The sequence below is a fragment of the Cryptomeria japonica genome, chromosome 3, assembly GCF_030272615.1.
Source record: "Cryptomeria japonica chromosome 3, Sugi_1.0, whole genome shotgun sequence".
NCBI classification, from domain to species: Eukaryota; Viridiplantae; Streptophyta; class Pinopsida; order Cupressales; family Cupressaceae; genus Cryptomeria; species Cryptomeria japonica.
The window spans coordinates 792,375,851-792,447,939 of NC_081407.1; positions in this window are offsets into that span (position 1 = coordinate 792,375,851).

Sequence of the window (72,089 nt, forward strand, 5' to 3'; positions counted from 1 at the left end):
GTTGATTTCTGCCTTTTGATGAATGAGCATGCCACAATTCTCGAAGGAAAATCTTATTTCGATGAAACATACCCCTTCGATGACTTTATTTTCATGTTCTTTGACACCCTAGTTTCATCAATGCCCATCTTCAGTATTGACCCAACACTATTTATTTTGTTTTGATGAAACTCTCTGTTAGCTCAAGTATTTTCACCTTTTATTGATATGCATTTTCTATCGACAACCATATTTCAATGAGTTATCCATTGAATTCATCGATATTGGATTTTGTATGAAAGGTCTCATTTCGACATGCACTCTAATGTTTTACTCGATAACTTGTTTTCATCAAAACCCCTTTTACTTCGATGAGATCTCATTCCATTTCATCGATCTATGACTTCGACCAAAGGGCCCCACTTCATATCCACTTTGATGAGTATCGTGCTTCGGCAGATACTTTTGGAATTTCATCGACATGTCCTTTTCATCGATGAGACCATCTCTATGAGATCGTGCCCATTTTCATCAAACTGGATACTTCGATGGAACTTGATCTTTCGATAGATACTTTGAGGGTCAAGCTGATGTGCTTGTCTCACTTTCTTTTCATTTCGATGGAACATGTTGCTTTGATAAGTTGTTTATCCCATTCATCGAAACCCTTGTTTTATCGATGAGTTCCTTTCGCTAACATTTGGCATGATTCCATCGCAATACATATTTTGATAAAACTTTGCCTTCACCAAGAGTTCATTTGATTCTTCTAACATTATCCTTTCATCAAAAAAGTTTGCTTCGGAAAGACCGTTGTTATTTTCATTGATGTTGGGTTTTCGATGAAACTTTAGTGTTGCTAGGAGCCTTTTTTATTTCCTTGACATCTCTCTTTCACCGAAAGGCTTTTCTGGTTACATTTTAATACCTCTCGGGTTACCCTAATGATGGTTTTGACAACCTTCCACTAAAATATGAATATCTTAGCCAATACCCAATGGAATTAGCTGATTTGAAAGCCAAAATGATCTGGATTCATGCCTCCATCCAACCCAATAGGTTTTAGAACCTAGCACTAAGTCTATGACACAAAATAACATCTATAATTAGACTGTTATGCAGAATAATATAAGAAAATGTGTGCACAAAACTACTTTTATTGGCATTGCAGTATTTCTTATAATTGTATGACTATTACAGTGAATTCATAACTTTGGTCTGCTAGATGTCTTTTTTTTCAGTTGTAGAATCATTGCATTTTTTTTGAAATTTTCTTTTGTAGTTATTTTAACACATGTACTATTAAATTAATGGTTGTTTTATTATGCAAATAAGGGTAATTATTACATATGTATTAATATAACGTGTTATTTTTTCTTTTTGTTAAAACGCACTGATAAATTCAATGAAGGTGATAAAGTTAGGTTGTTAGATCCATTTGATAGTGTTGTTGGAAATGGGAGGATTCACTCCCTATCTATTCTACATGGAGTAAACTTAAAAGGAACAAGAGATGCAAATGTGAACATTTTAATAGTCACAAGTAACATACCTCTTCCTTATGAAGACAAAATAGATGGAGTCGTCTGTCTGAAAGAGAAAGAGGGAACCTTCGCAAGGTGGCCATTACAATATTTGCAGAAAATGATATAGTTGAATATGTTTATCATGTTTCTTATTGTTTTATGCAGTACTTTGAATATTTTGAAAGAGTTGGAAACTCTTAAACAACTTTGACATTTTTTATTATATTTACATATATACCCTTAGATAGATTTGACATCTTATAACTTGATTTATATATACATATTTACATTATATTTTTTTATTGCAGATTACCTTGTTTGCCATGATGTTCAATCAATCTTTTAATTCTAACATGTAGCTTGTTCGTATATGTAATATTTTTATTTTCTTTTACGATCTAGTTCGAGTTTAATGTTACATAATTTTTGAATTATAAAATGATTAAATATACTACCAATAAATAAAAATGATTAAATATACTACCAATGGATGTAAATATATGACTAAAATAGGGACTAAATATATTACTAAAATAATGGCTATGATGACTAAATAAATGGCCATTTAACAACAATCAATGATTAAATTAATGACTCAATCTATAACTAAATAAATGACTAAATAAATGACCAGAGAACAACAATCAATGACTAAATTAATGATTAAATATATGACTAAATATATGACTAAATTATTGACTATCATGACTAAATAAATGACTAGATAACAACAATCAATGACTAAATTAATGATTAAATATATGACTAAATTAGTGATTAAATATATGACTAAATCAATGACCATATTGATGACCAAATCAATGACCAAATCGATGAACAACTTGATCAATCAAAACAACCAGTGGTCACGTGATCAAATTTAGTCATTTATCTATAATTTTTGGTAGTTTTTTTAGTCATATATTGTTGTTTTTGTACTAGTGATTCCTCATGCCTCTTCATAGGAAAAACATGTTGTTGGCCAAGTAATCCGTCATTACTTACATATCAAAATTACATCCTAATGTAGATTTTTCAGAGCCTTGAAATTAGAAAAGACGACAATCACCTTGAAAAGATAAACTCATGATCAGTCATGTACAATAAACATCAAAATCACCTTAAAAAAATATAATCAACTATCACGATTAGTTTTTTACAATGAAAAACACATCAATAATAATAGTTACCCTTACCAACAAAATAAGAACAAAATAACTCCTTTGTCCTTATTGATTGTGCAAATGAATAACCCTAAGAAGACCTCAGAAGATTCTAAATAAAGCTTCAACTTCATATACTGCATAAAAAGGCCACATAGTGGACCTCCTCGGTTGACACCTTTACCTTTAGTTTCACTTGCTTCAAATACCAGTACCATGGAGGTTTTGGTACAAGAAAAAATTCAAGTGTTCACCGAGGTTACAAGTGATTGCCAAGGTTAGAAGTAATCTACTTCTAAATCACCACCAAAAACAATAGAATAAGGCCGCAGAGACCTTGACTAATGATATGAAATAGGGCTCAACAACATTCACATAAGACCTCACAAGATGCTTAATATAGAGCTCCCTAAGTTACATAAAAGCCCCAAAGCTTCTGTTTCAGTAAGAGTGGGTTCTACTGTGGATTTCATTGTCAGGTGTACAAGTAGCTCTAGCGATACCACATGTGGTGCCATTAGCTTCTACTAGTACCAATACTTCTAAAGAGAGAAATGTGGAATTACTATTCCATCGCCCTTTTTTTAGAGCATCTCTCATGCCTTATTCTAACCATTGAATTCTTTCCAATTCCACCATCCTAACTCTAAATGGAATTAGTATATCTTTTCCTCTAAGACTACATAACTGGAGGTAGGAAAATTTACATAATAAGATGGTGTCATCCTTATTAGCCTCAAAAATCTCATATCAGAACTAAAATTACTCAATACTACATTGAAAACCATTATGTGGTTGATTCCAATCCAACTCCACATCCCTATTTATAGCAAGTTTCAATGGTAATAGTTAACTAAATGAAGGTGGTGATTTTGTATCAAAAATATTGATGAATACTAAGAGGGGGAGGGGTGAATTAGTATGCCAAAAATTACTATACTTAAACACTTTACTAGTCTAGTAGTAAACTGGTAAAACAATTTAGCAAACAAACCGGTTAGCACACATGCAAACCAAATAGCAAATAATGCATTCACCCACAGAAGCACAATCACCATAACACAAGAGATTTTGACGTGGAAACCCAAATGGGAAAAACCACGGTGAGATGAAACTCACAAGTAACTATCTGCAGAATAGGAACCAAACCAGTTAAGGTCATACAATGTTCTTTACCAGAATAGATCCTGTTAGGAATCTCAATCTCTGTTAGGAGATAAGTCCGATTAAAGACTACCTTGCTAGAGGATTTTAGATCCACAGATGTGAACCACCTTGTTAGAGGATTTACAAAAGGTTTTTCGGGCCTACTCGGTTAAGGGCTTCAGACTTGTCGAAGATGTGAGTAATCAACAAGTGAGTGATCTAGCAAATAGTACAGATTGCTTCGTTAGATCCTTGATAGCTCATTCCTAATGCATTCCAGTATTAATTCAGTCTTCAACACATTCATACTCTACCTTTTCTCACAAAAATGAACTTCTCTTCTATAATCTCACTTACAAAAACTCATCAACCACCTTAAACCCTAGCAATAACCTAAAACCCTACACATGATGTCCTTATAAAGGAATCTGATTTCATCTTGGTCTAATAGGATTACAATACAATTTCCTAGGTTTAATGCATCTAGACATAATTGGTAACATGACACAAAAAGCACTGCAAGACTGTCGGCACCACAAAACAATCGGTGGATGGTAACTCATTGTAAAAATGCCAGTTGGTAACTCATCATAGAGTATTATTGGTTCAAACAAAATACCGGTTTAAGCAAAATACCGGTTGCCGGTTTGACAAAATGAAGACTGGGAAATATGAGTTGTGTCGCTTTGTTCCTTCGTCCCGCTTGAGATCTTGAAACTGCTTGGGGTCTTCAAACCACTTCAAACTTGTAAACACTTTCTGCAAAACATCGATATTCTAAAGACTATAATACATCATACCAGTTGGAACAAATACTAGTTGAGCTTTAACTCATACATACAAAAAGTGATCTCAAATCAAGTGTGTGTCCATCAATGACAATCACAGCATCAATCATCAAAAATGCCAACAATCTCCCCCTTTGGCATTGATGGCAACACTTAGGAAAATTTCGACATCTAAGTGTTTTACAATAAAAAATATGCCATAATCAAAATTACTCCCCCTAAGCATATACACTATCCCTTTTGCAGAAAATACAATGTATACTACTCCTTAATAGAAATAACATGAAAGTATACATAAAAACATCAAAATTTATATACTTCTCCCCCTTTGCCAATAGTGACAAAAATATTGCAGACTAACCCCTGTTTCATTAGTATTAAAATAATAAGTGTTTATGACAGTAAAGAGTAAAACTTGTCAAAAATTGATTTAAAGTCCTGCCAAAATCACTTCATGGGTAGGGACCATGACTCAAGTAGGGATGTAGCCACCTCTTTCTCTATCTACATCTAGGAGACCTATTCTTCCATGGCATCTATCATGCTCATTTCTTGAGTGCATGTTAGGGCATCAAGATTTAGATAGCATTTCTAGAAAATTTGCAGTCGTGCAGTAGGATCAGTTGAAGTTCCTACAAATTACGTGTCCGGTTTCTTATCTCTGCCTCTATTCTTACAGACTGGATTTGAAGTTGGTGAACAGTTTGACCGTATGTGGAGAAGGAGTCATAGGGCATCTTGAAGGTGCTAATAAATGACTGCATATCAGTTTGCAGTTTTTCCTTCTGAGTGAGCACATCATCACAAATTAAACTAGGTTGACAGATCTTGCTGAGTAGTAGATTTCCCTCATTCATTGCATCTCTAATGTCCTTTTGTGCCTTCTGGAGATCAGACCGGAGCTCTGTTAACTTTCTCACCAAGGCAATGTCCAGAGTCTTTTGATGTTCCTTCTTCGCATTTGCTTCTGCAACCTCTTCCAGGCTTTGCACCTGGCCTTCTACAACTGTGCATAGGAGCTTCAATTGTGCAAGTGAGGAATCGGTACTAGGAAGGTTTGTACCGAGTATCAAACTAGTAAGTGTTTCCACTGTAGTTTGGATAACATCTTCCTCCTTTTTCCTCCTTAGAGCATCCAATCGCTCTTGAGCATGCTTAATGCTCTGTAGCATGTCTGATTCATTTGCAGACTGGAGGTCAATAGTGTTAGGCCCAATATGGAAAGCTAATGTACTGAGAGGGGAGGGGTGAATCAGTACTCCAAAAATTTTCTTCAATAATAACCTTACTGTTATGCATAAACAAAATAGAGCAGTAACATAAAATAAAGTTAAAACAAACAAATAACAATCATACATGATTCACTCCATAACACATATATTTTGGTCACGTAGAAACTCTTGGTTAGAGAGAAAAACTACGATGGGGATGGCACCCACAACTTCACTACTGCAATAATAAAGATTGCTTGGTTAGAGATACATTTATCTATTTCTGATAGCTTACCCTATTAGGAGTAACAAGATATGTTAGATCTACCTTACTAAAGGATTTTACAACACTATATAAATGTTGCACTTGGTTAGAGGATTTAGAATTTATAGACTTGGTTGGAGTCTTTTATCTTGTTAAAGGTATCTCTTTCAACTTCTCAATATTACAATAAAATCATTACAAATATCTGCAACTTTACATCTGAAATGTTATAGCAGATTCTATGTGCTCAGAATAAGATTACCTAGCTTGTAGCATACCTCGGTAACCCATATTGTAACTCGGTAAACCCTTCTGTTTACTTTGTTCTTTGACTATTCACTGATAACCTTCTCGGTGACCTCTCTGTGTCTCTATAACAGTCTTCCTTCATACATACACACACATACCTCTCACATCTCTATATTCTAACCCTAAAATCATGTTGTATAAATAGATCTCTTACAACGATGATCTAATTCATTGCTTCGATCTTACAAAAATATTCCTCGAATGAATAACTAAACAAAATATTTCATTGGTTAGATTGACCTTGCAATCACACACAATCTTCTAGTGCAATTTTCAATGTAATAATGGTTAGATGTGCCTCGATCTTGTAACACATTTTTATGTGCATGTCCAGGTTCAATGTATCTGGTAAAACGTTTCACTCAGTGAATATCAACTCGGTGAGTTAACTTTACTGCTCGGTAGCCATGAAACAATACTCGGTAAACAACTCGGTGAATACTACATTCTATGACTGCTTTCTTCTGTAACCGACTAGACTGTTCATACCGACTTCTCTGTGTGTACTGACTGCATGATTTGGTAATACTAACCAACTAGAATATAATATGACTTTGAATATAAAACTAATGGCAATTTGATAAGTAGTAACAATCTCCCCTTTTGACATTAGTTGAGATTTTTGACAAAAACTATATACTTGCAAAATGACTACACTTGATAATATATACAATAGTCAATGAAATAGTATATGCAGATATACTCCCCTTATCATTATTTTGTACATAACTCTGAATTTTTCATGTTCGGTTCTGCTCTGTGCTTGTGTGCTCTGAATGCTCTGTATATTCTTCTCGGTATACTCCCCTTGTATACAATACTCAAAACTGTGTTATCAAAACTGTATTACTCTCCAAATATAGTATTACTCCCCCTTTGCCTAGTATTACTTTACTCTATGTAGTATTATAATATTACTCCCCCTTTTTGACAAACATCAAAAACTTAATTTCCATCCAGAGGTGGTAACTGATCAAAAATAGACTTATACTTGGTCCGGGCGTCGGTGAGGGCGACTGAGAGTGAATCCTTTACACTTTACATTAATGAATTTTGTGCTTGAATATCAGCTAAGAGTGATATTAAGCCATCAAGAGTGCTTCCCTCTTGTGTCATTGATAGGCGTGTAGCTCTGTTGATATGTTCCTATACTGATGAGAGATGAGGAAGGAATAATGTCTGAAGGGTCATTATGTCCATCCTGATTTTATGCTCTTCATTCCTGAGTTCTAACTGTTGAGCCATGAGTTGTTGAAGATTTGTATACAAATTTTGAATTGAATTAGGCTCGGTGGTCAACTTAGTTGAGAGATCGGTGATCTCTTTCTCAATTACATCAGTTTTATTTTTGATATCTTTAATGAATAAGGAAAATGTACATAGTTTCTAGAATAAATAAAGAATATGCTTGAGTTGAGGGGACAACTCAGCAATGAATTTGACAAGCTTTACTTTTCCTATAGCGAGAGCTTTTTGTACCTCTTCAATCATTTTTGCTGTAAGCTCTTTATCCTTTAGCTTTCTTAAGTACTCAGATGCATCAACTCCAGATGTTTCTATTTGGGTAAGGAGTTCATCCAATTGAATGTGGATGGTCGCATCGGTTGACACTGTTGCTGAAGGTAGTATTTCTATTAGTAGTGTCTTAACCTTTTGAAGTACTTTATTCTTATTTTGTATGGCCAATTGCTTCTCCTATTCGGCCTTTGCTTTGCATAGTTCACTGAATTCACTGATTTCTTGCCCTTTCAATTTGGAGATGTCTACATTGGGCAACACTATCGGTTTAGACAAGTCAAATTTGAAACTATGCTTTCTCACCTTCCTTTCTTTTCCTTTGGTCGGTGGCACTAAGACAAGTTCTTGTGAGGCTTGTTGACCCTCGGTAGATGCAACACTTTGGTCGGTTCCTGTAACCGTTGTAGTGTCCTTGGGTGTCTCGGTGCTAGGGGTCTTAGTTGTAACATTTGCAGTGCTCGACGGGGCTTGAGACATCTAATCTTTGGTTGTATCTTCTGCTGCTTCAGATTTGGTACCTTCGGTGCCTTGCTTTGTGTCCTTGGGAGCTTCGGTTGAGATAGGTGGTTTCACCAGCGGATAAGGCTGAACTTGTTCTAAAACAGATTCACTAGATACAAGTTTTGCATAGGTAGTGCCTTCAATCATTTCCTGCTCCGGTGCTGCTTCATCCATTACATCTTCATCAATTTGAATAGTGTCAACCGGGTCTGGACCTTGCTTGGTGACATCTAGATCTTGCTCGATGACATCAACAATTTCAATTTGAGATTGTTCACCGACATCCTTTTGTTTGAAGATCTCCTACCACTTGGCTTTTGTCTCATTTTCCACATCTATGTATAGCCCATTCATCAATTTTAAGGCTCTCTGTTTGACAAGAAATTTAGAATTGTATGTGGTCAAATGCTCCTTGATTTCTGCTATAGACATATCAGGAAATAGATGGACCAGACTTCTTTCTCTTATTTTTCTCTCTGAGTCCATTGCATATTTCCATCTGTTATCAGTATGTAAGTATAGTTCACTTGGAAGTGACTTTACTAGTTCTAATGGAGCTAGCCGAAACTTTAGAAGTGTACAGATGATAGCTTCTTCAAATTGTCACTTCTCATCATTATTCCTAGTCTCATACTTAACATATCTAAATCCTGCAAATCCACCGTATTCTTTAAGATTGGCACAAAAATTTTCAACACTATGAATATTTACCTTTTTGCTTTTCACAATCTGAAATTTATTTGCATCATCAGATTCTGTATCACTCGACTCTTTTGCCAAAATGAGTCTCTGAGTAGATTTCTTATAGGTCTTGGTTACCTTGGGTGCAGTAACACTCTTTTGTTTCTTACTCGGTGATGCAGCTGATGCTCTAGTGTTGGGTCTCTTTGTTGGTGGAGTCGGTAGGACCTTTGTAATGTCCCGTTTCTTTCTTTCCAAAACTTTACCCTTAGGCAACTCTGTACTTAATGTTATTGCTGCCTCTTGAGCTTCTAATTTCTCTTTGATAATGGCAAGGTTGCCTTTGACAGGTGTAGAGGAGGATTCTTCTCCGAATTTCTTAGATAAAACCTTTATCATTTTTGTAGCTTTTCTTGTAGCCTTAGGTACTACAATGCTCATTTTTACTTTTTCCTTCACCTCTTCATAGGTTCCATATCTTAGTTTGGTTGTATTCCTTGGTAATGATAAATAGGCATCAATTTGTTGTTGTGTTATATCATAATCAATCTCATAACCCATTAGTTGCAACGATTGAGTCCTCGGTTCAACAACATTCACATAACAATAATCAGTGTCTACCTCAAAACATATATTATCCTTATATTTTTCTACTAGCTATGGTGGAATCCTGTACCTGTTGTGCATTTTCTCTTGGAACTTGCTGAAGTAATCATCCATGATATCATTAAAGTTATCACCTAACCTCTTGATGAAGTCATTGATCTGATGGGTGATAGGTCGGTGTAGCTCCCATACTACTTTACTGACTGAGGGAAAGAACTTCTCAAAGTAGAAAAACATGCATACAAGAAGTGAACCAAACTTTAGTGTATTTGTTGAGTTGTTCTTCTTCGGCTTCCTTATTGTGTTCAGAACAAGTTTTTCAATAGCACTTCACATAAATCTAATTTCATTCCCTTCTTCACTATTTTGTAGGCCAAGTCAACTACAGCACATGGTACACTATTTTCCCTTGCAGATTGGAAGAAACAGTAACCAATAACTCTAATTGCAAACTTGAGTTCTGCATCAGTGACATTATTCAATTTTAGTCCTCGGTAATCAGATTCTACTCCAGTTAGACTGATTAGCACTTTTTGTGATATCATTTTTTGTGCTCGTGCATGATCATAGATAGGATACCCGATGATCAGGTGAATGATTTCCTTAGTGATCTTAAATGGTTTCTCTTGTAGCCACATGAAATCATCATGTACTTTTCTCAAGACAAACTTAACCCACTGGGGTTTGAACACACGGGGATAGACTAGGGCTTCAGTTAATCCCTTGATTTTGATATGCTCAAATTTGCTATCTAGTTTGCCATCAGTGCAAAGTTCATCATATGTGTCACTAATCTCTACATGACCGAGTTCCTCAACACGACATTTGGTGAAGAATCTAACATCTTCAACTAATAAGACTCGATCCGAGATGACTGAAAATGCAGTTTTGTCATCCAGTTCAGAGGCAACTTTGGGAGTTAAAGAATATTTCAGCGAGGGCTTCTCCACATTTTTGACAACTACGCGATCTTGGATCTTGGGCGCCATTGTAAGTTTTGGGTAAGATTTGACAAATTATCCTTAGGGTTTACAAATGACTGATGCTTCACACTCGGTAGACAATAGCAATTTGACTAGATCGGAAACCAGCTTAATAGTGTGAATAGATTTGATGTAAATACCTTAAAATTTGCTCTGAATGAAGTTTGATTGCCTTGATTCGCTCTGCTCTGCTTCTCGAAAACTTGGTGAATGAAAATGACCGTGAAAACACTTTTAAGTACTCAAAAATACCTCATCGGGCTTCGTGCATGTTAGGTCAAGACATTAAATGCACTCGATGCACCTTTTACCAATTGACTCCTTTTTTTGTTTTATCTGAGTAAACAACTTTCCTTTATTAACCGACTTGACAAGTTTCCTATATACATCGACTTGACATGTTTCCTGTAAAGTATTATAAACTGACTAATTGCATCTTAACTATGTAGATTTTGAATTTTGTACATAATAGAATAGGAATTGTTATGATTTAACCTTTAGAGAATGCAGTCCCTTCATACCTTTTTCTTGACTAATTTGAAATAGGTGCACCTAACTCGGTAGGTAAGGTGCTTTCTTCATCTGACATAATTTCCTTCTTTTTCCAAATCATCTTGAATTTTTCTTTTATCTCTTCAATGTCTCTTCTAGGTTGATCTCTGCAATCTCCAGCTAAATGTCCAACTTTGTGACAATGAAAACATGCCATACCAGGATTTCTCCATGATCTTCGGTTGTTCATTCCAAACCTTATAAAATAGTTGGCACTAATATGTCCATATCTTCCACAATATTTGCACCATATCCTTGTATTGTAATCCCATGGTACTGCTCCATATTGTCGATAAGGATCTGTGTGAGTTTGGTAACCTCCAGTGTTTTCTCAGTGTGGATACTTCATGTAGTTCTTTTGCTTAAACCAGGACTTCTCGATACTATGTCCATATCTATTGCAGTTTCTACAAAACCCTTTGAATTTTGCCTTCTGATAATTGTTAACAGACTTTGTCCTACATTGATTCGATGTGTGACCATATATATTGCAATTGTAACAATAACCATTGGACTTAGTGATATTCGGTTGCTTACCTTTTCTGATCTGGCATATGTTGGCAGTATGCCCTTGATTTCCACAGTAGTAGCAAATAGGCTTCTTCCTTTTGATGTTATTCCTGTTTCCAGCTTGCTTTGATGATTCTCCTCTCTCGGTAGTGTGAATTCCTTTCTCGGTAGATTCATTTCCTTTGTAACTGAGTCCTGCATCTTTGTAGGGTCTTCTTGTATTCAGTTGCTCATCCAACATCTTTGATACTTCATAACTTTTCTCCAATGTTTCTTTGGATTTCTTCTCTGTTTCAAGTTCACCAGTCAACCTTGATACTTCAAGTTTCAATGATTGATTTTCATCATTCTTCAGAATTGCTTCATGATGTGCATAACCTAGTTGATCTATCATATTTTGTTGAATCCCAGTTAGCCTTATGATTTCATCATCCTTATCAGATACTAGAGCTTCAAGTTGTTGTTTCTCTCTTTGTAGATCTCTTGCTTTATCCTTAGATATCCTTAATGCATCTAGATTTTCAGTCATCTGTGTAGTGAAATGTTCATGTTCCCTTTTCATTGTTTTTAGTTGATCAGCCAATGCTTTGTTCTTTTCTTTCAACATTCCAATCATTTCTTCAGTCTCTTCAGATATACTGTTCTCAGATGATGTCTCGATTTGTTACACTAACTCTTGAGAATCCTACAAGTCATTAGATAATCTTCTCCTTACTTTTAGAGATTTTTGCATTTGTCTTTGCATGTCTGCAATGACTTGATTTGCATTATCCAACTCTTCTTGTAGATACACAATCCTCCGAGATTGTTTGTAGCCTTCCATTGATAAGATCTTTCTCTTTAGGTAGTTAAACCCTTTTCCAAGATTCAAGCTCTGATACCAATTGTTAGGCCCAATATGGAAAGCTAATGTACTGAGAGGGGAGGGGTGAATTAGTACTCCAAAAATTTTCTTCAATAATAACCTTATTGGTATGCATAAACAGAATAGTGCAGTAACATAAAATAAAGTTAAAACAAACAAATAACAATCATACATGATTCACTCCATAACACATAGATTTTGGTCACAAATAAACTCTTGGTTAGAGAGAAAAACTACGGTGGGGATGGCACCCACAAATTCACTACTGCAATAATAAAGATTGCTTGGTTAGAGCTACATTTAGCTATTTCTGATAGCTTACCCTATTAGGAGTAACAAGATCTGTTAGATCTACCTTACTAAAGAATTTTACAACACTATATAAATGTTGCACCTTGTTAGAGGATTTACAATTTATCGACTTGGTTAGAGTCTTTTACCCTGTTAAAGGTATCTCTTTCAACTTCTCAATATTACAATAAAATCATTACAAATATCTGCAACTTTACATCTGAAATGTTATAGCAGATTCTATGTGCTCAGAATAAGATTACCTATCTTGTAGCATACCTCGATAAGCCATATTGTAACTCGGTAAACCCTTCTGTTTACTCTGTTCTTTGACTGTTCACTGATAACCTTCTTGGTGACCTCTTTGTGTCTCTATAACAGTCTTCCTTCATACATACACACACATACCTCTCACATCTCTATATTCTAACCCTAAAATCATGTTGTATAAATAGATCTCTTATAGTAGTGATCTAATTCATTGCTTTGATCTTATAAAAAGATTTCTCAAATGAATAACTAAACAAAATATTTCATTGGTTAGATTGGCCTTGCAATCATACACAATCTTTTAGTGCAATTTCCAATGTAATAATAGTTAGATGCGCCTCAACCTTGTAACACATTTTTATGTGCATGTCCAGGTTCAATGTATCTGGTAAAACATTTCACTCGGTGAATATCAACTTGGTGAGTTAACTTTACTGCTCGGTAGCCATGAAACAATACTCGGTAAACAGCTCGGTGAATACTGCATTTTGTGACTGCTTTCTTCTTTAATCGACTAGACTGTTCATACCGACTTCTCTGTGTGTACCGACTACATGATTCGGTAATACTAACCGACTAGAATATAATATGACTTTGAATATAAAACTAATGGCAATTTGATATGTAGTAACAAATAGGACTGGTAATGCCAGCCAGTTTAGCCTGACTACCAGTTGCCATTGGGGTCTCCACCTATGTGCTCTTTGCCACTGCTTCCTTGTCCTTGGCTTTTTGCTTATCTTCTTAAGCCCTCCTCTGCTCCTCTTCTTCTTTCTTTATTTTCTCTTCTTCTTGTCTCTTCTCTTCATCTTTTCGCTTCTTCTCTTCTTCATCCTTCTTCTTCTCCTCTTCCTTCTTTCTCTTCTCCTCATCCTGTTTCTTCTCTTCCTCTTGTCTCTTATTTTCCTCTTCTCTTCTCTTCTTCTCCTCTTCGTTCTTTTCCTCTTCGTTCTTCTTCTTCTCTTCCTCTTGTTTCTTATTTTCCTATTCTCTTCTCTTCTTCTCCTCTTCTTTCTTTTCCTCTTCCTTCTTCTTCTTCTTCTTCTCTTCTTCTTTTCTCTTATCCTCTTCCTCTTTCCTCTTTTCCTCCTTTTGTCTCTTATCCTCTTCCTCTTTCCTCTTTTCCTCTTCTTTTCTCTTATCCTCTTCATCTGCCTGTTTCTTCTTTTCTGCTTCCAGTTGCTTCTTTTCTTCTTCTACCTGCTTCTCCTATCCTGTTCCTTCTAATGGTGTACCCTGAGTAACATTTTCACCATCTAAGGCGTCAGCATCAATGGGGTCCATTTGTTCTATGACTGGTTCTCCTTCACTATCATATACTTCATCCGGTTTAGTAGTTTCTAGTTCTTGCTCAGCTTTCCTGTTGGCTTCGAGCACTTGATGCATCTTTAGAGCTTCTTGAGCATGAGTATGTGTATCTTTTATCACTTCATGAACCTTTCCTTCCGGTAATAGGAGTCTTCTTCTTCTCATGAAGAAGAGGCATTTGTATTTATTCATAACTTCAAAAAGTTTTGAATTTGATACATCAAGAAAATATTGAGAAAATATTTCCTCCCTCATTTCTTGTTCCTTTTCTATGGCAATGCGCCATTTGTTGTCTAAAGAATTATACAAAGAATCCGGTGTCTCAGATCTAATTTCTGAAGGCGACCGATCATTAACACACAAATACTTAATGATTTCCTATTCAACTTCTTCCTTTTCATTATCATTGAAGTCATCAAAACAATCAATTAAATCATTCAACAATTTTCTCCTAATATTCTTTATAGTTCTTTGACAATGTGTCAAAAGTTTGTAAGAAGAAATATCAATATTTACCGGTGTAGATGTTGCCGGTTCATTCTCTATCTTTTTCTTCGTTTGCCTAGTCTTCTTAGGTGGCTCTTCTGACACTATTTCTTCTGAGTCCCATGTATTTCTTTTCGTCTTCCGCTTCCTCTCAAAGACTTTGGCAGGTGCAGCTTCCAATTTCTTCTTAGCTGGTGATTGCTTGGTCAGTTTGGGACTGGCTGCAGTAACCGGTGTCGATGCTGAAGGCACTGCCTCTCCTTTCTTTTCTGAGGGTTCTTCAACCAATGTAACCCATTCCAAATAGGTGCCAGTTCTCTTTGCCTTAGGATCAAGGGGTGAGGTGATTAGGGTAGAAGCATACCCGTCCAGCATATCATACATTACCTCATAGCCCATAGGCTCCACTTCTTCTTGTCTGGGCTCAACGGCCTCCATTATGCATTCATCCACTTTGATGGTGAAGCAGATGCCTTCCTCATACTTTTTGACTATATCACCGAATATTCTTACCCTTTGGTTCATTTTGCATCTGAACTCATCAAAATATTTGTTCAGCACTTTTAGATAGCCGGTTCCAACCACTTGTAGACTTTACTTGATTTGCTTTGTCACCGGTTGGTTAGCAAACCACTGAATGTCACCTACTTTTGGAAAGTAGCCTTGGAAGTAAAAGAACAACCCAGCCAGTAGTTGTGTGAACTTAAATCTTAGTGCACTATCCTGTTTGATCGAATTAAGATTCAACAGAAGTTGTCTTTGCATACAAGTGCACAGATCAAACGATGCATCTTCCTTGCTCATCCTGTAAGCAGCATTTACCATTGCAATAGAGACAAAATTAATTATGCTAGCAAAGAACGTCTGGTAACCTATCACCATGCAGGCATACTTGACCAGATCATCCTTGATTGAGTTGACGGTCATTCCACATGAGTCGCTCATTGAACTGATGAGCTTAGACATTATAGTCTTGTTGACCTTCCTTGGGGCTAGCACTTCCCTTGTGTTACAAAAATTGGTGACGACATGAATCGCTTTTGGTGTGATATCATGCGTCCGCTCTAGGTACATCTTATCACCATGTACCCTGCTTAGAATAATGTGAATGTGATCATCCAAAAATTCTTCAAGAAAGTAAACTGCATTATGAAGTTTCTTCTTTTTCAGAATGTTGAATTCCAATTTAATCTTCTTATCCTTTCTGCAGAACAAGCTCAGTTGGGAATTGATCACAAGAGACCCTAGGTCTTTGATTTTGCAGTCTATGTTATCAAAAATGCCTTCTTCCACTATAACATCAACAAGTACTTGAGACAAGGCATTGTATTTTGACTTTCGTTGAATGAAGTCCATAGAATCAACGGGTGCACTAGAGTAATCAAAATTTAGGGCTTTGAAATTTAAACTTCACCACACTCCTTCGGTTACTAAAATACTGCTTTGCATTCTACACTCCTTCAACAGATGATAGCTTCAGATTCTTCTCCAAGTTTTTGATAAATTCCTTGATTCGCAATGAAACTCGCTTTTCTTCACTCTACACTTGAAAACTTCTTTGCTCGAGAAAATGATAGTGAGAAATGATTTGAAAATTCCTTTTAAACAGGTTCTCCACCTACCATAATAAATGCTCCACTATTAGGGCATAAACCCTAATTTGCCTTTTACCATTTCCGGTCTTCTACCGACTAACAGGTATCTCATACCGGTAGAGGTCTTTTATCAGTGTCAATCGGGGGTTTGAGATATTTCACCCTTTGCTCCCCCTAAGCTTTTTGTAGCTTAGTTTGCCGGTTCCAAAATTTCCATACTAGGTGCAGAAACTGGTTCTTCTTGCAACACTCCTAGTTTCCTTTTCCAAGTTTTGTTCATATCCGCTTGAACAATTTCAATATCAATCTTTCCTTTCGGAGTGACCGGTATGTCATCCAATATGTTCTTTCTTGTTCTGTAGAATCTGACAATGTGACCCAGTTTGTTGCAATGATAGAAGACCATTCTAGGTGCTCTCCATGGTCCATTATTCATGTTACCGTTCTTCCTCCTGCATCTTGCAGTAGTGTGACCATGACAATGATAGATCAAATAGTTTTCTCTCCATCTTGTTGTCGCTTGATAGCCACTGCTTCCTGACTGATGATTAAAGGTATTAAACCGGTTGGGATTTCGGTTCACAAAAGGTTTCAAACCAACTCCTTGAGTCCTCTGAGGATATCTTCCAGTGTTGTTCATAACAGACCTGCATTCAGATGCTCTATGCCCAAACTTGTTGTGTGCATAACAATTACCATTGAACTTATTGGATCTAGGTACATTGTTTATAAAGTAAGGAAAATTACTGTAGGCTTTGCTCCTACACACATTAGCAGTATGTCCTTCTTTAAGACTGTTAAAGCAAATAGGTTTGAACTTTTGCTTACCTTTACCTTTGAATGTCGGTTGCTTCTTCGATGCTTCAGCATCCAGAGGTCTCACCTTTCTCATGACCAGAGTAACCAAGTCCATCAGTATTCTTGACAGGTTTGGTCGATTCAAGCTTTTGCTCTAGCTTAACAGTACTCTTGTTGAACTTAGCAAGTATTTCCTTTGACTCAGAGAGTTCTTTGGAAATAGCAGCATTTGTTTCCATCAAGTTTGCATTCTCAGAGATGGCTATGTTCAGTTCTCATTGCATGTCTTCCTTTTCCACTTTGCTCGCATGGAGTTGAGCAGTTAGGGTACTGATTTCTTGTTTTAACTTGGAGATCTCATGATCTTTGTCTTTTACAAGATCTTCATCTTTCCTCCGGTTCTCAAGCTCTTGACACATTCAAATAGTCAGTCCTTCCAACTCATTTCTTAGGTTGGAATTGGATTCATTCATCTTTTCTACTTCTTGAATTAGGTCTTGCATGTCCACTTCAACAGAGGAACTATTTTCAGTTATCTCCATCAGTTTTTCAGCATGTTCTCTCCTTTTTACTTGAGAGGCCTTATATTTGACCATAAGTTCATCATAGACTTGCTCAGACTGAGTGAGCAGATGAGTAAGTTCCCTCATAGTGAATAAGTATGCCAAAAATTACTATTCTTAAACACTTTACTAGTCTAGCAATAAACCGGTAAAACGATTTAGCAAACAAACTAGTTAGCACACATGCAAACCAAATAGCAAATAATGCATTCACCCATAGAAGCACAATCACCATAACACAAGAGATTTTGACATGGAAACCCAAATGGGAAAAACCACGGTGAGATGAAACTCACAAGTAACTATCTGTAGAATAGGAACCAGAGCGGTTAAGGTCATACAATGTTCTTTACTAGAATAGATCCTATTAGGAATCTCAATCTCTGTTAGGAGATAAGTCTGATTAAAGACTACCTTGCTAGAGGATTTTAGATCCCCAGATGTGAACCACCTTGTTAGAGGATTTACAAAAGGTTTTTTGGGCCTACCCGGTTAAGGGCTTCAGACTTGTCGAAGATGTGAGTAATCAACAAGTGAGTGATCTAGCAAATAGCACAGATTGCTTGGTTAGATCCTTGATAGCTCATTCCTAATGCGTTCCAGCATTACTTCAGTCTTCAACACATTCATACTCTACCTTTTCTCACAGACATGAACTTCTCTTCTATGATCTCACTTACAAAAACTCATCAACCACCTTAAACCCTAGCAACAACCTAAAACCCTAGACATGATGTCCTTATAAAGGAATCTGATTTCATGTCAGTCCAATAGGATTACAATACAATTTCCTAGGTTCAATGCATCTAGACATAATTGGTAACACGACACAAAAAGCACCACGAGAGTGTCGGCACAGCAAAAAAATCGGTGGATGGTAATTCATCGCAAAATGTCGGTTGGTAACTCATCATAGAGTATTACCGGTTCAAACAAAATACCGGTTGTCAGTTTGACAAAATGAAGACTGGTAAATATGAGTTGTGCCACTCCGTTCCTTCGTACCGCTTGAGATCCTCGAACCGCTTGGGGTTTTTAGACTGGTAAACACTTTCTGCAAAACACCGATAGTCTAAAGACTATAATACACCATACCAGTTGGAACAAATACTGGTTGAGCTTTAACTCATACATACAAAAAGTGATCTCAAATCAAGTGTGTGTCCATCAATGACAATCACAGCATCAATCATAAAAAATGCCAACAAATATATCAGATATGATGTCTTCAAATCCTTGAAGATTTGAAATGTTTGAAATCACACTTGAAAAACATTGATCATCAAATAAAGGTGGCGGTTTTGTATCAAAAATATATCAAATGTTATGTCTTCAAATCCTTGAAGATTTGAAATGTTAGAAATCACACTCGAAAAAACATTGGCAAGATCAATCAAGTATAATCAACATATCATCAATATTAATGATAAATACATTGAGATTCAAGAACATGACATTGTATTGCAGATAAGTTGTGTACAAATATTAGAAACAGCTAACTCTTTATGACTTTTTCAATTTTTGTACGCTTTTTCTATAAACTACTAATTCTTAATGACTTTTTTCATTTATGTGAATTTTATGACTAGAAAATTGGAAGATCACAACCAATCGTTCACACAAAATCACCTCCAGATAGGACAATCAAAAAACTCTATGTATGGCAGATGCAAGGAAATCAAAATGGTGGCATGAAAAGTTGCATGGGTACAGATAATGGATTGTCATTGAAGAAAAATGAACTGGCCGTTAAGTTATTATAGAGGCAAAAAAAATCTTTTACATGTAAAATACAGTTGGCTTGGCTATTTTTAGAGCTTTTGAATTTTGTGATTTTCCCAAATTTCATAATAAATAGATTGGTTGAGCAGTATTTCGAGTATCTATCTTTGTTCTTGTTCGAGAATCATTTCAAAAATGGAGCACTCATATGCGGGCATGGACTATGTATGCACAAGATGTAAATTCTATGACACCGGGTGGAGGATGCTAAAGTCAATGGCCTTGTATTTACAGATATATTAAAAATCTAGAAGATAGTTAAAGGGATATTGAAAGGCAACTAGAGTTGTAAAAGTCCTTTCAAAAGATACCAATCATCATCCCTTGTTTATCTAATGATTGAGAGGCAAGGGGAGATGAGAGGAGAACAATGAGGGTAGGGGATAGTCGGCTCTAGCAAATTGCCTGTCAAATTCAAATTGATTACCTAAGTTGGAATCCTTGTTTTCATTACAACATTGCTTGATGAGCTCCTCCTCTAGCTTTACTAGCCTTGTGACTTGTGGAGCTCCTTTTCTATTTTTTTGAGCTCCTCTAGCTTTGTGGAGCTCCTCTTCTAGTTTGTTGAGATCCTCTACTAGTTTGTTTAGTTAATTTTGCATCTTCAAGGTCATTCAGTAATGCGATGGTGGCATGGATCAAGTGGTTGGAATTCCAACAATTTTTATTCTTCATTCTGGTGATTCATCAAGGGTTTTGGTGCACAGTCTATTTGTTGTCTTTTGTATTTCAAGTTCTATTCTCAGAGCATTTTTTCCCATGCATATAAAAGAAAAATGTATCAAAATAAAAGAAGATAGTTGTGATTATATGATGAATCAATAATGATCCAGACAACTATTGAGAGGGGGGTGAATCAGTAGATAGAAAACAAACTAAACTTTCCTCAAACTGAAACCCAACTCATAAATCAACCACTAAACTAACTGGTTCAAACACTAAACTACAAACTGCAACTTGCACTGTCAAGTTTACCAGTTGACTGGCATAACAAAATAATAGTGAAACAAATCTGAAACTCTCAAACCATTTAACCAAAACATCAAAACACTTTACTAACATTAGTAAAATCACTTTTCAGATCACTTCCATTCATCTTAACATATCTAAGTGACTTTACCAGTTAAACAAATTAACCATATCAAAACATAACCACAAAAAACATTCACCACTTGACACAATGATTTTTGATATGGAAACACAAATGGGAAAAACCATGGTGGGGATGAATACCCACAAGTATTATGAACTCTTCCGAAAATCACCCTATTAGGAGCCAAGCCTTGTTATAAGCTTTACAAAAATGTCCTATTAGGAACAGAACTGGTTAAGGACCACCCAGTTAAGGGATTGACTTCTATACCCTGTTAAAGGCAATACCCTATTATGAGTAACCTCGATAGAGGATTTGAAATCCAAGATAATGGATCACCTGGTTAGAGGATTTACAAAACACCAAGCCTGTTAAAGCTTACCTGGTTAAGGGATTTAATCATTGTAATTGTTAGAGAATGTTGTCATATGTGAAGAGTATGATGACATGATGATATTGTATGTTGTCATTGATGTCAATATGATGAAGAGTGAACCGGTATATTGAAGTAAGCACTTGCAAGAGAACCGGTATATGTGAAAAAGTGAAGCGGTATGGTTGTCCAAGTGAACCGGTATGTTGAAATATGAACTAATACATGTGAAAAAGTGAAGCGGTATGTTTTTCCAAGTGAACCGGTATGTTGGAATGTGAACCAGTATATGGAATGTTTTGTATCAAGGTTTCATATGGTATGACTACTGGTTGGTAGTCTTAGCTTCAGGGTTTCCGGTTGAAGTGTTCTATGCCTATGTGATTCAACCGATGACATTGTGTGATGTGTTAGCAATGTAATGATGAACAGATTGTGTTGCCACATTAGCCTTGTGCGCGTGAAGGATCTTGCATGAAGGAGATTGATCCTATCTACCTCAGGAATGTGAGAAGCCTCTGTAAACAATAGAGAACACGTGATGGGTTATCAGCCTCCAAGAAGCGGTGAAGAATGAACGATGGAGAACATCTTGAGAATCCATTCAAGACTATTGTAATCAATGCAATATGATCAACGGTTAGGATTGAACTGACTGAATTGCCTAACCTAAATGTTTAGGGTTTAGGGTTTATGCTACCGACCTATCTGTTTCCTATAAGGTCGATGTTGTTTTTCATGTTGAGTTTGTTGGCAAATGTTGTGTGTGTATCTAAGTGCAAAGATACGTGATTCTTGCCAAACTAGATATGAGAATAGATACCTGTAGAGTGTGAGTGCAGAAGGAAGAAACTGAAGAGGATCTCCATTGGCATTAAGTGTTGTTACCAAATCATTGTAATACCTGTTGACCTCTACCCACTTCAACAGTTGGAAAATCCCTTAACAGGGTAGCTTTAACCGACTTGTTGTAAATCCTTTAATAGGGTGACTCAAAATCATTGAGTTCTAAAAATCCTCTAACAAGGTAACCTTTAACAGGGTTTAACCCTTAACCAGGTATTTTAGCCATCCCTTAACCGGGTGATCTCTAGCAGGATCGGTTCCTATCAGAACCTATTATAAAGTCTTTAACCAGACTAGGCTCCTAACAGAGCGAACTTCAAAAGGGTTCAAAGAACAACTTGTGGGTATTCATCCCCACCATGGTTTTTCCCAATTGGGTTTCCATGTGAAAAATATGTGTGTTATGTGTGATGCTTTTCATATGATGCTTTGTTATTCTCTATTAAGCAATAAAGCATGTTGAACCTATAAGTCTTTACATTTCTGTTAAAGTATTACTAGTGTATGCATATGGGTGAAGTGGAAATAAGGTGTTAGATTGTGTGGAAAGCTGAGTTACCAGTTTATGACTTTCACTATGTTTAACTGGTAGTAATTTGGTTCAGACTAGTGTTATTGCTTGCCAATCAAAGTGCAGGGTACTCAGTCAAACCGGTTCAAGGAAAAGTGTTTTTACTAGTGCTGATTCACCCCCCCTCTCATTACTAGTTTGGTACTAACCATTCATTATTGCTTCATCAATTGGTATTAGAGCATCCTCCAAGTCCTCTATGTTATAAGCCTAACCACTTGAGGTAAAGATCCTACTCTAATGAAATAGAGGGAAGGTCAAAAGTTCAACAGAGACAACTTTAAAATATGGAAGGACAAAATGAAGATATACATCAGAAGCATGGGTGCTCAACATTGGAGCTATGTTGAGAAAGCTTATGTTATCCCTACCGGTACTCTCACCAATGATCAAAATAGAGAGATTTGGGAGAATGGGAAAGTCATGGAAGCCCTAATTAGAAGTTTATCTAACATTGAGTTTATTGATGTTCAGGACAGAGAATCCCAAAGAAGTATGGGATGCCCTTGAGAATATCTACGGTGGTGATGAGCATGTGAAACAAGCTAAGGAAGAAAGCCTTAGGGGAAAGTTTGAAGACATGCAAATGATTGAAGGAGAGACCATTCAACAATATGGAATAAGAATCAAAATTGTTGTTGGAGATATCAAGAGTGCAGGTGTTAAAATGGAAGATTCCACTATTGTTAGCAAAGTTTTGAGATCCTTATTACCAGTCTATGCAATAAGGGTTGCTGCTATTCAGGAGTTGATATTTGTAGACAAGACAAAGGTATCCCTGGACTCCATCATTGTAAAGTTAACAACTTATGAGCTAAATAATTATGATGGCAGTATTCAGAAGACTAAATTAGCCTTCAGAGCATCTGCTACACCATCTAGAAAAGGCAAAGAAGCTAGTACCAGTGGTGAACCAAGACAAAGTAGATAAATGGATGATGAGGAGATCTTGATGGAATTTGAAGCTCTTATTGCCAAGAGAATTCCCAAGGGAACTAGTAAATATAGAGGTAAGCTTCCTTTGAAATGCTTTTCTTGTAACCGAATAGGACACATTGCTGTAAACTGCCCTAATGGTGACAACTAGGATAAATCGGAGAGGTTCAAGAAGTTCAAAGGAGAGAACAGGAGAAACTGTTTTGTAGTAGTTGATGAAGGTGTCACTGATGAGGAATCAGAAGATGAAGAAAATGAAGATATTGTGTTTGTAGTGGTTAAGGAAGATGTGTTAGACAAGAAGGCTCCTATCTCCCACTTTGATAATTCCAATGAGTGGATTATTGACAGTGGTTTTTCTCACCATATGACTGGTGACTAGAGTAAGTTTCTATCTCTGAAAGAGTATGATGGTGGTGTGGTTCATTTGGTAATGATGCACCATGTATGGTAAAAGGCAGAGGTCTATCTCTCTGAATAGAAGAAGAAGTGTTGACAATGTGTATTGGGTAGAAGGTGTTAGGCACAACCTTTTGCGTGTTGCTCAACTGAATGATAATGGAATCACTCTGAAATTCAAAAATAGAGTGTGCAAAATCAAAGGAAAGAATGGTGAACTGATGGCTATCGATATGCAGACCAAAGGTAACCTATTTCAGCTAAATGCTAATGTCAGTACATGTCTAATGGCTAAGTTTGAGGATAGTTGGATATGGCATAGGAGACTCTGTCATGTAAAATTTGATAATATTGTGAAGGCCAGTAAGATCAAGGCAGTTAGAGGATTGCCTATGCTAAGCAAACCAGAGAATCCTTTGTGCAGAGAGTGTCAACTGGGGAAAATGTCTTCCTCAACCTTCAAAGGTAAACCTTTCACTACAGACAATTTACTTGATCTTGTGCATACTAATTTGTGTGGTCCTATGAAAACTAGGAGTGTGCAGGAAGATAGGTATTTTATGATTCTTACTGATGATTTCTCAAGAATGATGTGGGTCACATTCTTGAAGGACAAATTTGAAGCTTTTGGAAAGTTCAAAGCCTTCAAAGCACTTGTAGAAAAAGAAAGTGATAAGAGGATTAAGTGCTTAACAACTGATCAAGGAGGAGAATTCACTTTTGGTGAATTCAAAAAATATTGTGAAGAGACTAACATCAAGAGGCAACTGTCTGCCCCCCGGAATCCATAGCAGAATGGCTTAGCAGAGAGAAACAATCGAACTATGGTTGAAGCAGCTAGAACTATGTTGATCCAAGGAAAGGTTGCTCACACCTTTTTTAGAGAAGCGGTGAGCACTGTAGCCTACACAATGAATCGGTTACTCATCAAAAAGGGTAAGGACAAAACACCTTATGAGTATTGGACCAGTAAGACACCAGTGGTAAGCTACTTCAGAGTGTTTGGTAGTAAATGTTATATCAAGAGGAGTGAACATCAAAGCAAGTTTGATGCTAAATGTGATGAGGGAATATTCCTAGGGTATTCCACAAAGAGAAAAGCTCTCAAATGTTTCAACAATAGGACTCAAAGAATTGTTGAAAGCATCAATGTTAGAGTTGATGAAACCTCTGAGAAATCTGAGGAAACCAGCAGTGAGCAAGCAGGAGATGAACCGGTAGTAACCTTCTGGGAACCGGTTGCAAAACAGCCAAGCACCAGAAACAGTGCTCTTACACCCATGGATGTTGATGCTGATGAAGATGAGGATGAAGAAGAAAAGCAAGAGGAAACAACTAAGGTCATTCCTAGGTATGTAAAGCTGAATCATGATCCAAAGCAGATCATAGGAGACAAGGATGTAGGAATTCTTACAAGAAGAAAGATCAGAGAAAATTCTTGCATGATCTCTAAATTTGAGCCTAAAACATTCAGAGAGACACATAAAGTTGAAGACTAGATCAAGGCAATGGAAGAGGAACTTGACCAAATAACAAAGAATGGCACATGGTCTTTGGTACCCAGACCGGAACATAAAAATGTCATTGGCACCAAATGGGTTTTTAGAAAGAAGCTGAATGAAGATGGCTCCGTGGTTAGAAACAAAGCCAGATTGGTGTGTAAAGGATATTCCCAAGAAGAAGGAGAAGACTATGGAGAAACCTTTGCTCCGGTAGCCAGATTGGAAGGAGTTCGTATGCTTCTTGCATATGTAGCATTCAAGGGATTCAAAGTATATCAAATGGATGTAAAGTCTGCATTCTTGAATAGAATACTAGAAGAGGAGGTGTATATAGAGAAACCAAATGGGTTTGCCCTATCATAAGACAGTGACATGGTGTGTAGGCTACATAAGGCCTTGTATGGACTAAAGCAGACACCTAGAGCATGGTATGAATGCTTGCACTCCCATCTTGTGAAGATTGGATTTGAGAGAACAAGTGAGTATAGTAATATCTACCTAAAGTCAAAAGGAGATCAGATTCTAATCTGTGAGGTATTTGTTGATGACATAATCTTTGGAGGAGATGACAAGATGAGTCATGATTTTGTAGATGAGATGAAAAAGGAGTTTGAGATGTCACTTATAGCAGAGATTAAGTTCTTCATTGGACTACAGATTCAACAAATGAAAGATGGAATCTTTATCACTCAGTCCAAATATGTCAAAGAGGTGTTGAAGTTCTTTGGCATGGAAGATAGCAAACCGGTTGGTACACCGATGGCGACCGGTTGTAAATTATCTAAAGAGGATGACTCAGGGTTCGTAAATGAGAAGGAATAGCGATCAATGATTGGTAAATTGCACTATGTAGTACATAGCAGACCGGACATTGCACATGCAGTGGGCATTGTTGTACGGTTCTAGTAAAGCCCAAGAGAATCCCACTTGGTAGCAGTCAAGCGGATTCTGAGATATCTGAAGGGAACTATTGACTATGGACTATGGTATCCATATAGTAATGATTTCAACCTGAAAGTGTTTATAGATGCTGACTGGGCTGGTAATGTGGATGATCGGAAGAGCACAACCAGTGGTGCATTCTTTCTTGGTGGAAGACTAGTCTCATGGATGAGTAAGAAACAGAGTTGTATCTCTTAGTCTACAGCAGTCACGAAGTATGTTGCAGCATTTATGAACTGCACCCAGATAATTTGGATGAAGCATGTATTAAATGGCTTCAAAGTTCTTGTATCTGAACCGGTAAGTATATTTTGTGACAACACAAGTGCAATTAACATCTCCAAGAATCCAGTTTTACATTCTATAACCAAGCACTTTGAGCTTAAGTAGCATTTCTAAAGGGAAAAGGTTCAAAACAAAGAAGCTGTATTGGAACATGTTTCCAGTAAGGAGCAATTAGCAAACATATTCACCAAGCCTCTATCAAAGGCTACCTTTACCTATTTGAGAGGTGAATTAGGGTGTTGCCCCTTCAAGAGGTAAACTAAAGGTGTGTGCTCCACATCAGTTAGGACTTACATTGATATATCTTTTTCAAGATTGGTGTGTTGAAGGATGCTACTCCTTGGGGGGGGTAGCATAGTAGAACATAGATGTTTATGCCTTCACTTTGGCATTGTTGTCAAAGGGGGAGAAGATGTGAAGCAGAGAAGATCTCTACAACATTGGGGGAGAAGATGTGATACTCAGAGATATCTCTATATATTGCCATCAATGCCAAAGGGGGAGATTGTTGGCATATGTGCAGAGTATGATGACATGATGATATTGTATGTTGTCATTGACATCAATATGATGAAGAGTGAACCAGTATATTGAAGTAAGCACTTGCAAGAGAACCGATATATGTGAAAAAGTGAAGCGGTATGGCTATCCAAGTGAACCGGTATGTTGAAATGTGAACCGGTATATGTGAAAAAGCGAAGTGGTATGTTTGTCCAAGTGAACCGGTATGTTGGAATGTGAATCGGTATATGGAATGTTTTGTATCAAGGTTTCATATGGTATGACTACCAGTTGGTAGTCTTAGCTTCAGGGTTTCTGGTTGAAGTGTTCTATACCTATGTGATTCAACCGATGACATTGTGTGATGTGTTAGCATTGTAATGAAGAATAGATTGTGTTGCCACGTTAGCCTTATGCGCGTGAAGGATCTTGCATGAATGAGATTGATCCTATCTACCTCGGGAATGTGTGAAGTCTCTGTAAATGGTGGAGAACGCATGATGGGTTATCAGCCTCTAAGAAGCAGTGAAGAATGAATGATGGAGAATGTCTTGAGAATCTATTCAAGACTGTTGTAATCAATGCAATATGATCAACGGTTAGGATTGAACCGACTAAATTGCCTAACCTAAATGTTTAGGGTTTAGGGTTTATGCTACCAACTTATCTATTTGCTATAAGGTCGATGTTGTTTTTCATGTTGAGGTTGTTGGCAAATGTTGTGTGTGTATCTAAGTGCAAAGATACATGATTCTTGCCAGACCAGATATGAGAATAGATACCTACAGAGTGTGAGTGAGGAAGGAAGAAACTGAAGCAGATCTACATTAGCATTGAGTGTTGTTACCAGATCATTGTAATACTTGTTGACCTCTAACCACTTCAACAGTTGGAAAATCCCTTAACAAGGTAGCTTTAACCGGCTTGCTGTAAATCCTTTAACAGGGTGACTCAAAATCATTGAGTTCTAAAAATCCTCTAACAAGGTAACCTTTAACAGGGTTTAACCCTTAACCAAGTATTTTAGCCATCCCTTAATCAGGTGATCCCTAGCAGGATCGGTTCCTAATAGAACCTATTATAAAGTCTTTAACCAGACTAGGCTCCTAATAGAGCAGACTTCAAAAGGGTTCAAAGAATAGCTTGTGGGTATTCATCCCCACCGTTATGTGTGATGCTTTTCATATGATTCTTTGTTATTCTCTATTAAGTGGTAAAGCATGTTGAACCTGTAAGTCTTTACATTTCTGTTAAAGTATTACTAGTGTATGCATATGGGTGAAGTGGAAATAAGATGTTAGATTGTGTGGAAAGCTGAGTTACCAGTTTATGTCTTTCACTATGTTTAACTGGTAGTAATCTGGTTCAGACCGGTGTTATTGCTTGCCAGTCAAAGTGCAGGGTACTCAGTCAAACTAGTTCAAGGAAAAGTCTTTTTACCAGTACTGATTCACCCCCCCTCTCAGTACCAGTTTGGTACTAACTATTCATCATTGATTCATCAGAGAACAACAACGTTTTTGCTAATATGGTAATAGCACTACTCTGCTTGATCAGATCTTATTCATGCTCCTATCTACCTTCAAACATTTTGCAGATACTCCTTATGGTTCAACAATCAATCACATTGACTCTTAGCTAAAATTGCCAACATTATTACAAAAAAAATCATCGACCTTATATGCAAAACAATAGGTTGGTAACACATCACAAAACCTAAGATCTCATAGAGATTATATAAAAATCAGTTCAAACATGACCATTAGATCACATAGCAATCATCAGCATATTGTACAAGACAACCTCAATCGCTCCTTGATCACCATTCATCAAATCATGTAAATCATCACGCAGTTTCCACTTCATGCAATGTAATCGCTCATTCTCAAGATAAAACGGTTATCTCAATGCACCAAAAACCACTTGAAACTCATCACGTGCATCATTTATATGCAGCATAATCATCTCCAATCACCATTTGATTATAGATCAACATAACCGATTCACCAAGCTCCATTGGTAAGGGTTTAGCATATGAACAAGTAGGGTTACCAGTTGATCTCACTGCTACAATAGTAATATCGGTTTCCTTCACTTGCTCAACTACCAGTTGCAAAACAACTCCATTACTGGTTATAATTGACATCAATGATAACACTTAAACTTCATCAAAGAAATCTTCATACAAATGCCAAGAAGTTGTATTCACAATTAGTTTATGATCTATAATCAATAATTATGTAAAAATTGTGTCCACAATGTATTCCTTGTCTTACATGAATAACAATATTAAGGGTTTTGTTATTTGTCTTTACAAACATCTTGTGAATGTGTAATATTGTTTGTGGGTTCTCTTTGACGAAGAAATTAATTTCCTGACATGTGTAAATATAACTATTATTTTAATTTAATGTCGTAAATAAATATTCTACTATGCTATTCAATATTTAAATTACAGTACTAAAAAGGAAAAAGGCAAGTATTCATCACTACATGTAATGCACGGGGGCTTCACTTAGTGAACCTGGGTTATAGCACATGCATTCATGGTATACTAAATAATCCCCCTATTTTCAAAAAATATTGCCCTAAAATCCTTTTTTGTCAGTCCCTCCCAATACATAACCAAAATTAAAAACCCTCCTGCTTGGACCATATATTGCATTTTTCATAGCCCGAATTAAAATCCCCTATTTTCACCAAATAGGCAATATATTGTGCTTATTTTTTGAGATATCAAACCCCCCAATATGAATGCACGTGATATAATATTGCCTAGCAAGTAAAGCCCCTGTGGTGTAACAAGGGTATCATTGCATTAAAATAATTGCTTGACATGTGTACAACTAAATATAAAGTATAATGTCCTAATGGCAATGATCATTGTTTGATCATGAACACGTTCATTTCTTGATTCAAGAGAGTGGGGACTTGACACTCAAGAGAAGGGTTTTCTATTTCTTCTTAGCATACGTTGTTTTCAAATTTCCTCAACTATTCAAATTATGGGTAAGGTGCAGGCTTTCCAGATAGTTTATAATTATAATTTCTTAAGGTTCAGAGTTGTCTATTTACAAGAATGTCTACCACTAGCAATAGCAATAACCCTAAGAAGAATATGAAAGACAAAAAAATAGACTGTCAAACTAATTAAAACCTCAAGTTTAACTGATGAGTACCATGATATTTATGATCCTGTAATCTATGATTATCTTACATCAAGACATAGATATTCATCTTAGAATAAGGGAATCATCAAGGTACATCCTTCAAAAAACCCTAATTGGGGGGATCGTGGATTAGTGGATTGGGTTGCATGATGTTTCGTGAGGTCTTCTCTTGCCCATAATTTATAATTTCTTGCGCCCATAATTATGATGACAATGAAAAAGAAATCATTAGGAAAGATATCCAGGAAGTAGTGTTACACATTACTGTAGAAGGACTTGGTCAACTGTTAGGGTTTACCAACACCATAGAAAATTTTGGAGTAATCCCCATTGACCTTAAAATTCTAGCTAGTCAGTATGAAGGAATCACTCAACATCAAAAAAATGATTTTCTCAAAAAAATAAAACATGAAGGAATCGAACTCCAATAGCATCATAGGCCTCCTTATGATATTAAAATATTTAAAACATGGGATCAAGAGACTTTCTCAATGTTAGCATTTTGCATTGGATTGGATAGCAAAAAGGAAGTGGGTGCAAGCCTCCTTGAAATGGTATATAATATCCATTTTGCTAGTCCACTTGCTAAATATAGATTTATTGAGCATGTTGCAAAAACTGTGCAAAAACAATTTGCAATGACTAAAGGGGGTTCCACTAAGACATTTGGGTTCACAACCTACTTGTGTTGTTTATTTCTATAGAAATATAGTAAAAAATTTGTGGAAATGGGCAACAAACTTGAGATTACACTCCATAAGAGTGATGGCATTCCACTTCCAGTATATGAGTAGACCCATAAGATAAGAATGCATGATAATAAGAGGAACTACAAAGATTTTGTAAACTAATTTTTGGCTCCATTGTATCAAGCAATTAAGTATACTCCAATTCTTCGATTGCCTAGTTCTTGTAGAAATTGCATTCAATTGGGATCTAACAAATACAATTGGTTGGTTGGTACTTAATGGAAGATTTTATTGTGCTAAGATTGTATGGATCAACATAATAGCCCTACAAACGTCTCATTCATGTCACAAAGAAGGTTTTTGCATTGGAATATATGCGACAAATAAGTGGTATAGATGACATATACTTCCAAAAATACAATAAGAAGACCATGTTTCCTCTGTTACATTTCCCATGTGGAGGGTTCACATTTGAGAAAAAAGCATTCAATGTTGTAAAGTTATTTTTTGAAACTTATAATTTTGATTTTTTTAGTCACTTGCAGTATGACCCATGTGATGTCATCAAACAAAGAATTGTAGCCAATCACAACAAAGCAAGTTTAATTCAACATGAAAGTAAACCCATGATCGAAAGATTAAAAGACAAGAACTCTTGGGAAGAGGTAAAAAAAATGGAGGAAACAGTCACTGAGATGAGTTTATTTTGATCAAATGTCAGTCGAAATAATGAAATTGTACCAACATAAAGAAACAAAGATGCCAATTAATAGCTTCAAAACCTTATATACGAGAGTTTCCAAACCATGTACCATACAAAAAATACCAGAGAAATGAGATAAAGCTTGTAGAGAAAAAATGGGCACGGTCAAAAATCACTGAGTTCTGGTTTATGAGGAAGAACCTAGGTGACCCAAAGAGTACTGCAGATCTTGATGACATCCCAGAGGATCATTTATAAAATTGTGGAATAAAGAGCATCTCAATAAAGAAGACAGTGACGCTGAAGATGTTGATGATGATTATGAAACTGTGGAACATGATGGTGGTATTGGTCAGGTAAAATATGGATACACACCTTTTGCAAATGAATCCACAAAACAAAAATATTCTTCAGGGGCAACATTTGTTGAAAAAATGGGTTATTATGGTGTTGTGTTGGGATCTAGTAGACAAGGAAGTTTTTTGTACTAGAAGTAACCTCTAGAGATGTGCATGATAAAAATGGAATTGTAGCACCAAAATAATCTAAAAGTAAAACTACCAAAGGGGAAACAATTGCAGAAGGACCGATTCAAATTGTTTCATCTCCAACTTCTATACCAAAACCTCACACTGATAGTCAGAAGAGGGAGACCCTACAGGAGTCTAAATAGGGTGAACTCACAATGTTGGTTCCCACCTTTTTGTACATCCTGATTTTTGCTGAGATCATACATTTTTTAAAAAATATAATGGTTTAAGCTTTATAAGGTCCCATTTGAAGTAATTAATTGAAGAGAGTTAGATCAAAGCCTCTTAGATCAAAATTTAATGGATAGAACCTCTCTACTTCTAAATCATACTTTCAATAGTGTCTCCTTTGCATCTATCAAATGTTGATAAAAAACCAATTTTACATTAGCTATTGGGGGCTCAAATGAATTCATTTAGAAGTTTTATTTTTTTAAGTATTTATGCCTTATTATAAGCTTTCCAAATAGTATAATTTTTTAATATATTTCATTTTATTAATATATTTTTATTTTATTTCTTATGAATGTAGGGTTGTCACCGAACATGAACTTCTTTGTTCAATGCTTATGGAAAAATAGTAAACATCACCCAAAAAATTCTGAAAAATATTTACACACTAGGTATTGAAGTCATCTTTCCAACAAAAAAAAAAATGATTTTCGTTACATATACAAGAAGTTATGTAATATCAAATGGTAATATGTCAAAATTACATTTAACTCAACTTCAAATCTTAATAAAATATGAAATATTGAAGATAATGTTACAAAACCAATTGCAAACACTAGATATGGATGTTACAAAACCAGATTTGAAAGAATCATGTTCATATCTATTATAGAAAAAAAAGGTATGCTGTACAGAGTGAGTATCTCTCTTTAAAAATGTTGTTTTTTGAAAAAAAACTAGTTTTCAAGGGAGATAGAAAAATGGAAGAAATGACAAATCACTAGTTCACATTATATAGAAATTCCTTACGGTTTAGAAGTAATAAGTGTCTGAATCTGAAGTTTTTTCTAAAAATAAATATTGTAGTGTCAAAGTTGGCAAAAAAGTGTAACTCACTATTGTGGGTTCACCCAACAACTACAGGATCTTAGTGAACAACCCATTACAAACACTAGTACCAAAATAACAATATATGACTATAAAAACTACCAAAAATTGCATATAAATGACTAAATTTGATCATGTGACCATTAGTAGTTTATTGTCAGTCATTAATCACGTGACCAAATTTATGACTAAACTATTTCAATCATTTATTGGTTGTTTTGATTGATCAATTTGGCCATATATTTGGTCATTGATTTAGTCATTGATTTAGTCACTAATTTAGTCACTAATTTAGTCATTAAATTAGTCATTGATTGTTGTTATCTGGTAATTTATTTAGTCATGATAGTCACTTATTTAGTCATATATTTAGTCACTAATTAAGTCATATATTTAATCATTAGTTTAGTCATTGACTGTTTTTATCTGGTCATTTATTTAGTCATGATAGTCACTAATCTAGTCATATATTTAGTCACTAATTTAGTCATATATTTAATCATTAATTTACTCATTGATTGTTGTTATCTGGTCATTTATTTAGTCATGATAGTCACTAATTTAGTCATATATTTAGTCACTAATTAAGTCATATATTTAATCATTAGTTTAGTCATTGATTGTTGTTATCTGGTCATTTATTTAGTCATGATAGTCACTAATTTAGTCATATATTTAGTCACTAATTAAGTCATATATTTAATCATTAATTTAGTCACTAATTGTTGTTATCTGGTCATTTATTTAGACATATTAGTGATTTATTTAGTCATATATTTAGTCATTATTTTAATAATATATTGGGTCATTAATATAATCATTTTTTTTATTTTTTTTCGATAAAAATGGCAAAGCCATTAAACTTTTATTACTATTAAGTTATTTACAACTAGATTCAAAAGGGCATACCGACAGGAAAGAATCTGGAAGAAAACCTCCAGTTGTATCCCATAAAAAGAAAAGCCTGGCACTACTCAAAATGCCAAAAAACCCAATACATATGAGAGGCCCCACAAGACAAGATACAAAAAGTCCCCCAATACATATATAGAAGCCGAATACATGAAGATCATTACCAACCCCGATACAAGTAACAGTTGAGAACAAAAAGCATCAACCATGTATATGCAACCCAAAATAGAGACCCAATCAACCCAACAGTCAAGAAGCCAAAAACCGGGAGCTCGAGCTCACAAGAGGAGGATTCCCAACATCCATAGAGGGGGAGATAATCTACAATGGGATAGCAAATTGAGGAGCATCCAACTAAGCAACCCACAGAACCAAAAGAGAATGAATACTTGTGCAAGCATCCAGAGTAGGGTTCAAGAGAGATTGTGGAACCAAATCAATGAGCCTCTCAAATCATAGCAAAGTCTCATCAAACTCATCACAAATAAGGCCACACCTGATCACAGAAAAAATCTCTCCACACCAGCCATTAGCCAATAACTGAACAAGAGACATAAGCCACCATAAGGAAAATCACAAAAAATAAAAGAGTAATCAGACAAAGCAACATCCAAAGAAAGAGAATTATAGAGGGAGGGCACCAAAAATGTATTAGCCAAGGCCCACACTAGAGGATCATCTAGAAAAAAATCCATACAAATAGTAAGGAAGTGAGACACAATCTCACGAATAGAACAATTCAAATTTGCCACCAACCAATTAATACCAACCACCTTCCTAATCGAATGATAAACCTAAGAAGAGTAGAGATTAAAAATTTTACCAAGCTTTTCATCATTAAAAGAATGGCCATCTTGGAAGTCACCAAATCTCAGCGAAACCAAAATTTTGTAGTGCATAGAGATTATAGAATGAGACATAGATGCAAATAACAACACAAACAACAACTTAAACACAAACCAATGAATAATATGAGGCCAAGAAACATCATATAAATAATACGAAGATGCCATAATTACTCGATCACCCAAAGCCGAGCGGAATCTGAAAAACAATCTTGCAAATAAAAATCACCTGTAGAAGGAAATAATATCACTAAGATTAGTGGCAATAAATGTTTCAAACATACGAGGAGCCAAATATGTGCCAAAGCAGAGCTACGAATTACAAGAAGTAATAAAACATAATACTTCATGATGATAGAAATCATAAAGGACCATCTTGTCACATCAAAACAAAAATAGTGCAATAAATAGAAGGGCCGAGCAAAGCAATCTATTGTATCCCACAAATATCCTCGCATGTGTAAGTACAACCAACAATGCCGAAACATGTCTAAATCACCATACAACCATGTAAGAAATGAGAAGTTCCAACTCAACATAGATAAGAGACAGTCAGTACCCCTACACATAAGACATACATGATACACACCTCATGGTGAAATCTCAACGCATGGGATGTATACCGTAACTACCTCATATCAAGGAAGTGCACTGTCTACCATGAAATCCAAGAGCGCATCACATTGTCGTGAGCAATAAAATAATTTAGATTCTAAATATGAGTCGATAGAAAAGAGCCAGAAGAAAGCCATTAGCAATAAATATCAGTAAAGGCAACCCCATAACCAAAACTAAGCACCCATATGCTTACCCTTGGTCATGAAATTAATCAACTAACATTAGAGCATATTCCTTCATGAACATTTGAAGGAACATCTTAAGCTGAAACCTCCAAATGATTTTCTTGAACATTAATGGCCATATTAGCTAAGAAATTTGCAATTTTATTAATCTCTCTATAGCAATGAGATATCGTGAAAGATGTAAAAAGGGAGAGGTGAAAAAATATTTTATCCAACAAATACTGTAAATGTCAAGTATGACATCTTCCATTAGTAACTGATGAAAATTTTGTTGGATATGATAGCATATGGTGAACCAATATGTTGATATGATGATAATATATGTTGTCATTGATGTTAATAAAGTTGGTGAACTGGTATGAAGAAGCATGAACAGATGTAGTGAACCAGTGTCAGGGTTTCACTTAGTGTGACTACCGATTGGTAGTCTCAGCTCTATGGTTATCGGTTTGGCGATCCATCTTGTGTGATGCAACTGATGACACTCTGTGATGAGTTAGATAAGAGACGTGATCGAGGTGCCATGTTATCTTTGTGCATGTGAAGGATTGAGGCATGAGAAGATCGACCACGATTGAAGTCTACCTCAGGAATGATCATTCTTCTTAATGGTATGAGAAGAAAGCGTGATGGGTTATGATTCCCATGAGTGGTGATGAATGAACGATGCAGATTGTCTTGTGATTTGTTTGAAATTGTAATGCTCTATGCAATATGTTTGGATGGTCATGATTGGACCACCTGTGTTGTAAACCTAGGATGCTTAGGGTTTAGGGTTTATGTTACCAACCTAACTATTGTCTATAAGATTGATGATGTTTGTTATTGTAAAGTTGTTGGCAAATGTTGTGTGTATGTATCTGAGTAAAGAGATACTTGATACTTGACAGACTAGTAAGAGGGAAACTGAAAATTGTGATTGCAAAGTAGAGGGTATGAAAAGGATCTGCCTTGGCATGTAGTGTTGTTATCATATCAGGAGTTTTACCTATTGTCTTCTAATCATTTCAATAGTTTGAAAATCCCTTTACCGGGTAGCTTTAACATGCTTATTGTACAACATGTAACCAAGTGACTCAAGATCATTGAGTTCCTTAAATCCTCTAGTGAGGTAAACTTTAACAAGGTTTCAATCTTTAACAGGGTATATAGTCATCCCTTAACCAGGTGATCTCTAACAGGATCAGTTCCTAGCAGAACCTTATTGTAAAGTCTCTAACTGGACTAGGCTCCTAATAGGGCAAGCTTCAAAAGAGTTCAAAACAAGCTTGTGGGTATTCAATCCCACCGTGGTTTTTCCCATTTGGGTTTCCACGTGAAAAATTTGTGTTATGTGTTATGCATTTTTCATGTGACGTTTATGAAGTATTTGGTTGAAAGACTATGCATGTAGAATTTATAAGTTATGGTATTTGTATTATACCACATGCATATGTTTATGGGTGAAATTGAAGTCGAGTACTGATCATATTTGAATTGTCCAAACTTATCAGTTTATGGTGTCTGGTGTCTTACTATGTTTAACCAGTATTGTCATGGTTAAGTCCAGTAATGATGATAACCAGTTGGTATTGTTTTAGCTAGATAAAGTGGTTGTTGAGAGTTTTTATCTGTACTGATTCACCCCCCCCTCTCAATACTGGTTGGGGTATCTGTTGTTCATCATTATTCATCAATTGGCATCAGAGCGACTCTAGGTCCTCGATAATATAAGTTTAACCACATGAGGTAAACGATCCTATTGTAATGATGAAGAGGGAAGGTCCTAAGTTCAATAGAGACAACTTTAAGATATGGAAGGATAGAATGAAGATTTACATCGAGAGTATGGGTGCTCAATACTGGAGCTATGTTGAGAATGCCTATGTGATTCCCACTAGCACTCTGACTAATGATCAGAAGAGAGAAATCCAAGAAAATGGGCAAGTCACGGAAGCCCTTATTAGCAGCCTGTCAGACATTGAGTTTATTGATGTACAACACAAGGATACTCCTAAGGAAGTATGGGATGCACTGGAAACCATTTATGTGATGATGAGCATGTAAAGCAAGCTAAGGAAGAAATCCTTAGAGGAAAATTTGAAGACATGAGCATGGTTGAAGGAGAGACCATTTAGATATGGTATTAGGATTAAGACAGTAGTTGGAGATATCATAAGCGTTGGTGGAACTATTGATGATGCCACTGTTATTAGTAAAGTTATTAGATCATTGTTACTAGTCTATGCAATCAGAGTTGCTACTATCTAGGAGCTAAGGTCTATTGATAAGACCAAGGTGTCCTTAGATTCTATCATTGCAAATTTAACTGCATATGAGTTGAATAGCTATGATGGTAGTGTTCAGAAGACTGAGTCGGCCTTTAAAGCATCTATTATACCATCCAGAAAAGGAAAAGAGACTAGTACCAATTATGAATCTAGACAATGCAAAGATATGGATGATGAAGAGATTCTAATGGAGTTCGAAGCCCTTCTTGCTAAAAGACTTCCAAAGGGAACTGGAAAATATAGAGGTAAACTTCCTTTGAAATGTTTTTCTTGCAACAAGATAGGACATATAGCTATTAATTTTCCTAACAATGAAAATAAGGATAAACCAGAGAGGTTTAGAAAATATAAAGGAGGAAATAGAAGAAATTGTCTAGTTGTTGTGGATGAAGGTGTCACTGATGAAGAATCAGAAGATGAAGAAAATGAAGACATAGTGTTTGTAGCAGTAAAGGAAGAAGTGTCATACAAGAAAGCTCTTGTCTCCCGCATTGACAACTCTAATGAGTGGATAATTGATAGTGGTTGTTTTCACCACATGACCCGTGACCGGAGAAAGTTTCTGTCTCTGGAAGAATATGATGGAGGTGTTGTCAGATTTGGCAATGATGCACCATGCTTGGTAAAAGGAAAAGGATACATCTCACTGAATGGAAAAAGCAGTGCAGATGATGTCTACTGGGTCAAAGGTCTTAAGCATAACCTATTGAGTGTTGCTCAACTAAATTACAAAGGATTAGTTCTTGAATTCAAAGGTGGAATTTGCAGTATAATTGGGAAGAATGGTGAAGTTATTGCCACTGGTAAACAGATCAGAGGTAACCTATTTCAGTTGAATGCCAAGATGAGTTGGTGTCTAATGGCTAAGTTTGATGATAGCTAGATATGGTATAGGAGACTCTGATATGAACTTTGACAACATTGTTAAAGTCGGAAAGATCAAGGCGGTAAGAGGATTACCTTTGCTAAACAAACCTAAGAATTCTTTGTGCAAAGAATGTCAACTTGGGAAGATGTCTTCCTCAACTTTTAAAGGTAATTCTTTCTCGGCAGAAAATCTACTTGCTCTTGTGCATACTGATTTGTGTTGTCCTATGAAAACTAGAAGTATTCAAGGAGATAGGTATTTTATGATTCTTACTAATGACTGCTCAAGAATGATGTGGGTCACATTCTTGAAAGACAAATCTAAAGCATTTGGAAAATTCAAAGCCTTTAGAGCATTAGTAGAAAAAGAAAGTGGTAAGAGGATAAAATGCTTGAGAACTGATCAAGGAGGAGAATTTACTTCTGATGAATTCAATAAGTACTATGAAGACAACGGTATCAAGAGGCAATTGTCTACCCCAAGAACACCACAACAAAATGGCATAGCAGAAAGAAATAACAGGACTGTAGTTGAAGCGGCTAGAATTGTGTTGGTCCAAGGAAAGGTTGCTCACACTTTTTGGAGAGAAGCAGTGAGTATTGCAGTATACACTAGTAGTAAGTTCTATATTAAGAGAGACAAATATTTGAGCAAATTTGATGCAAAATGTGATGAAGGAATTTTTTTGGGATATTCCACTAAAAGGAAAGCTCTCAAATGCTACAACAATAGAACACGGAAGATTGTTGAAAGTATCAATGTCAGGGTTGATGAATTCCCCGAGGAACCTCAGGAAACATGTAGTGAAGAAGTAAAAGATGAACCGGGTATAGCTTTCTAGGAACCGGTTAAGAAATAAATCTGTAAAGATCTCAGTGTTCCTATACCAGTAGAAGCTGTAGTGAGAGAAGAAGAAGAAGTTAGTGAAGAAGAAGAAGAAAAGCTAGTAGCCCAGGCTAGAGTCATTCCTAGATATGTAAAGTTGCATCATGATCCAAAGCAAATCATAGGAGATAAAGATGCAAGGATACTCGTTAGAAGAAAAGTGAAAGAAAATTCTTGCATGATTACTGGATTTGAGCCCAAGACTTCAAGAGAAGCTCTTACAGATGAAGACTGGATTAAAGCAATGGAAGAGGACCTAGACCAGATAGAAAAGAATGTGACATGGTCTTTGGTGCCTAGACTGGAACATAAAAATGTCATAGGTACCAAATGGGTCTTCCAGAATAAGCTAAATGAAGAAGGCACAGTTGTTAGGAACAAGGCTAGGCTTGTATGTAAGGGATATGCTTAGGAGGAAGGAGAAGACTATGGAGAAACTTTTTCTCCTGTGGCTAGATTAGAAGGTGTTCAAATGCTACTTGCATTTGCAGCATTTAAGGGGTTTAAGGTTTATCAGATGGATGTGAAGTCTTCTTTTCTGAATGGAATCCTTGAAGAGGAAGTTTATATAGAGCAACCAGAAGGGTTTGCCTTATCAAAAGATAGTAACATGCTATGTAGATTACACAAAGCCTTGTATGGATTGAAACAGGCACCTACGGCATGGTATGAAAGACTACACTCTCATCTTGTGAAGATTGGATTTCAGAGAACAAGTGAAGATAGCAAGATCTACTTGAAATCGGAAGGTGATCAGATTCTGATTTGTGAAGTGTTTGTGGATGACATAATCTTTGGAGGAGATGATAGAATGAGTCATGCGTTTGCAGATGAAATAAAGAAAGAGTTTGAGATGTCTTTGATAGGAGAAATAAAATTCTTCATTGGTTTATAGATTCAGCAAATGAAAGAGGGTATCTTTATTACCCAATCCAAGTATGTCAAAGAGGTATTGAAGACTTTTAGCATGGAGGAAAGCAAACCGGTTGGTACACTGATGGTCACTGGCTATAAACTGACCAAAGAAGATGATTCCGTACTAGTGAATGAAAAGGAGTATCGGTCAATGATCGGTAAGCTGCATTATGTGGTGCACAACAGACTTGATATTGCTCATGTAGTGGGCATAGTAGCTCATTTTCATAGATGTCCAAGAGAATCCCACTTGATAGCTGTCAAACAGATTCTTAGATATTTGAAAGGAGTAGTTGATTATGGATTGTGGTATCCATATAATGGTGACTATAATCTCAAGGTATATACTAATGTCGATTGGGGAGGTAATGTGGATGATCGAAAAAGAACTACTGGTGGAGCATTCTTTCTTGGTGGAAGATTAGTATCATGGACAAGTAAGAAGAAGAGCTATACTTCTCCATCTACAACTGAAGTAGAATATGTGGCAGCATTTATGAACTGCACTCAAGCAATTTGGATGAAACATGTATTGGAAGGTTTTAAGGTACATGTATCTAAACTGGTGAACATATTTTGTGATAATACAAGTGCAATAAATATTTTGAAGAATTCGGTATTGCATGCTTGAACTAAGCACATTGAGCTTAAATGTCATTTCTTGAGAGAGAAAGTTTAGAATAAGGAGGTTGTACTACAACATATTTCCAGTAAGGAGGAATTAGCAGATATATTCACTAAGCCCTTACCGAGGACTACATTTACCTATTTGAGAGGTGAATTAGGAGTTCTACCCCTTCATGAAATCAATTAAAGATTTGTGCTCCACATCAGTCAAGTACTATAGTGTCAAATCTTTCAGGATAGATGTGTTGAAGGATGCTACTCCTTAGGGGGAGTAGCATAGTAGATTTTGGAAGCATCTGCCTCCACATTGGTATTGTTGTCAAAGGGGGAGAAGATATCTAATGTATGGGGAGAAGATAGCTTATGTATGGGGAGAAGATATCTGATGTATGGAGAAGATGTCTGATGATGAAGATACATTGGTCTCTGATGTGTATAGTATTGCCAACAATGCCAAAGGGGGAGATTCTTGGATATGATAGCATATGGTGAACCGGTATGTTGATATGATGATAATGTATGTTTTCATTGATGTCAATAAAGTTGGTGAACTGGTATGAAGAAACATGAAGAGATGTAGTGAACCGGTGTTAGGGTTTCACTTAGTGTGACTACCAGTTGGTAGTCTCAGCTCTATGGTTATCGGTTTGGTGATCTAGCTTGTGCGATGCAATCGATGACTCTCTGTAATGAGTTAGCTAAGAGATGCAATCCAAGTACCATGTTAGCTTTGTGTGCATGAAGGATTGAGGCATGAGAAGATCGACCGTGTTAGAAGTCTACCTTAAGAATGATCGTTCTTCTTAATGGTATGAGAAGAAAGCGTGATGGGTTATGATTCCCATGAGCGGCGATGAATGAATGATGCAGATTGTCTTATGATCTATTTGAAATTGTAATGCTCTATGCAATATGTTTGGACAGTCAGGATTGGACCGCCTGTGTTGTAAATCTAAGATGTTTAGGGTTTAGGGTTTATGTTACCGACCTAACTGTTGTCTATAAGGTCGATGATGTTTGTTATTGTAAAGTTGTAGGCAAATGTTGTGTGTATGTATCCGAGTAAAGAGATACTTGATACTTACCAGACCAGTAAGAGGGAAACTGAAAAGTGTGATCGCAAAGTAGAGGATATGAAAAGGATCTACCTTGGCATGTAGTGTTGTTATCAAATCAGAAGTTTTACCTATTGTCTTCTAATCATTTCAACAATTTGAAAATCCCTTTACCGGGTAGCTTTAACAGGCTTATTATAAAACCTGTAACTAGGTGACTCAAGATCATTGAGTTCTTTAAATCCTCTAGTGAGGTAACCTTTAACAGGGTTTCAACCTTTAACAAGGTATATATCCATCCCTTAACTGGATGATCTCTAACAGTATCGGTTCCTAGCATAACCTTATTGTAAAGTCTCTAACCGGACTAGGCTCCTAACAAGGCGAGCTTCAAAAGAGTTCAAAACAAGCTTGTGGGTATTGAAGAGGGGGAAATGGATTAGAAGGTCAAATGATCAAAACATAATGAAATAAACATGAAAATGCTAAAAAACATCAAGAGACCATTTTACCTTGCTATTTTACCTTCTCCTTTGAATTGAGCTTGATGAAGTGAAGGCGCCCATTGATGATGCTCCACTTGATATGCTCCTTGCTTGATTTTAGATGTGGAATGCTCTCCTTTGTGCTCAACAAGGTGGATTGAAGGATTTGAATGATGGATTAAGGATTTGATAGATTTGAGGGAGGATTAGAAGAGGATGAGAGAAAAAATAGGCAACATGACTATGCATGAGAAGTGGATCCTTTGTGAGGAGGATTGGCTTCAATTTATAGATTGGATAAGGCCAATGGAGGGCCAAAATTGATTTGATTATGAAGGGTTGAGATTGATTTGAGATAGAAGGCATGGATCAAGGGTGCCTTGGGAAAATAAACAGGAATATAAAATTCCTTTGGAAAAAGGGGGGAGAAATTTGAATTTCAAACTTGAGGAATTAAAAATTCCAAAATAAGGATGCATTGAGGGATTCAAAGAAATTTGAATTTCTTTGAGAGGCTCAATGTTGATGTGACATGAGTGGGAATTAAAAATTGGAGAATAATGATAATCATGATTATGAGATTTTTTAGAAGGATTAATTAGGTTGAGTGGGATTAGGAAAAGTGATTTGTAGGAATCGGATGACTAGGTTAATTAATTAGAATTAATTAACTGAGTGGGTTTAGAGGAAATAATTATTGGAGGCGACTTTAGAAGAATAGGGGAATAATTTATTTATTTGATAAATTAATTATTGGACAATAGTGACAGGATTAATTAAATTAGATTTAATTGATTTTGAGAGGAATAAGGATAACACAATAAAGTAATTAATTATGTTGATAGGCTTAAATTAATCAAATATTAATTTTAGGTGTCTACAAGTATTCATCCCTACCGTGGTTTTTCCCATTTGGGTTTCCACGTGAAAAATTTGTGTTTTATGTGTTATGCATTTTTCATGTGATGTTTATGAAGTATTTGGTTGAAAGACTATTCATGTAGAATTTATAAGTTATGGTATTTCTAGTATACCACATGCATATGTTTATGGGTGAAATTGAAGCCGAGTACTAATCGTATTTGAAGTGTTCAAACTTATCAGTTTATGGTGTCTGGTGTCTTACTGTGTTTAACCAGTATTGCCATGGTTAAGTCCAGTAATGATGATAACCAGTTGGTATTGTTTTAGCTAGATAAAGTGGTTGTTGAAAGTTTTTATCTCTACTAATTCACCCCCCCCTCTCAGTACCAGTTGGGGTATCTGTTGTTCATCATTATTCATCAAATGCTACCATAGAATCACCCTCAATTATAATCTCTTTAATACCCAAGGAGATAGCCATATCTAGACCAAGTGACAAAGCTTGAAATTGAGCATGATTATTAGTTTGAATCCCAACATCATGACAACCTGCCTTTATAATCTTAGCCTCATGATAAAAAATGACAAAACTAGTACTAGCCCTACCAAGGTTACCCCTAGCAGCACCATCGTAATTGAGCTTGAACTTAGAAAGGGGAGGAGGACACTGCTTAGCATTTTTCCTTTTAATGGCTGAGATGTTACAATTAAGCACAGAGCCATGAAGGGCGGGAGACTTAAGAGCATGCCAAGAATGAGAAATCAGAATGTCCCAATGAGAGAAATAATTTAAATATTCGAGATTCTTATAAACATATGATAAAACAACCTCAGAGAAAGAATTAAAAGATTTATTGAACATCATGACAAACACTTGAGGTAATCTGCAATAAAAAAAATATAATGCAAATATGTATATATAAATCAAGTTATAAGTTGTCAAATCTATCTAAGGGTATATATGTAAATATAATAAAAAAATATCAAAGTTGTCTAAGAGTTTCCAACTCTTTCAAAATATTCAAAATACTACATAAAACAATAAGAAACATGATAAACATATTCAACTATATCATTTTCTGCAAATATTTTAATGGCCACCTTGCAAAGGTTCCCTCTTTCTCTTTCAGACGAACGACTCCATCTATTTTGTCTTCATAAGGAAGAGGTATGTTACTTGTGACCGTTAAAATGTTCACATTTGCGTCGCCTGTTCCTTTTAAGTTTACTCCATGTAGAATAGATAGGGAGTGAATCCTCTCAATGCCAACAACAACATTATCAAATGGATCCAACAACCTAACTTTATCACCTTCATTGAATTTATCAGTACGTTTCTACAAAAAGATAACACATTATATTAATACATATGCAATGATTACCCTTATTTGCATAATAAAACAACTGTTGCTGTAAATAAATACTTATCATGGATATTATTACACTTTACTTAAGTTAACTTAGGATAATGCATCTCTTCGTAGTCTGGATATGAGACACTTAGGGAAGAGTGCACATAAGGATATAGCTTGTAGGAGAAATTCCACCTTTTATGGTCTTATCTTGTTGTTACACTCCACATTCGGTGGGTCATCCATCTCTTGTGGAGTATTATATTATTTCTCCTACCAAACCCTAGTATTTCTTACCTACCATTGTTTCTCATTGAGCCACATGTCATGATTGTGTGCTCATATATCCATATGGCCTTGCCTATATAAGTAGGCTCATATTCATTGTATTGGTTAATCCAGTTGATCATTTGTATATTGATGAGAATACAGTTTGTTCTTGTCATACTTTTGTCTCTTTATGCTTTTCATTGTGCCCTTGATCTTGGCAAAATCTCACATGGTATCAGAGCTATTAGGGTTTCATTGATTGGTTTTGGGAGACATCTTGGAAGGCTTCTATTTTTGGATCTGAGGGACTACGATTTTTGGAGGCATCTTAGAGCATTTTCGACCTCACCATTGCATCTGGGAGGCCGTTTCCATAAAAATCGAGTATAAACATGACCTATTTTGGCGAAAGTCGAATTTTGGGTGCGGAGGAATTTTTTTGCCCAATTTGGGCAGTACGGTACAAAATTTTCAGATTTGAAAAAAAAAAATTCTGAAAATTCTTTTTTTATTCTCTGAAAATTCATACTGTGTTTTTCGTTTGTCATACCGCATGCAGACGACCCCGTGTAGCGCTGCCCTCCATCGGCCACCACGCCACTGTCGACAGTAGTCAGTGACACCACCGACCCTACCTCGCTGAAGCCCCGACGACACCTCCTCCCGCTGTCCTCGAGCCGCATTCCAGTAGTAGTCCCACTGTCCTCGAGCTGCATTCCAGCAGCAGTCCCGCCGGCCACTCCGGCCCCGGTGCCTCCCGCTGGCCCCACCACTGGCAGACCTCCCGCCGGCCCTCCGACCGCCACATCACCCAACAGCTGAACCTGCCTGCCACATCAACCCACCTCCGCCTACCACGTCACCCGCAAGTCCAGTCAGTTGCCACGTCACCCACAAGCCCAGTTAGCTACCACGTTAGCACTTTCTACCCAGTCAGCATGTTTTGAAAATTTTTAGACCCCTCTCCGTTGAGCAGTTTGGATATTTGGGTCAACTTTGGAGGCTCGTAACTTGCTCAATTTTTCTCCTTTTTGGGTGCAATTTTTTATATTTGGGCTAATTTTTCATGCTCTTCATAGTGGTGTGGTTATTTTCTGATTTTGGTGCATAGGTTTTTCAGAATTTTTGGATTCTCTCAACTGTACCTATCCAATCCTTGATTTTGTAACTTCAAAGGCTTCATTTGAGCTCATACGACCTCCTTTTCAAGTGCCATTTTTTTGTCTACTTTCATAATCTATGATCAGTTTTCAGATATTTTGAGGGGATATTGTGCTTTCAGATATTGGTCTTTTTTGACCTATTTGGTACTTGTAATTCTCTTGGATCTTAGTTTAGATCTCTTGCATTATCAGTTTGAGTCTCCTTTGGCCTTATTGAGGCAATTGTAAAGTTGAAATCAGAAGGCCACTTTGCCACTTTTTGCAAGTGGCCCATTGTACACGCACTAAGTATAAAGTGTCAAATCATCATTTTGGAGGGGGGGTTCTTTGATTGAGTGAATTTGGGGGGGTGTCTTGTGTGATTGTGCCTCTCTTTCCTTGTGCTCTTTCATTTTTTTTGCAATGAGTCATCATAAATTTCCACCTTTAACTCCACATCATTATGCATCTTGGAAAATTAGAGTATGGAGCAAATTAATGGAAAAAGGTCTCACGCATTACATAGATGAAACAATAGCAGAAATACCTAATCCTAAGGTTGATCCTAATGCTTAGTTAGAATGGCTCACTAAGAATTGCATGGCTCTTCGAACTTTGCGTAAGTATGTATCAGATGACCTCATTTTTCACATTGAGAAGTGTACTACAATCAAAGAGGCTTGGGATATGTTTCAGAAATTGTATGGTCAAGTTGATGAAATCAGAGGTTACAAGGTTGACAATGAGCTCACCAACTTGGATCCCAAGAGTTTTGATACAATCCAAGATTATGTCACCAAAGAAAATGAGCTAAGAGCTAAGCTTAAGGATTGTGGAATTGACAAAAAGGATGCTCAGTTGATATTCAACTTGTTGGACAAGATTGCACCAGAATATGCAACATTTGTTTCAAGCTTCCAAACTCATCGTTTGACAATGGGGAGTTCCTACATTATGCCTTCATGTGATGCTTTCACAGAAATATTGATATTGGAACAATCTAAGTTGTTGAACATGGGGCTTCTCAAGTCTTCAAAGTCCAAGGCTTTGGTGGCTAGTCAAGGGAGTCAAGGGAGTCAAGGAAAAGATTCCAACAAGAAGAAGAAGCAATCTAAGTCAAAGCCACAACAGGAAAAAGGGCAATCATCCTCTCCATCACAAGGCAATTTTTCATCCTCTTCCAAGAAGGGGACTCCACCTAAGAAGGATAAACCAACTTGTTCTTATTGCAAGAAGTATAGTCATGATGAGCATCGATGCCACACCAAGCAAGTTGATGAGTTGACAAATCTTCTTAAGAAAAACAACATCAACTTGCCATCTGCCTACACAAATAAGGATTCATCTTCTTCCTCTTCCTCACAGTCTAAGGGAAAAGGGAAAGCATTTGTGGCAACAACAAGTTCTTCACAGCAGTTGATACTTGACTCGGGTGCCTCTTATCACATGGATTCTACAAAGGAGCAATTTTCTTCATTGGAGCCATCAAAGGTACCTCACATTTGCATAGGTGATGATACACAATTTGAGGTTGAAGGGAAAGGTTCAGTTGACATGGATGATGGAACATTTGAGAATGTTCTTTATGTTCCTAACTTGTCTACCAACCTTCTCTCTATCTACCAAATCACTCACTATGGAAATGGGAAAAAGGTTGAAGTTACACCTAATTCAGTTATGGTAAAGGAACTTGATGATGATGCCTTGGTAACAGTGGGACAAGTCAATGAAAACTCAAGGATTTATTCATTCTCCCACTTTGTGCCAAGTTCTCCTTCTAGGGCCTTGCTTACTCATTCAAATTCAGAAAGTAAGCTATGGCATGAGTGGTTTGGTCACCTCAACTACCACTATCTTCAGCAGCACTAAAGACATGGTCACAGGTCTACCTCGAATCAATTTTTCAGAGGGTGTATGTTCAGGATGTCCCACGAGCAAACATCCCGAGGAGAAGTTTGATAAGGGGAACGCTTGGAAATCTTTGGAAGTTCTTTAACTTGTTCATAGCGATGTAGCAGGTCCATTTCTAGCACCTTCATTTAGTAAGGCCCACTATGTCCTCACCTTCATTGATGACTACTCCCACTTCACTTGGGTCTACTTTCTTATTCATAAGATTGAAGTATTTGACATATTTCAAGACTTCAAGACTCATGTGGAGAAGCAATCCAAGAAAGTGGTCAAGATTCTTCGCATAGATAATGGAAGGGAATATGTGAACAAAAGACTTGAGGATTTTTGTATATTTGAGGAGATTGATCTTCATCATTTTGTTGCATACACTCCACAATTGAACGGAGTTGCGGAGTGCAAGAATAGAACTCTCAAGGAAATGGCTAGTTGTATGATACATGCACATTCTCTTGATCCCACCTTTTAGGTAGAGGCTATCAATTGTGCCACACACATCTAGAATTGGGTTCCTCACAAGGCTTTGCAAGGTATTACTCCTTTTGAGGCTTGGGCTGGTAGGAAACCGATAGTGAGACATTTCAAAGTCTTTGGGTGTCCAAAATGGGCTCGCATACCTCCGCCAAAATGCAAGGCATTGGAACCTCAAAGTAGGCTTTGCATATTTGTTGGATATCTTGAGGGTGTTAAGACATATTGATTGATGGATCCCGAGACACATGAGGTGTTCATTGAAAGGAGTGTTCAATTTGAGGAAAGCTCTCCTATCTTAACCTCTCTACCTCCTCCACCTTCCTCCATTTGGATAGTGATGCTAGTGATTCAGATGATGAGACCTTCAACTCCAACTCATAGGGTTACACCTCCACAGGGTCCACTTGCAGTTGAGGAGCCTCATTCTCCACCTCCACCTAGACCTCGTTAGGCTTGACTGACACTTGAGTCAATAGGTTCTCTTATTGGGGATCCTTCAGATACATGAAGGAATCGATCACAGCATCAGGACCTTCCACATCCATTCATTGCTACCGCTTTCAATCCATAGACATTTCGGGAAGCATCAGGGGTTCCTCAGTGGGACCAAGCTATGGAAGGAGAATATAGTTCCTTGATGAGGAACAACACATGGGATTTAGTCCATCTCCCCAAGGGGAGAAAGATGGTTCAATTTAAGTGGATCTATCAGACCAAGTTTGCAGTGGATGGTAGTGTGGATAAGTATAAGGCTTGGCTTGTTGCGAAAGGTTTCTCTCAAGTTCCAGGTGTTGACTATACTGAGACCTTTGTACCCATATCCAAGATGAACTCCATTCGCTTGACACTTTCTATTGTCGTAGCTCATGGTTGGGTTGTACATTAGATGGATGTGAAGAGTGCTTTTCTTCATGGGGATCTTGATGAGAAGATTTATATGGAGTAGCCATAGGGTTTCATCCAGGATTCTTCCTTGGTTTGTAGACTAAGGAAATCTCTCTATGGCCTTAAGCAGGCCCCCAGGGCTTGGTATGCCAAGATGGATTCCTTTCTTCTCTTAGCAAGGTTCACCAGGTGTCATTCCAATCTAAATGTCTACATTTTGCGACAGGATGACTCTCACTTGATACTTGTGCTCTATGCTGATGATTTGATCATTACAGGGAGCACCACATCCATCATTAGCAGGGTCAAATCTACTTTGCATGACAGGTTTTCTATGACTGACTTGGGTCTTTTGCACTACTTTCTTGGGATAGAGATTTCACTGTCACCTTCTAGGATTACACTATCACAGCCCAAGTATGCTCTTGATCTACTTGCATGCTTTCATATGGTTGATTGTAAGCCTACACTGACTCCCTTTCTTTCAGGAGTTAAGCTTGAGGCTCGATGTTCTTCTCCATCAGTTGATGCCACATTGTATCGTCAGCTTGTGGGTAGTCTCATTTAATTGACTCACGCACAGCATGATATTTTATTTGTGGTTGGCATGGTTTCCCGCTTCATGCAGGAACCAAATGAGCTTCATTGGAAAGCCGTGAAACACATACTTCATTACAACTAGGGTACACATCACTATGGGATCCACTATGTAGGAGGCACAGGACTTCGCTTGGCTGGTTACATAGACTCCAATTAGGCTGGCGATCTTGATGATCGTAAGTCTACTTCAGGGTACAATTTCCACCTTGGTTCAGGCCCCATTTGTTGGCAGAGCAAGAAGTAGCATTCTATTGCTCTCTCTTCGACCGAGACTGAGTATCGAGGAGCTGTTAATGCAGCGATTGAGACCATATGGCTTCAGCAAATTCTCACAGAGTTTGGGTTCACCATTCCATGGCCGGCAGTTCTACATTGTGACAATCAGATTGCTATTGCAATCTCAAAGAACCCGGTCTAGCACCAGCAGACCAAACACATTGAGATCCATATGCACTATATCCAAGAGTTGATTCAGGAGCAATTCATTGATTTGTAGTATTGTCCTGCAATGGAGCAGGTTGCAGACATATTTGCCAAACCTTTCACCGAGAGTAAGTTCCAGCAGTTGCAAGCTCTCTTGGGGGTGCAGGACGTCTCATTAGGGGAGGTCAGCTGACTTCTCCTTCCTCTCTTATGGGGGGGACTTTTTACTCTTTGAAATTTTGTCCTTCTTCTTTGAGAGTCTTTTGTACATTCATCTCTCTTTTGGGGGGGCAAAATTTTTTCCCACTGATTTTTTTTCCTTTCTCCATTTGTGAGACTTTGCATTGCATAGTTTTGCTTGCATTTTCATTTTGTACATGGGTTCCTATAATGGCCTAGTAGTCGGGACCCATCTTGCATTGTTGACTTGAGTCTTCATTTCCCTAAGTTGCACTTAAGGGGGGGTGTTGGTGTAAATAAATATTCATCATGGATATTATTACACTTTACTTAAGTTAACTTAGGATAATGCATCTCTTCGTAGTTTGGATATGAGAAACTTTGGGAAGTGTCCACATAGGGATATAGCTTGTAGGAGAAATTCCACCTTTTGTGGTCTTATCTTGTTGTTACACTCCACATTCATCGGGTCATCCACCTCTTGTGGAATATTATATTATTTCTCCTACCTACCCCTAGTATTTCTTACCTACCCTTGTTTCTCATTGAGCCACATGTCATGAATGTGCTCTCGTATATCCATATGGTCTTGCCTATATAAGAAAGCTCATATTCATTATACTAGTTAATCCAGTTGATCATTTGTATTTTGATGAGAATATAGTTTGTTCTTGTCATACTTTTGTCTCTCTTTATGCTTTTCATTGTGCCCTTGATCTTGGCAAAATCTCTCAACAACCATTAATTTAATAGTATGTGTGTTAAAATAACTACAAAAAAAATGCAATGATTCTACAGCTGAAAAAAAGATCTAGAAAACCAAAGTTATGAATTCACTATAATAGTCATACAATTATAAGAAATACTACAATGTCAGTAACGAGTCTCAAAAATTGCAAATAAGAGACATCATTTGGGACAACCATGATCTTAAGCTTCAACAGCCACAATCAAAAGCAGTAATAAAGAATCTTAATCACAGTGAAGTAAACTTCTATACAAGATCATAGCCCTAGTTCAAAGCTATGAAAAATGGGAGCACACAAAGCAACAAACATCAGCTTGTGATATCCCAAAAGAGTGAAAGAGAACAGTTCCAATGTTGCAAAGATGATATCATAGAAGACCCTCATGATGGTGTGAAGGACTGCAATAGTAATATTTTACATCAGAAGTGCAGCCCTTTCACAGTTAACAGTAACATCTTGTAGATTTTAGTATCACAATATAATGAATACATCAAGGTCACAGTAACTCACAGTCTAAACACACAATCTCAATTATGAATGGTAGATAATGGACCTCAAAAACATAGACAGTTATCTTAAGTGAATAAAGAGAAGTTGAGATAGTAAAAGAGGAGTGCAATGGAAGTCCTCTCTTAAAGAAGGAGAGCTATGTAGAAGTCTACATTCATGACAGTCATCACAATAAAAATGGTTGCAACTAAGCCTTAGAGCAGTGACAAGTGCAGTCTAGATATATGCAATAAGAATGATGAGAATCAATTTGCTGACCAAATCACCTAAAAGGAAAGAGTATGCATAGTATATTTGCAAAGCTTTATACAAACGGTAGAGTTCAAACACAAAGATACAGTTCACAGCTTCAGCGGAGTAGTCATGAGCTTGAGAGAAGGCAAAGACAGTGAAAAAAAACATCACAAATGGCCTTCAAGATACAGTTAAGGATAATCAAGTCAAAAGTCAAAAGTCATTTACAAAGCACACAACATCAACAATATTTGAAGAACCTATTTATCAAAAGGCATCTTCATATCTTGAATGAGAAAAGGACAACAAGGATTCATAGTTACAAAGTTTCAAAGGGGAGTGGTCATAAGTTGATCCTAAAAGAACAATAAGCCTATGACGAAATGGCATTTGTAAGAATGTTGCATAAACAGTGATAGAGCTTTTAAGACTATCCAAGAATAGAAGATTGTGACAATAAAAGAGATGAAGAAGATAGCAGAGATGTTTGTTGACTTAGACATAATGAATACAACTTAAAAGAGGGTATCACTATTGTTGTCACGATAAAGATTATAATCACAAAATTAGTACTAGATAGAGGTAGAAAGTCTATGGAGGTCTTAATTTTGAAGACAATAGCAATATCAAAAGACTTTTACAGTCAAGGATAGCCTTCTTCCTTAAGACAATGAACTTTAAGCGAGGTATCCATGATACGTTACAACTTTCTTTGATAGAAAATGAAGTCATTAAAATAGAGATTCAAGAGCCCCTCATATGCCATGAAGAAAACCCTATAGATCATGAACTATCAAAATAATACAGAGCGGCAAGGGATAATGTTAGAAATATCTATTAGAATAGAGAATATTCAGTTGGAGAGATACCAAAGCATAGTCATTCATGACTATAAATCTTCATGAAGAGTACAATATACAGTCCAATAAGAAGTACACTTAAAGCATAGACTCATGATAGAGATACATTAAAAAAAAGCAAAGACCCTAGGGAAACTAACAAAGGGCATAGGACTTGGAGCAAATAACTTTTGACTATATAGCAATCATTATGCATAGTGAGCATAGAAAGGCATATTCATGAGCCCTCATCAAAAAACAAAGGGATTAGTTGCAGCCAAAGGTGACAGTGACCTAACCATCATAGGGTCAAAGTCATGGGAATAGAGAAGTCCACATTTAAAGTGGTCATAAATAGTGTAAACACCCATGAGCAGTAGTTAGGGCCGAGAATATAGTCATAGGGAAGAAGGGCCTAACACAGAGTTGGTACCAAGAGACATATAGAGGATTTAGCAGAGATCATCACAAAGAAGTCCTTAGGGGTCAGATTATGACAAGATGAAAGATAGATGCAGTGATAAGTTTTAATGATGAGAGTGTCATGAAAGTTAAAGACTCAAATATCTCAATCATAAATGATATATCATAAGCATGGTCATGCTGAACAGAGATAAAGGAGGCTTCAAAATAGTCACAACAAAATATTTCAAGACCTCTACCCTCATCCTCTATCTTAATACACAGGTGGCAAGGATTGATGGAAATAAGATGAGCATTACATTGAAAAAGAAATCAATAAATGAGAATAGCATCCCTATAAAGAACACTTTTTTGAGAAGTAAACAATGTTGTCAAAATATAAGTGCTCACAATTCTTAACTCAAAATACAGTCCAAACTTAAAAAACACAGTAGCCATCACAATAATGAAGATGCATAGTCACTGCTATTAGAGACATAATGATAGAGGTGCAGGTTTGTGGAAAGTATTAAAGGACCTCATGAAGATAAAATGAGACAAAAGAGGCATTTGGAGGTATAGAAAGACAAAGACAGTTCATAGTCAAGAATAGGAGGCAGTGTCCTAGTAAACTATCATTGAGACTAATGACCAAGGGCTTAGTTCCTAAAATATTTTAATGTAGATCGATGAAACATCTACTTTTGATAAAAGCTTATTTTCTATTATCGCCATAGTGTGTTTTATTGAAAAATAGGCCTTTCGATGAGACAAGTAAGATCGATGAATCCATAAAAGCGATCATCGGAAGATTCAGGATCATCCAAATAAGGGTTAGCTACTATAGAACACTTTAATGGGGCTTATACTATCGATGATCTAAAAATTCATACGATCAAGGGATTGAAAGTTATATAAGGGTGAACTTAGATGAAATTTACAACACCGATAAAGTGGAGGAGGAGTATCATCACGGATTAAATGTTATCAACGTTGATAAAAACAACACAACGAAGAAACAAAAAAAAGCTCTCATTGAAGCACCACATCTTATCGAAGACAAGCAGTTTGATGATATGGTAGGGATTGATATAAGGGAAATAATGATTATCGAAGGAGGAGGTATCATCAAAGTGATTGTGAAGAAACAAAGATTCTCAAAGAAAGGGATTTGCTCATTATCGAAGGCTATGGTTTCATCGATATAACCTGATGAAAGTAAGAGTTTCAATGATCTGAAAAGTGGTTTGGTAGAAGGACATTGTTTTATCGATTGTCAGGAATACACATCGATGACACATTACTTTTTGATAGAAGAAAAAGGGAGATTATCTATGTGTTAAACTCAACGATCACTCCTGATGTTACCAGTAATGATGGTAATACCTTGATCAGAGAAAAAATTGAATGCATGCACGAGTGAAATTTAACAGAATTAAATTCAAAGTGTGTTCCAAAGTAAATACAAAGAATGTTGTATTTAGATTAAAACATAAAAGAAAGGATAGAGCCATTAAAGAAGAGCAAAATCTCACAATTGATACAAAGGTGAATTGCGACTTGAAGATACAGTGAAAGGAACACATAGTTGGAAACAAGTAAGTTGCTATATTTCTTTTTCTCTGTGAATTCATAGAGTCCTCTTCATATAAACTGACTAAGAGTAGGAAGCCCAAGAATCCCCCATCTACTGATACTAGTGAGGCAGCTAATAGAAAAAGATATAAAAAGGAAGGGAGAGCATCGAAGTAAGATTTATAGGACCAATTCCCTGCATCTAGCATGAAATCCCATAGAGTTAAGTTTGAAGAGGATGGCCTAGAGGATAATCAGGGATTTGTAGGAGATATCTAGACCAAGATCAGAGGATATGATTTATTCATGTTTCACTGGAAGAGGAGAATGAGCCCTGAGCCTATCAGTAATCCATGGAGGTTGAATATATGGAGACTAGTAGTTCCAAATGTATTTATTAGTCCTAAACTGATAAAATCTCCCACAGATAGATATGATCCTAAAACAAAGACAATTTATGACGAAGACAACAAGCCATTGGTCCCAATCAGGAAGGACTTCATTGAGATAGTATTCAATTTGGATTTTGGAAACAAAGCATAGATTGATGTGGCAAAATTAAAACAAGAGTATGTTTCCCTAGAAAGTACATACAGAAACTGGAGGTTTCCTTATCACAGAAGGAGGGAAGTAGAGGAAAAACCAACAATATTCAAAAGTAAAGAATTAGCCCTGTTTGATGTGAATATTTTTAGAACACACATCAAATACACCTATTACTCTATGGGACAAGCCTTGGGAGTTGAGGCACCTCCCCTAATGGACATTGAATTGATGGTTTTGGTTGTAGATATCCAATCAAAGGTTCCCAGAGAGTTTGATTATGCAACCTATATTGCAAACTGGATAAATCACTCTTTGGAGAATATCAAAGGGGATTCTAGATAGATATTGTTCCCTTATTATTCTTTGTTAATGCATATGTTGTTATTTGTTGAGGATATAAATTCAATATGGGGTAGGGATTTTCCAGGAAATTTGTTTGATAAGATTGGTGAAAAGAAGCATGTTCAACTATGGTTGTCCATCTGGGATTCAAGGTATGAAAATTGTCAGTACAACTATTTTGAGGACAAGTTTATAAAGTCTATGATGTGTCTACTGAGATGCGATAATAATTTCTCGTTATGCCCTGGAATTAAGAAATTTATCAGACCATTGCAATTCAATGAAGAACTAGGAACTGATAATAACTGGGGAGACTAGTTTTCACATGAAAACCATACTTTGATCTGAGTTTATGGATTTGAAGGGATCCCTAATATCCTTCCTATGATCCTCCCTGATCAGTTGACCTATTTGGAAATCGTAAGACAAATGAATGGATCAGCATAAGTCCATCTAAGGGCAAGTAGAAAACATCCTTTCTTACATGGATATTTATCATTTGGAGATTTTTTTATTAGAAGCACAACAAGCTATGCACACCTTGAGGGAAAGATAGGATATTGTCAATTCTCCTATGTTACACCAAGAGACAAATATGATCCTGAGGGGTATGTTCAGAAATCTTGGAATTCACAAGGATTAGACAAAACAAAGCATATCCCACTGGTGAATGAAGACATCATCAAAAACTTGGAGAGGGAGGAATCAGTCAAAAGAAAGGAGTTGTACAATAAGGCTGATAATGCCTACACTTGGAAGATGCAACAACATAAAATAAACTTACCTAATGTAGAAAGCATAGTGAATCCAGTAGATAAGGCAATGGCATTAATTCAACATGTAGAGGAAATCCTTGGTGATTATCCTAGGGAGATAGTGGAGGCAGAACTTGAGGCACCAACTAAGGTACTCCCACTTGAAGACATGTCCTCTAACTCCAGAGCACAAGAGAGGCATGATAATATGCCTACACAACCTTCTGAGGGGGTGATGAAAATATTGTTGAGGAGGACTCTGAGGAGCAAGAAATTGTTGATGAGAGAATAGATGATTGTGCATCCTTCATATCAGACAATGACTTTATCCAGACTGAAGAGTTTCAGTCATTCTTCTATGAACACAAAGGCAAGGAATTGAGGGAGAAGAGAAAAAATAAAGACATGAATGCACTCTTGGATGAATTACAAAGCATAATTGAGGAGGAGATGAAGATGATGACCCCAACAAGAGAGAGACAACTACTGAAGGAATCAAGTGCTATCATATACCAAGAGTGGAACATGAAGGAGGCATTATTTTTTGAAACCTTTGCAAAAGCAGTAGGGAGAGAGCAGATGAGATTGCCACATAACATAGAATCAGTCTACACTGGGTCAAGGTATGATCCTAGATAGAAGGCCTTAATTTAGTGTGGAATTTATCCTAGAGATAAAAGACCTCTCATTTTGGACCCAGATGAAATGTATGTTACTCTTTCAGTGCACCAAGTAGGCAAGAGTGAACCCATGGAAACAACCATGTTAAACTTGAATGTGGCTAGACTCATCATTGACCAAATGGATTATGTCAAGTGATTGATGGAACATTTTAAGTATTTGTACCATAAGGAATGATAAAAATGTGAGAAATGGCAATAAATAACCTTGCAACTACAAAAGGAATCAACCCCTAAAAGATCAGTTGATCTTAATGAAGAACTAAGAATCATTCTAGCCTCACAGGATGCGATCTACTAGAAGTACAAAGTAGAGAATTATGAAAAACAATTGAAAAAGGTCGAGGCATAGAAAGAGACATTTGTACACTCATTAGTGACAGGGGTCATCAAGCACAGAATTGATGCTATGGATGCACAAACAGTCCCATTTTGGTCTACCTATAAGCAAACTTTCTCAAGCATTGATCACCATATGAGCTTGAAAGAAAAACTAATGGATCGGGGTGGAGTGGAACCAAACATTTTGAGCAAACATGAAGAATTTTATCAGGTGCTGAAGAGAGATGTTGATAGACTTGAAGATGCAGAGGGGCTTCCAAACTTGATGAGTGAAGGAGAAATATTAACCCTGGGGCAATTTAAGAAGGAGATGGGAGGTAATCTAGAGAATACATTCTAAAATAAAGGAGGACAAATATTTGGCACCACAAGTCTCAAGAATAACTAATACTTTGTATGCATAGGAGTACGCAATGAAGAGATTGATCGTTGAGTGTGGCACTCACCGAGATCTAGCCTATGTTGAACACATAGGAAAAGTTAATCTTTTTCTTAGAGATAATTAAGTTTAGTTTACTATATGGTTATTTTTGTAAAGAACGTGACCATTGGTCAAGAATCATGATTGTTCGATATTTAAATTATATAAAGGAAATCATTTTGTAACATGAGGATATCTTTTAGAAATAATACTTGAACTATTATGCAAGTAGTGACATATCCAATATTTCAAGCATTCTATAAACAATTGTTGCAATTAATGACCAGTTTCCTATTTTCTCTTGAGTATACAAATAAGTGTTTTAGTCAATTGGTTCCTTTGTGATTTATATTTCAAGTAAACAAAAACTACTTAGAATCTTTCTGCGTGAGATATTGTTTGATTAAATATTCAATTTCATCATCAGAAGTATGTGAGAGTTTTTCCATATATATTTTGTTTTGTTGGTCTCTTCCAGTAGGAGTTAAATTCGACAGAACTAGTTGAGATATTAGTCAAATAATTGAAGGCATTTAAGGTCAGGTCAATTGACAGGGTTATCCCAGTAGTAATCATAAAAATTGTCTCACAAAGGTTATACATTAGGGTTGAGGAAAGCATGGACTGACACCATATTTTAGGGTTATCTCCTTTTTAAGTTACAATATTAGAAAAATGTTCCAGACAAGCATTGACACCAAGAATCTAAGACTAAGGTAGACGTATTGGAAATATTATAGCAGTATCAGTCTGTATGACTCTAAGTACTAAGATATTGCAACATGCATCTCAATACAAGGTATATTCAGAATCTGACAGGCAAGCAAAAACAAGTACTAAAAGATAAAATAAAAGTAAAGGTTTCATAGCATTGACCTCAAGTTCAACACAACTACTACTATGAATATCATTCACATACTCCTTGAATTCATCATCATCACTTTCAATATCGGCAACTCTATTGGCATCAAGATGTTTTTAGTTTTGTGTTTCTTTGATAAAATTTCTCTGCATGTAGTTTAACCATCAAGCAACAAAAATTATCCATATGGGAAGTAATTAATTTTAAAAATAGTCAACAAAAGGCAAAATTTCACAGATTCATTGTTCTATATGTGGTCAAAATACATTTGCATACATATTCAAAATGCAATATAAATATGATATAGGTGAGAATCAAAATATTGAGTTATGGACTCTTACCTGATCTGAATCCATGGAATTATGGTCATTCAATGTAGAAACTATAGGCTTAACAGAGGCAGCCAATTACGAAACTTTCTCAGTGAGACTCTGTAAGAAACTCATTATACCTTGTAACCCTTCATTTGAGTTGACATGATTTTGTGAGGCTCTTACTTGGCATTCAACAGATGGTTGTGAAATCTCTGTGGATGAACTATATTTGCACTTCATACTACTCTTAGATTTAGTAGGATCTAGTGTTGCCATATAATTCACAATATCTTCTAAACCTGCTTTTCTATTATTGTTTTCCACCTAAAATACAATGTCAATTTTAACATAAAGTCAATCCAAATTTTTTTTAATTAATTAACACGATGTAGATTGAACAAAAAATCCATACACTTACTCCTAATTTGTCCATTTTGGCTTACAACCCGCCTCGATCAAATGACATATATTCAACCCTCACATTATCTCTTGCTCTCTTGCTTTTGTGACTCTTTGTCAAATATTCTTCAGAACGCATGGTTTCTTTCAATGCCTCCCACTAATTTGGAGATAGAGTGGAATCAGACCTCTCTTTTCCCTCCATGATTTCTTTTCTATAATTATATCTAAAATGTTCATCAAAAGTTTCATCTTGTTCCTATAATATTTTCTAGACGTTTGTCCACCAATAGTGTCAAAGGCATTTTCCATTTTTTGAATAACATTTTCCACACTTTGTGGATCTTGCTCTGCAAAATTTGATTTACAAATATCCAAATGGACCCTACATCTTATGCCCAACTCAGTGGCCCACCTTGCAACATTTTTCCCAATGGGTTCACCATCTCTTGATACCTCAACCAAGAAAATATTCTTCCCTTCTAATTTTATTTCTTTTGCATTCTTCTATACAAATCTTGATGCAATCTCTTTCTTTTAACAAAAGCGGGCACATCTTCTATTAAACCACTACCAATATTTATAGCTGATCTAGTAGTTCCATCAAAAGTTGCAAATACAACAGCTTCACCCTGAGGCACTGGAACTTCATGCTCCTTTTCCACATTATGTGTGACATGAGTAGATAGATCAGTAGTGGTCTCTGTAGATTTCACTTCAAACACATCCTTTAAACTTGAATAAATCATCTGTAAATTCATTTTCCTTTGCTCTTATATTTTTTAATAATTTATCTTAGACTTTGTGTTAAGAGATCACTGTGTGGTATATCAGGTTGCACATCACCATGTGGTATATCGGGTTGCACATCACCATGTGGTATATCAGGTTGCACATCACCATGTGACCTTTGTCAAATTGCACATCACCATGTGCTTTGTCAGATTGCACATCACCATGTACTTGGTCAAATTGCACATCACCACAACTATTGTTTTCACTAACTACATTTTTTGAGTCACAAAATGTTGGCTTCTACGAGTTGACCGCATTGTATCTTTACTTTCTTTTTGTTTTTTCTATGCATTTTCTCTGCACTGTTTTTCTTCCCTAAAACTAAAAAAAAATATCATATCATGTCTTATGTACATCAAACTCTTGCCTATAGAATTTCATTAAACAGTATTAAGAAAATAATATACTACATAGTGAATTTACAACTTGCCTGTTTGTCAAACCAAGATGCGATAAAAAATCATTATTTTTGGCCACACATTCTTCACGAGAGCACTCATAATATGTGATTTGAACTTCAACAATATGATCACTATCATCTAATTTATGCCTTAAATTATTTTTCCTCATTTTCTAATGTCCAAATAAACAATAATATATAATTAGCTCATCAAACTAAAGAGATCTCATTACTAGAAAAAATATAGAGTGTATAATCTAAAGGAATATCAAATCAAAAAGAATATGAATTTTCAAGTAGATTTTCAGATTTGAAGACACACAGTCTACAAAATTATTACAATCTGAATGTTATCATTCAAGATCTTCACACTCTGTGTTTAGCAGCGAACTCTAGTGACTTGTTAATATATTCTCAGAACAACAATGACAAATATAAAAGCATACCACTGTCACTGATTTTAGATCTACAAAATTAGATGTCAAAATTTTAAGACAATTGAAGGCTACAAAGATGTTACAATCTGAATGTTATTATTCTTCATATATGTTGTTTTGTTTCACACACCATAAACAATATTAGTCTACAAATAAGTTTGTATAATCTCAACACTGTCAGCAATCTTTTGATAACTTGCTCATACCACCTTAAAAAGAACTCATTAGAAGAGATATATCATGCTTTAAGATAGTGAAGATTCACATCTTCAAGGGATAGAACAGAGATAAAGAGTTTTAACAACATAGTCCAAGGACCCATACAAATGGAATAATGGTTTGTATAGTGAGAATTAACTATCATAAAGATCAATATATTCTAAACCCAAAGCATATCACTGTAAAGAAATACAATCATCATGCTTATAAAGACTTCAATAAGTTCATGAGATCAAAGCCAAAGGGGGATTATTATTGTCAAAGATATTCATTGAATAATGTGGTAGTGATAATACAAAGCAACAATGAACTTTTTCAGTTCACAAAGCATATCTCAGTGAATCATAGTTTGATACATAGAACAGTGAATCATCTAGAGCAGATATAAGGTAGTAACAAACCATACCTTGATAGTCATAGAGCTAAAAGATTGTCATTATATAGCAGTCCCAATAGATTTAGATTAGTCCATGATACAAAGATAGAGTAAAATTTAGTCCAAGATAATGGCTATCTACAAAGACATTTCATCAAATGCTTGTCTGGTAGTCATTACTATTATAAGGCACGACTGACAATCACAATGTAGCATGGTAACAAATATTAAAGATAACATATTCATATTTCAACTTTGTTCAACATTAAAGCTTTGAAACAAGTATTAGTTAGAAGGTCTATGTCCTTACAACATAAACCAGTCTTAAAACAACATAAAAGTCTTAAATAAAATGTCATAAAATGGGGCTCATCAATAATCATCTGCATTCCCAGCGAGATCAGAATCTTGATCACTAGTGTTTGCATCTGCTTGATTTTCTTCCTCGTCCTCATTTGAGAAATGTAATATATTCTCTCTCCCAATTTCTTCATTTGTAATCAAAAAAATTTCTTCTTCAAACAGTTCCTCATTGTCTTCATCCACTTCTTCAAATATTCCTTGTAAATTAGCATATTGCCCATCAAGCATTAAATCGACAACTTTCATGAATTTTTATTCTGAACGAGACTCTGTTTGAATGACATATGACCATCCTGGGCTTCTTACATCATCAATTAGAAATGACTGGTTAATTTGAAGACTGGAAACATATGGCTCATTTGTCTCTAATAAAAATTGTCGTGTATTTGCATGAACAAATCCATACTCATCAAGTTGTACCACGGATGGTCAGATCCACTTATATTTTAATAATATAGGACTATTTTCAGTTAAATCCACTTGAATAATATCTTGGATGAATCCAATATAAAAAAAATTCTCATCTCCATAAGAAATTCAACACTAACAACACAATCAAAATTAGTCTTTCCTTTGTCTTTTTCTTTTACTCTTAAGTGACTACCAGAGGCCCACATTCCACTAAAATGCATAGCCCATAAATGTGGAGATTTTGAAAATTCACTTTCTTCTATTGTTATATTGTGACCTCCTCCTTTTGCATCATTGATTGAATTATCAATCCATTCTTCAAATTTTGGAAAAGAATCACCTCCAATCAAATCATGACGTCTGCACTTTTGAGGTCGATGTATCATCCAAGTTTGATTCTCTTCTTCATATTTTCTACATAAAATAATGACGTAAAAATAGTAAGATAATAATATAAATGAAATTGAGTAATTAAATTATTGTGTAATTTCTTTTTTACCTGTGCCACTTATCGAACCAAGGTGTTTTGAAGAATAAAGACATGAATTGCACTTCTTTCTTGATGCGATACCTTGAAGCGACATACATTGCCTTCTAATACTTCACCTACAATTATATCATCTTTGTCATCATCCCATACATGTAGATTGACCTTTTTAAAATCCTTCATATATTCTATGCAAAATCCCATGGCCTCTTGCATTGAATATCCATCAACATTGTTGCCTTCTGGTTTTGCTCTAGTACGAAATTTTTTTTTCAAAACCTTCATATATCGTTTTGTAGGATACATCCATCTCCTTCTTATTGGGTCACAATGCTCTAGTTCATATTCTAGATGTATCCAAAGATTGCTGGTGGAAATTCTCATTCCAATAGACAAAGGACTTCAATAACCTTCTCCCTCAAACTATCAAAGTTCGAAGGATCTAATACATGTAAGCTCATTCTCTTTAATATTAGGCACAACCTTATAATTGCCAATCTTGGCCCCTTTGCCAAACTTGATATATTTACCACAATAGGTAAGATATTCTCGATTATGACATGATAGTCATGGGTCATGAGGCCTCTTAAGCTATTAATGTCAGTTTGGCTTCTAATGCTACTACTTACATATCCAGTCGAAAAGTGAGTCTGAGACGACAACTATAAGAATTATGCACGTTGTTCCTTTGTCAAGATGTAAGGAGCACCAAGTTTTCTATATTTTTCATTATCATATTTTTCAACCCAAAGATTTCAGTGAATCTTTATTTCTCAAAATCCTTCACATGATTAAATTGTATCTAAGGCACCAAAAAGAGTTTCTATAATAACATAGGCTATATTTTTCTTGGTATGCATAAAGTCAATAGTATGTCTGATGGCTATATCCTTAAAGTATAGCAACTTATACAATATGCACAATTGTTTTACACCACTTTTATTATATAGATCATATATACTACCCACAATCCCATCATTTTCAATAAATGGCATTCTTTTCTGTCCACACTCAATAATGTAATCACATGTTATTAGCAAATGCGCTTCACGATTCTCATCTTAACTGTTGAAACGTGTTTTTTGTTGACGATATGGATGATCCATTTTAAGGTAAGCATGATGTCCACAATATATAAACTTACACAAACTTCTTGAGTGCCTCACAAAATCCTTAAAGTTGCAAGAAGGACATCCATGGTATCCATGAATAGAGAGACCAGATAATGTGCCATATGTAAGAAGATCATGAATTATAAACAATAAGGAAGCTCTTAAAGTGAATTTGATTGAACGACCATCGCTTAAAGATTGAATTGCTTCAATTTCTTTCCACAATTCCATTAGCTCATCATACAATGGCTCTAGATAAGCATCTATTATTTCTGAAGTCACACTTTTCTTTCCTAGTATAATCAATGATAATATTAAGAAAACCGGTTTAGTTGCTAACTATGGAGGCAAATTATAATTTATTAGAAACACTGGCCAAGCTGACCATTTAGTACTTTGATCTGAGAATGGGTTCACCCCATCTAGAGCCAAACCCAACCTTATATTATGAGGATCTTGAGAAAAATCAAGCCATCTATTATCAAATTCCATCCACATCTTTGAATCAGGCACATGTCATTGTTTTCCATCAGTGCTCTTATTTTGGGCATGCCACTGCATAAGCTCAATAATGCCTCTACACCTAAATATTTGGAGTAATCGTAGGATTATCAAAAAATGGCAAAGAACTTTTTTAGAAACCACAGCTGATTTCAACCCTTGTCTATACCTCCATTCATGACATTTTGGACATTCACTGTCACTTGCAAGATTTTTATGAAATAATACACAACCATTCACACATGTGTGGATGTTTTCATACCCCAAGCTGAGCTTACTAATTTTATTTTTACATTGACTTTGTTTTGTTGGCAATGTGGACTCAACTGGTAATAATGAACTTAATAATGCCAATAACCGATCTACACTCTCATTTGTCCAACCATGCACCACTTTCAAGTTAAGAATTTGAAGAATTGTTGTCAAATGAATTAACTCACAATTAGCATAAAAAGGCTTTAAAGCATCCTCCATTGACTTGGCCCAATCATCTCTTAGACCCTCATTCAACATTCTATCAACTTCAAACCCTTTGTCAAACATTTATGCCTCTTTATCTATTTTTGGTGCCACTTCATCTATGTTTTCTGCCACTTTGTCTATGTTTGCTGCCTCTTCATCTCTCATAGTCTGCAATTCTATCATATCTTAATAATAATTGTAGTCCCAAGGGCTTATGCCACTATGCCCACATCTTATCATATGTCGATAAATCACTTTTTTTTTCGCCTTTTCACAAAGACAATCATTACATGGACATGGATATTTGTCCAAGCTCCTCTCATTACCTACTCTTTCATCATATGCATGATATTGATTTGTAGTCAACCTTTGATGCTGATCCATCTATAATATTATGCATTCTAGTATTAATTTAGTTTCTAATTCCAAGAAAATAAATAAATTTGAAAACAGAGATGCCAAAACATTGTTGAAAGTAGTCACTTTTAATAGAGACCGTAATAGAAAGAAGAGGATACAATGAGTCATTATTTTGAAATCTATCTTACATTTATTTGAAGTTTACCTACTAAGAATGGAATATGTGTGTGTTTCCTATCAGCTTACTTTCAGCAATGAAGTTTCAAATTACCTCTAAATTTGTTGCAGAGGGCCTCGTTGACTTCAAATTCGCTGCAACAAACTCTGAATTCCTTGCTCACCTTTTCAAAAGTTTTCAGGTCCTATCCAAACAAGAATTATCAGCCATGCAAGTGCTTCAATACCTATCCATGAGAATAACAAACATAAAAAAATAATCCAAAGATGACACATTCCAGTAACTAGTGATATTCAATGATGACACATTCAAGGCGCTCTTTGATCAAAGAAAAGTGGTAAGACTTGGGATAAGATAGTGTGTTATCTGCAACAAACTATGATACGGTCAAATCCAAAGATTATGGACAATAATAAGCCAAAATCAATGACAAAGAACAATAATAAGCCAAGAATATTAGCTTAATAAATGCAACAACCAATACATAGTAATACATTCAATATTTTAGTACCAAAGAACACTACAAGTTAACAGCTCAAAAACTGCAGAAGCCAGAGAATATAATGAAGAATATGTGTCCTTAATCAAAATCACACTATTATATGTTTCCAATATACTATGATATGATAGTCAAATAATGGTTAATTTATACTATATATTTTAAATAAGAGTTATTTGATTATATAGAAAAGATAAATGGAAATTAGGTCCAATTGACATGAAGATAAACGATAGTCATTGCTAAAATCAGTTTAAAGTGTATTCATTTAGGGACCTTTCATAAAATATTCTCAACTTTCACATCATAAAAAGATCTTCAAATGTTCATTGTTTATAATGATAAGAATTTGATTGTTCCATACACCTTCCTTTACTATTTTAAAAATCCCATCGACCAAAATATTGTGCTATAGTAGTATGGAGTGCATTTCATCTATTTTATGCCCAAAGATTTTACCATACCACTTTCTTTTCAAAGGCACCCAAAAATTGATGTGTAGTTACTTTCAAAATCTCTAAAATAACCCTTCTTCTTGGTGTTGGCATCAGTTCTAAGATTTTATAACAAGGGTTTCTATATTTTAAATGTTTGTATTAAAATATCCATTACACCCCTAACATTCAATTGTTGTGCTAGTATATAAGAAATATATGCATATCAAACCTTGTTCCTAAAACCTTTATTTTTTGAAATCATGGAAACATTACATAATTTAAATGAAGGCAACCAAAAGAATGCAGAGAGATTAAAAAACACTATAGAGCAACTATTTTACATACCTCAAATACAAAATCATAGGGTGGAACAATAAAAAAAGGCAAATCAAAATAGTGATAGGGTGGAAGAATAAAAAGTGGCAAATCAAGGAAAGAATGAAAGATCCACACCAAATTCTTATACAATGCAGTCCAGTTGAAGGATTTTCATGCAACACAAGATAGTGAAGGGGTTGTTATGATGATTTTTTTTGAAGGTTCATAAGTTAAAGATATTCACTACCATATAAAGAGTGAATAAATTGAAGAGCTCGATGAATTGTCAGTGTAGCATGAGGATGTATGATATTAACAATAGAAAAATGATATTAAGATGGTGGTGAAACTACAAAAGGTTTTGATCATATTTTTTATTGAGCATGAAAGAAACCAGCTTGATCCCATGAATGATAAGCATCGTGTTGTATATTATCAATCCTTATTGAATAAGGGTGTCACATTTTTTGAGGCTCGATCACTGCAAGGAGCCATCCTCTTTGCTTCATAAGCAAGTGAAGAAATATGAATACACGAAGTTGGTAATGGTGGCTATAGTGATATATTTCAGTTGAAGGATTTTCATTCAGCACAAGATAGTGAAGGAGTTGTTACTAACAATAATATACATGCAAATTTTGTTTGCATCTTTGTAAAAAACATGGTATGAGTTGAAAAGTTTGAAAATTAAATATGAAGTGGTTTCGATTCACCATTTTGTGTATAAGTGGAGAGGAGAGATCCATGTCTTTGTTTATTTGCCTACAAAATAATGATGAAATGGGTCATGGTTATTATTACAACCATAAGTTGAATACATGAGATCTTCCTTGACTCAAATGAATGATAGTGTACTGATTTCTTCAAAACCTGCTACTTTCTTCCCTAGCTCTCTTTCCTCTTAGCTACATAAGACTATTTTTACTTGTAAAATTATTGATCTGGGTTGGTTGAGTTCTTGTTTCCTTTGTAAGAACAAGCATTCCAAAAGGAGCCACCTATGCTTATTAAGGCCCCAGTAGTTTGAGGTCAGAAGATATCAGGGGTTCTAACCACTTTGGGGTGAATATGGATATAGAGTTTAACATGAAGAGTATGGTAGGCTAAGGATCCTTCTAAGGTAAAGAGTTAGAGATGCTACAAGACAGTATGATGTTTGAATCAAACACAATGAAAAAAAGTATCAAAATGATAGTGATATGTTAGAAAAGGGTATTCTTGCAGTTAGGAGTTTTTGTCTCAATTTTCACAATCAAGTGACAAAGAGCTTTAAAAAAGTCTTTTAATGATAATAACATAACATAGTCTTTTGAATAGTCATTAATTTTAGAAGAGAATAGGCCAGATTCTCACAATCAAGAGTCACTGCCAGAAGACATTAATGCTTGCATGAAAGATTGTAGTAGTATTCAAGACAAACCATTGCAATCCTAGCACAGATAGGAATGAATGAATGAAGGTTTGTTAGAAAATCCATCAAAAGGGCAAAGATATTCAATCATGAGGCCTATCAAAGCATGCATTTCAGCAAATACTATGATTGAATCAAAAGAACACAGTGCATAAAATCCTTAAAAAGGTTATAAAGCCACAAAAGATAGTTATGAAGACAAAGATGCAGTCACTTGAAGGGTCTAATAACCTTGCAGAGTGATAGTGGTTAGTCTAAGGGCATAATAATGAAGATCAAAACCCTCAAGGTTAGACAAAGACAATCTAATCATGAAAGTATAGTGAAGAAGGACAACTAAATGACCTAGAACATTAATATAGAAGCACTATCAAAGCAAAATCCCTGTTAAAAAGTCAGGACATTCATGGGCAGTGGGTGTAGACCTCAAAAGATGAGAGCAATTTTGATGATAATAGTAGAGCAATTTTGGACACTTAAAAGCATATTTGACCCAAAAAAGATACTTTATAAGTATGCCTATTTATTAGCAGCAATTTGCATCCCAAAAATTTATTTTTGGAACATTTGGGAGTCTCTCTTGGCATGAAATAATTTCTATCCGACATCAGAGCTCGTGGAATCTAATCAATCATTTGATCATCATGCAAAATCAGTTGACTATATATGAATGCATCTCTATATTTATCAATAGGCACATTACCCTTGCTGCAACTATTGCTTCAAAAGTAAACAAGGCAAAACCAGGAGCAAACAATACATTTAATGTTACAGGCAAGATGAATACATACCCGCAAGCCTTGTAGCAGCCGGACACAAAGGTAGACACGAGATGAAAGCATATATTCTTTGAATAAGCTACCACTTGGAGATGCAAAAAAGTATTTTTAGAGAACCATGTAATGTAGATAAACTTCACACCATTCATTTGCCGCTTGATATGCTAAAATGTTTTTTTGTAGATAGCCCTTAATGCAGACAAAAATCCACTTTGTGCCATTCATTTGCCCTTAATTAGCAGTTCAATATGATAAAATGCAAGTTTTTCTATCTTTATTTTTTATTTAAGGCAATCAAAATACTTTTAATTTTTAATTTAAGATAATTTAAATGTTTAAGAAAATAATTATTTTGACTTTAAAAATTATCTTAAACCTCCTTTTTATGTAGTAGTGGTGAAATATTATTACTTTTATTCTTATTATATTTTTAATGGAAATAAAAATAAAATATAATATAATACATATGCTAATATAATTATTTATTATTTATAAATAAAATTAAGATTTAAAATAATTAATAATTTACAAACAAAAATATTACAATCGATCATTTTTTTAAAAAATCTATTATAAATCAAAAGATATGTTTAAATGTGCATAGAATATAAAGTACCTAGTTTGAAAGCAATGTTGTTTCATTTTCAATTAAAAGCTAAATAGGGAAAAGTACCTAGTAGTTCAGTGCATTCCAATTCTTGTGATAGAAATTGTTGATTTAATGCCCCATACTTGCTGATTTAATGTCCAACTTTTGTATAACGTGTTATCAAATGAGGGATACCTCATGACTAATAGTATAGAGTAGTAGCCTTTTATTTAGTCATTTTTATTTATGTGACTAACCATTTAGTTGTGTTTCTTACCTAATGAACAAATTAGTCATTTATTTAGTCATTTATAGTTATGTTTTCTTACCCAATGACCAAATTAGTCAATTATTTAGTCATTTATAGTTGTGTTTTCTTACCCGGTGACCAAATTAGTCATTTATAGTTGTGTTGCAAAAAATGACTAAAATTTGGTCATTTTTACTTATCGTGGCTAAATTTTTTAGTCACCTGGTCATTTATTGGCCATATTTCTACTAGTGAAAGAAGCAAAAGATTATGGAAACTCAAAGTCCAAAGGAATTATTTCTAGAAGTCACCCTCCAAGTTATTTTTTTAGTATGACCATGACTGCAAGTAGTTTACAAAAGAGATATATGTAAAGAAGGAAAGAAGCAATTGTTAGAGCAAATTACTATAACTTTAGAGCTTGCAACAACCAGGGTGCTTTCTACATTAAATACAGATAAAGAAACCATGGAGTACATTATTTTAGTGCCCAGAGTCAACAATAAACTAGAGCATTAGATGGATCCATCCGAATATGATGTGAGCACTGTCCAAATTGATTTTTCAGGAATGAAAAATACTGACAAAATCAATATATCAAAAAGGAATAACCAAGTGGTGTACATGTCATTTCTAAAGCTAGAGAGAGCTAAAAATCAATTGCAAACTCAAATAGATAGGTTGAAGGCAGACATAGCAAATGAGAAAGCACAAAGGAAAGCAATAGAAAATAAGTGTAAGGATTTAGAAAATGAGATAACAAAATATGGCTCTATATCTTCAAGACAAGATAATGATCAGGCACAGGTGGAAATGAGTAATCAGAAGGAAAAGTTAGATGAATTGAAGAACAATTGTTAAAATATGAAGAATAAATATGAAGATAAAAGAGCCCACAAGAAAAAGCTAGAACAAAACCTAGTGCAAGCCAATGTTGCAAAGGATGAAAGCTTGATAAAAAAGGAGTAAAATTACAAACTAAGATTAGCAATTCGAAACATGCCAATGAAAAGTTGACTGAATCCCTAATGAAATAATGGGAGACAAATGAGTCGTTTACTAAAAGACTATCTGAAGTATGTAGTCAAACAATAAGGCATACAAAACAAAAGATTTGGGGGGGAATAATGAAGATGGCCGATCAATTGTTTCAATTTTTTTCATTGTTGGACAAGCTAATGGAACATTATAAGAAGCTCAAAAAATATGTCACCGACAAAAGAGACTTGAAATCAGAAGAGAAAATGACTTCTCAGATCTTGTAAAAATTATACACAGACAATGATAGTGAATTGGTATCAAAAGAAATTCAGAACCACATTGATGCCTCCATAAAGGTATCAAATATGATTCAGAATTGTTATAATCTACGTGAAACTACAGAATTTCTAGATCGGGTGGAAATAAAGTTGTGGGGCCTACATGAAAAAGTTGAATTATTCACCAAGCTTGGTTTGTCAAAGCCTTTTGACACATCTGAGAAATACATTGGCAATACTCATTTTTCAAAAAAATTCATGGAGGAGAATATGAGGAATGATCTGGATCTGATTCCTCTGAATGTTGATGAGGCAAAAGTTTTGGATTCAATCAAACCACTGATATCATTGAATGAATCATTGATTGTTACATTCCAATCAATTTTAGCTATCAGTTATGAATTGTCAACAAAAT